Source organism: Diadema antillarum, unplaced genomic scaffold (genome assembly GCF_040938485.1).
Source record: "Diadema antillarum isolate AM-2024a unplaced genomic scaffold, OU_Dant_1.0 seq00001730_RagTag, whole genome shotgun sequence".
Taxonomy (NCBI): Eukaryota; Metazoa; Echinodermata; class Echinoidea; order Diadematoida; family Diadematidae; genus Diadema; species Diadema antillarum.
In genome coordinates, this window is record NW_027272416.1 from 355381 (window position 1) to 427469 (window position 72089).

Genomic DNA, 72089 nt, shown 5'->3' on the forward strand with positions numbered 1-72089 from the left:
ACCAAAAAGGCAAACCCGCTGTACAGGTCGAGTACATGGAAGAGAATAAAATCCTCGTGCCGGAGGAAATCAGCTCCATGGTTCTCACGAAGATGAAGGAAACAGCTGAGGCATATCTGGGCCAGGAAGTCACAGATGCTGTCATCACCGTCCCCGCCTACTTTAACGATGCTCAGCGACAGGCCACCAAAGATGCCGGTGAAATAGCAGGGCTGAAAGTCCTTCGCATTATCAACGAACCGACAGCAGCTGCCCTGGCTTATGGACTTCATAGGAAGGTACAAGATAGACAACACGTCTTGGTGTTTGACCTTGGTGGAGGCACATTTGATGTGTCCATCCTGCTTGTCGATGATGGTAACTTCAAAGTCCTGGCAACTGCTGGGGACACCCATCTTGGTGGCGAAGACTTCGACAACAGGCTGGTCAACCATCTTGTAGGGGAGTTCCAACGCAAACACAGAAAGAATCTCTGGAACAACCCTCGGGCCCTCCAACGTCTCCGCACAGCAGCTGAACGTTCAAAGAGGAGTCTGTCAGGCAGTTCCTATGCCAGTATCGAAGTAGACTCGCTCTCCGACGGGATCGATTTTCGCTTTGACATCACGAGAGCTCGGTTCGAAACCCTTTGCTCTGATCTATTTAAGAAGTGTCTTGGCCCAGTTGAAAGCGCTATCGTTGATGCAAAGATCAACAAGGAAGACATCAACACTGTCTTGATGGTTGGAGGTTCAACCCGCATTCCGAAGATCCAGAAGCTTCTACGCGAGTACCTGGATGGTAAGGTCCTTAGTAAGTCTATCAATTCCGATGAAGCTGTGGCCTATGGTGCAGCAGTCCAGGCAGCCATCTTGTCTGGTGATCAGAGTGAAGAAATCCAGAATGTCACCCTACATGATGTAACTCCACTCTCTCTCGGGGTTGAGGTCATCGGTGGAGAAATGTCTATCGTAATCAAAAGAAATACACAAATTCCAATCGAAGCAGCTGAGTACTACACCACAACTTCAAACAACCAAACGAGTGTGTTTATTCGTGTGTATCAGGGAGAGGGAGAGTTCACCCAATATAACAACTTACTTGGAGAGTTTGAGCTGAGTGGCATTCCTCCGGCTCCAAAAAGTGTGCCACGAATCAAAGAGACCTTTAAGATTGACGAAAATGGCATTTTGACTGTGACTGCATTAGATCAAAGTACAGGTTGCAACGAAAAAATTACCATCACCAACTGCATCGACTGTCTCTCTGAGGAACAAATTGAAGCCATGATCAACAATGCAGAGAAGCACAAAGCGAAAGATGATCTATTGCGGAAAAGATTTGTAAGCAAGAACCGACTGGAGAACTACGTCTACAGGGTCACATCGACTCTCAAGGAACCTGCTGCTCAGAGAAATCTAACTCCTGAAGACAAACAGACGATTATTGACGCTGTAGAAGATGTCATCGAGTGGCTAGACTTGGATTCTAAGACAACAAAGGAAGAGTACATGCACCAACTGACAAAGCTTCAGAACATCTGCTCGCCAATCCTAAGCAAGATGCATGCTGGAAATGAACAGCAAAATAATGCCCTTCCAGCAGATCCAGTCATACTGCCAGTGCGGCCTCAGTCTGAAGAAAGAGACAATACTGGAAGTGACAATACTCTGCTAATTGTAGTCTGCATTGGCTTGCTACTACTATTACTGAATGTTCTTTACATGCGGCTGTGGTAGCAGTGACAAATGTTTGCAAAGTATATGAAAAGATAGAGAGAGATAGAGAGAATGAAATCCATGTAGCATTTGTCATATCTAGTCATATCAGTGAACCCGGCCAAGGTAACCGTTATACATACTGTGATCTGTATATAATATTCACGAAAGGGAGACAAGAATCACAATCGACAGTTGACAGAGATGCCTCCGCTTCTCACGCAGTCACCTCATCTACCGTGAGAACCTGGCCCTTTAGTTACATTTTGACAATGCTCATTTATCTCGACTACAGCAATTAAAAATTGACGCCTATCCTTTTCTGCACAAAAGAAGTGTATTTCTTGATATTATACATACATTTAACGTCCGTCTTAACATTTTTGATTTATCTAGCCCAGTTAAGATGACATCTAACCGTTCACCCTGTCACTTCGACCAAGTGAAAGTGGAATAATTTTATCCTTAACTCCAAGTAATATAACCAATATGGTACTAATGGATATATTCAGCCGAATTTGTGACAAAAAGGAGAGTTCTAAGCAAAGTTCAGAAACATTTTACAGTAACTTCTCCCTGTCTCCACTATCAAATAACAAAAATCAATCCCTGGACGTTTCTAACTGGAAAAAAAAAAAAAACTTTTTACAGGTCACATCAGCCAAAGCTCAAGTGAGCCATCATCTCTCCCCTGCTAAATTCTCTGGGTCGTAGTTACAAGTAACGTTCAGACGGTGATCCTTAATTAAGCTCGTCCATAAGTGTAGGGCGCCACGTATCGCGTGGTCTCTTTCGTAACGAAATCAGTCATTTCGTCACAAAGTTACAATTTCGGGAAGAAATGTTTCATCTTTGAAAAAAAAAAGTTATTTCGTGACGATATGACTGATATCACGACGAAAGAGAAAACGCGATATTTGGAGCCCCATACAATGTACTTAACTACGATAATATCTTCGAGTTAGGTTATCACCGTCTGAATGTAACTACAGTCTGCAAGAATGCATGTTTGAAAGATGAACGTGTGATACTTAATGATACTTAATAATTCATGTATTTGTGTTTACAGGGAAGTGTCGGAGTGTGTGGCATCGAGGGATTTGCCATATCCTTGAATATGAACTATGTGAGAATGTATGGCCTATAGAGTGTGTGCATATTCATCAGTGCAAGATGATACAAATTCTGATAGTGGATCTTTGGTGTACTATTGGCAACTTTGTCGCTGATGTATGTAAAAGGGTAAATAGTTTTCCCGTTATAATCTTGTTGCAAGTAATTGCCATAAAGCTATTATGATTTAATAGTGACAACAATTTGAACAAACTCTGCATGATCTCTTTATTTGGAAATCGACAATATATAATTATATGGGTGTATGAAATGTTCACTGTTTAAGTTTATCGGATAAAACTTGCTAGAAATGTCTGCTTCAATTCAATTCAATTCAATTCAATCATAGTTTATTTCCAATCATCGAAAATCAAAAAACATAGTACAAAGTATACATGTGATGAAATAAGGTTCAAACGTTTGCAAAAGATTCATGTAATATATCTACGAGACAAATTATAGAACAACATAAACAATCACATGTACAATATTTAGGAAAAAAACACTGTATAAATTCTTCGTGGTCGAGCGGAAAATAAATTCGATTATGGAAAATAGTGATCCACTAAAAAGCAAAGCTTGTCGGACGTGGATCGCTAGATAAATAATGAGTAAATTATATACTATTCTATAATAATATACATGTAATCATTTTGAGATACACCGGTTGGGAAAAAATATAGAATACCAATGCTAGTGCCCGGACACTGCTAACTTAACCACGTGTACCTGGAAAATATGACAAGGACAACACATTCGTACAGACATTCGATTACCCACACGTATATACACTGTAAGACGCGAGACAGTACCGAGAGGAGAGAAGACGGTAACAATACAAGTCTACGAAGAACAAAAGACAGGAAAGGAAGAGGAGAGAAGAAAGAAGAGAAGTCTGCACACAGAACACACCAAGTGCTGCGGCATCAGGACAGGTGAAGGCTCAAGCATTAATCAACAAATTTAAATTATCTAAGGTTATAAGTAGAAAGTAAATATTTTCTGAGTTTGTATTTAAATGTAACAAATTTGGGGGAATCTTTTAAACTATTATATAAGTTATTCCAAAGTCTGGGTCCGGTATAAAGAAATGTATTTTGGGCATGTGCGGTTCTCATTAATGGAAGATGAAATTCGTCGGATCGTCGCGTGGGATAGTTATGAACATGACTGTTTCGATGAAATGAATCGTGGAATATTTTAGGTAAAAAGTTACTGTTGTAATTAAACATGAACTGGCCAAGTTGAAACACATACAAATCATTTACTTTTAATATTTTATGGTCAGAAAACAAAACATCTGTATGTTCTCGGGTATGTAAATTAAAAACAATTCTAAGCGCTTTCTTTTGCAATAAAAGAAGTTTATCAAGTAACATCTGATATGTATTACCCCAAGCAAGAATCCCGTAATTTAAATAAGGTAGTATCAAACTAGAATAAATAGTTAGTAATGCAGATGAAGGAAGATAATATTTTAATCTATTCATTACGCCAATATTACGTGATATAATTTTACATATGTTATCAATATGATTCCTCCATGAAAGCTTGTTATCAACGCAAACACCAAGAAATTTAAAGGAAGAAACTTCTTCTAAGGGAGTAGTATCAAATGTTATTTTGCCTGGGAGGCTATCTAAAGAATTACTAAAAAGCATAACTTTTGTTTTTTGAATATTTAGTTATTTGAATATTTGAATATTTAGTTATTTGAATATTTGAATATTTGCTATTTGTATTTTGTAGTACTACTGATTAATACGATTTAGAGCAGGTTTTGTAAAGGGATTTTGATGTTTTCAAATGGCGTATTTATACTATAAGTGCCATGGGGAAGTACATTCCATTCTCCGTCGGGCAGTGTTGCGTTGCTTTGTTTCATTGCTTTGTTTCATTGTACATAATGTACATCATGTACATCACACATGTTACACTCCCAATATATTTTTAGGGTCTGTGCAATTGTGTATTTATGACTTTGCATTTTTGATATATATTTGCCACAGTCAGACGTCAGAATGTTTAAAGATTCAATGCATCAACATTATATTATAATGTTCTATTTTTATAGTCTCAAACATACCTCTTTACTTCATTAGTATTTCAGTTTAATTAGTTACGATATATAGTTTGATGTATCGAATTGTTAATTATTAGTCATTCTGTTTATATATGTGATCTGTTTGTTATTCTTGTCGTGTAATGCTCTGTTATCTTGCCAGTGGAAGAAGATTTTCTGTATTTTTTAAATCAGATAATAAATGATTGAATTGAATTGAATTGAATTGAATAGTATGGCGTTAGAAATAGTAGTGTGTTCTTTTTATCGCATGACAGAAATCGTCGTGGTATTGTTCTTTAATTGCGTATAGTAGGCTATTGCGTAGTTTTGTTCAGTTATTGCGTTATTGTTGCTTAGTTGCGTTTGTATTTGCTTCAATTTACATGCCAGTTTAAGTTTCGACTTATTTTCAAGCATTTGTACTAGATTTAATGTTATAATTATGTTGAATTTTGGTCGGGGTGACGTCCTCGGGTAATGAGATAGGCCACTAAAGCAAAGAGGTCTGACAAAAGGCTTTACTTTTTGCTGCAAAAACAATTTTAATTTTTGTTGTTGTTGTTGTGATTTTCCTGAATCTGAGAGTACACATTTCACACATTCTATATTCCTTTACTTTGTCATACTTATGTAGAGTAACCCTAAAATAATCGATACATTTTAACAACTGCTGTCTTTGTTTGTGACATTATGCCATGTTGCCACAACACTCAAACTAGACCCATTGCCTTTCTATACAATAAATCCAAAGTTATGAAATAACTCCAGTAAATATATTTGAAGTGTATTGTTGCTATTTTTACAGCCAAGCTGAAGGCCCTAAATCTCATCTGCTTCTTTTATGTCAACATTGTATTTTTCGCAATAATTTTTTGTTACTCAAATGTTTGTTCAAATTTGTTTTCCATGTTCCATATTCACCTAAACCGGATTTAAAGGGGAAATGCAGTCGAGCTCAAAGGTATAATTTTGATAGAAATCAGATGAAAAATAAGGATATTATGACATTTTGAAGTTTCGCTATTCTTTAAGGAAACAGTTCTTTAACAGTCAGTATGAATATGCCCATTCCAGCATCAGTGACACCATTGGTCCACCGGTGCTATGTTATACACACAATAAAGGAAACCAAAACCCAGAGATAATGTGATTGAGAGTGATAGCAGCAACACTAGTAAACACATCAGTGACAGTTCGAAGAAAATCGGACAATCGTTGCAAAAGTTATGATTTTTTTTAAGTGTTTGTGTTGGAACCGCTGGATAAGCAGACTACTGGAGGTTATGACTTCATATGTGTACAACAATATTTTCATAAAGAAAATATAAAGGGAATTCCACACAAATCATTTTTCATGAAAATTACACATTACAGCAACTGTTTTATTTCCCCTGCTTTCTGAAAGCGGTTAGTTACAGGGAACGCAAACCCAAAGAGCAATGTGGATTGAGTGAAAGCAGCAACATTGGTAGAACACATCAGTGAAAGTTTGAGAAAAATCGGACAATCGATGCAAAAGTTATGAATTTTTAAAGTTTTGGTGTTGGAACCGCTGGACAAGGAGACTAGTAGAGGTTATGACGTATTAGTGGACAATAATACAAAGAAAATATAAAGGAAATGAAACAAAAATTCACTTTTCTGCCATCATGAAAGAGCACTTGACTAACCGCTTTCAGAAAGCAGGGGAATAATTGCTACCCTAAACATAAAATATGTCAGTATCAAGGTAATGGAAATTGTAATTTTCACGAAAAAGTAAATTTTTGTTGAATTTCCTTTATATTTTCTTTGTATTGTCGTCCACTCATACGTCATAACCTCTAGTAGTCTCCTCATCCAGCGGTTCCAACACCAAAACTTTAAAAACTCATAACTTTTGCATCGTTTGTCCGATTTTCTTCAAACTTTGACTGATGTGTTCTACTAATGTTGCAGCTTTCACTCAATCCACATTGATTTTTGGGTTTGCGTTCCCTTTAAATGCTCTTTCATTTTGTTAAAAAAGTGAAAGCATGTTGAATTTCCATCATCACGTTTATGTTCTTCATAATTGTCCACACATTATGTCATAAACGTAGTGTCCTCATCCAGCCGTTCCAACCCCAAAACTTTAAAAATGCGTAACATCTTGCATCGATTGTCCGATGTTCCTCAAACTGTCACAAATGTGTTCTGCTAATGTTGCTGCTTTCACTCAATCAACATTCTCTTCAGGTTTTGGTTTATATGTACTGATACGTTCGATGACTAAGTAGGAATAGGATGACTATATAGATCTATTATAGAACTAGAGTGGCACTTGGCCATATGAGACTCTCGTTTGAGGTTATGTTAGGAGTAGGACAGTTTATTAAGTAGGGCCATGTTTGTCCTGAAATCCATCACTCGCCTATGACGAATACTCGTTGGAATGTGGCTAAATTTCTCCCAGATTTTTTTTTTTCTCGATCTATCCTGTGTGGTACTCCCCTGTGGTACCATGGTATTGCTGTGTAGTACTGCCCTGTGGTAATGCTGTGTGGTAATGCTGTGTGGTAATGACCTGTGGTAATGACCTGTGGTACTGTCCCAAAATACCACAGGACAGTTCCTGTGGTACTAGTCCTGTCCTGTGGTACTGCCCTGTGGTACTGCCCTGTGGTACGTCCCAAAATACCACAGGACAATTCCTGTGGTACTATTCTGTGGTACTGGTCCTGTGGTACTGTCCTGTGGTACTGCCCTGTGGTACGTCCCAAAATACCACAGGACAATTCCTGTGGTACTGTCCTGTGGTACTGTCTTGTGCTATGTCCCAAAATACCACAGGAATTCCTGTGGTACTGTCCTGTGGTACGTCCCAAAATACCACAGGACTATTTCTGTGGTACTGTCATATGGTACTGTCCTGTGGTACCGTCCTGTGGTCATTACCACAGGAGTGCCACAGGACTTTTTCGTAAGGGTTCCTTTCTTCTCGCTTTTCATACAATTGCTGCAATCAAGACAGCTTTGATACAGGCTAACAAAATGATGTCCGCTACACGCCACCCTCAGAGGAGTGGTTTTATCATTATCATTATTATCTAGGTTTGCTTTTTGTTGTTCCTTTTGAACACTGCAGTTCCGTCCTTTCGCCGAACATATCGAAATACTAGTAACGGCTCCAAACTACTCGAGAGTAAGACTAATTAATGAACGTAATGAAGATCGGTTGGCACAATGTTAAAGTTCTTCCATTCCTTTCCTCTTCCTTTTCTTTCTCCATTCTTCCCTGCTCCTCTTTCCTCGTTCTTTGTTGTCCAGTAACTGCGTGTGTGCATTTTTCTGCATTTCTGTTATTTCTGAGTTTTGTTGTTGTTTTTATTGCTGTTGTTGTTGTCGTTGTTGTTTTGTGTGACCATGTGTATATCTTCTTCCTTTGGTCACAATATTCCTGGTAAACACGGCCTAATAGTGTCTGTGCCATCATATTTTTGTGAAGTGATATATTTCATATGTATGCATTCTAAGATAATAGTAAGTATCATTTATAGAATGCTTGTACAGCATTATCAATCCTTAAACGTACAATTGGTATAGAGATGAAGTTAATATGAATATATTTAATTGGTTTATTGTTGTTGTTTGCATTCCAGTGTTCCGCGTCCTAAGCGGTTGGCTTATTTTCTTCTCCGTCGTTATAATGATCATTTATTTTTTTCTTTTTACCATGACAAACTGTGCATTTTTTTAATTGTAATCATAATATTATACACGTGCGTGTTTGAATGATGAATGAAAGTCAAATTGACAATTTGTACTACTTTGAATCATGTCTTTTCATGGAAACAATAAACTACATTGAATGTTTATAAGGGGTTTGGTTTATCAGCCCGATGGGAAATTAATGGAGTTTTTGTGCCCCTGGTATGAGGTAACATTTGTATAGGCAGAGCGCAAAACTAGGGCAAAAACGACAGATTTATCTTTACTTTAGTGTATTTTTATTTTCAGCAACTTATGTAATCTAAGTGAATCTACCTCGACTCATTAATGAAATGGCTGTCGGTAAATGTGCTCACGTAAAACCGTCAAACATGAGACTCAGAAAGTACGTGTCAGGCCCCACATTTAATATTCTCTTGGCAGAATATTTTGCCAAAACAAAAAAATCTCATTAATAAGCTGATCAATCATAGAAATTAATAAGGATATCAAATTAGGTAAGTTTTAATGAAATAAGTTATTCAGGGCCTATATCTCCTATTTAACAAAACTCTAGCCACTGCAAAACAAACTACAAACCATACACCGTCCTTATGTATTAAAACCAGTCAGGTAGGCCTCCGTGTACTGAATAGAAAGATCAACACAGACTTGCAGCATCTCTTTAACTGCTTCTCTCGATCTCTCCTTCACAATCTCTCAATAGCTTCATCACCCGCCCTCATGTTCTTTGTATAAGTAGAGTCAAACCTGTCTATAGCGGCAACCCAAGGGGGATGGAAAAAATGACCGTTATAGACAGGTGGCCGGTATACATCTAGGCTATCCTACTTCGTGTGCATTGCCTACATGTACATGTTTCATGGTTGTATACATCTATAAATGCTGTACTTACATGCACATGTTGTATGTGTGTATGTACAGTGTATACTCACGTGTGTTTCATGCACTGAACAACGCCGGTGTTTATGAAATTGTTGCACAGTAGCACGTGTATTATCATACAGTCGTAGAGTGATTACTGCAGCAGTGGCAATCACTGAACGTCGCCGAGGGGTGACTGGCACGGCTATACAAAGCAGAAAAACACGCTGACGAATAATACTGGCTCGGCTACGGCTCCACGGCTTGTGCCGAAAGGGTGGGTTGGGTGGTGGCGCGTCGCGTTAATGGGAACACCACCCTTCGTCCAAAGCCCCCCCCCGGTTTTGCCGAAAGGGTGCTTTGGTACTTTTTCTCATGTAATATTAAAAGACGAGTTTTGAATTTATATTTAACCTTCCAACAACCATTTCAAAGAGGCTATCGTCCGGATCGGTTCACACTCTATTACCACTTGGTCTACAGTCAGTTGGTCCAATAGACTGTTTAATATCAGTTGGTCTAATAACCAGTTGGTCTAGTCATCAGTTCGTCCAATTACTGTTTGGTCTTAATTGTTATTTGTTGTTTAATATCAGTTGGTTAAATATAAATTCAAAACTCGTCTTTTAACCCTATAAAGCCCAAGGGGGGGGGGGGGACGTACATTGTGCCCCCTACCAGATTTTCATTCGCCACTCCTTCACCCTTAATCCAGTTTTAACCAAATTTGGTGACTTTTCCTAAATCTTATTCCGAACATTTTGATATATAATTTAGCTATATATGATATTGCTGGTTGCCATGGCAACAATAAACTGACAACCATGTCAGTCAGATTTTGCATATTTTTTCTGTTCCAATTCCAATTAACCATATTATAATGTATAAAATGGGCGTTTCTAGGCTGAAATTTGCTGAAGGAGCAAAATGTGAAGTAATTATGGCCCTAAAATGTTTTTCCTATTATTTCCTTTGTTTTTCTGTGACAATGCCATAAAACAATAGATATAATAGAGATACTTGAAAATAAGAGTATTTTCCAAAGATTGCCATTCTATTTTGTGTCATTTTGATTCCTTCACCCAAGTTATACCTCTAATATCATTTGTTTATCACATTATCAATCTGCAAACTTAAAATTCCGATGTTACGGGAATATGAAATATGATACTATGCATGTACCTATCCCAAACAATACATCACAGGTCTCATAATGTATTTCTTTATTTTGTTATGAATAGCGCCCCCATGTGGTGACCTTGAGAAATTTCAACCATAAAAAATAATGAGCTTTGACTTGCAGATCATTTGTGGCAAATATGAAAAACATTGGTCTATGATAAGACATATATACTGGGGATAAAGAAATTATACAGAAAAATCATGTTTCCTATGTATTTCTTTATATTTTGGTAAATAGCGCCCTCTATGTGTGACCTTGAAAAAAAATCAAAGTATGCGGTCATGTAGACTATGAGTTGCTCTACCCATGTGCCAAATGTGACGATGAAACATCAAACATTAACAAAGTTATATAGGGGGGCACAATGTCCCCCCCCCCCCCCCCCCCCGCCGCTTGGGCCTGGTGATGGGAAGGGTCAAAATAGCTTGGGCTTTATAGGGTTAATATTATACATGAGAAAAAGTACCGGGGGGCTGTGGACGAAGGGTGGGGTTCCAGTCAACGCGACGCGATCCAACGCTCCCAACGCACCCTTTCGGCAAAACGGGGGGGGGGGGGGGGGGGCTTTGGAGGAAGGGTGGTGTTCCCATTAACGCGACGCGCCACCATCCAACCCACCTAACCCTTTCGGCTAGTTTGCAGGCACAAACCCTTGTTGGTCGTAGAGGAGTCTGCGCCAAGACTACTATATGCACCACTTCGGCACTGTCCCATAGGCCCTGTGTTGTCAGTGCAGTTTTGCGTGTATTAGTCTTGGCACATGCAGACTCCTAATACGACCAACAAGGGTTTGTGCCTGCAAGCTACCTTTCGGCACAAGCCCGGCTCCATTGGGTCCGTGACCGCTATAGACAGGTTAGCAATTTGTAGCCGCTGGCTACGTTAGACAGGTGGCCGGTATACACAGTGTCTGTAACATGGCATTTCTTGAAGGGGGGGGGGGGGGATTTTCCAGTGGCCGCTACACTGTAAAAACATCGGTGTTAGATTTAAAACCACGGGTGTTAAATCTAACACCGATCAAACTTCAATAGACTTATAGAGGACCACACCCACAGGTGCAGAAAATGCACTGTGATGGTGTCGAAAAGTGTTCACCTGACACTTCGTGGTGTTTTGGCACTGTACCTATAGTGTTATTTTGACACTGTACTGGTGTTAATTAAAAAATGACACCACATGGTGTTGATTTGATATTTGTTGGTGTTAAAATCAATGGTTTAACACCCGTCCAGCTTCAATAAGAGACCACACCAGCTGGTGTTACTGTGGTGTAAATTTATTTTCACATTTTTTCAAAAATCTAGTATTTAAATGTAAAATTCTTGATCGTCTTGTTTAAATTAAAAATAAAAAAGAAGTGCAGTTACTAAGAAACTCTTCAAAAAAACAGTTTAAAATTTGGAAATGACACCCGGAGGTGTTGATTTAACACCATAAATAAGCACCGAAAATTTAACACCAGCTCGGTGTTCACTATTTAACACCGGACTTTTTGCAGTGTATAGACAGGTGGCCGCTATGGCAGGTTTGACTGCATAATCTGGCCCGCTCCATACTTGTTTCGCTAATTTCTCCTTGAGCAACTGTAGGTATAAGTTGTGTCAGAACTGCTCGCTCTCTGAATCTAAATCTCTGAATCTCCAAAACTCCAATTTACTATACAGAACGTGTAGCTCCATAGTAATCCAAGGGGGTGAAAGAGAGACCTTTATGGTCGGTAAAGGAGTCTGCACCAATACTATTACATGTACATGCACCATTTTGGTGAGAAGCTACAATACAGGACCTATGGAATAGTAGCTAGTTTCCAGGCACAAACCCTTGTTGGTAGTAAAGGAGTCTGGGCCAAGACTAGTACTACATGCACTATCCTCGCACTGCAGCCTCTCCCAACAACTTGTTGGGAGAATCATTGGGCGCGCAGTCTCACGATTGACGCAATCAGATAACTGGCAAAATATCACACCGAGGTAAACAGTCAGGGGCCCAGACTACTACCAGTCTTCCTGGCTGGAACTTTGATTGCATATCTCGACTCGCAGGGTAGCACGTGCACCAAGTTCCTCGCGGTCATGTAGATTTCGGTATTCTCCGTGCAGAAAGTAAACCAGCGAAATATCGCAGTGCGAGTTTTAACTACACGAGTTGCGTTTACAGTTTGGCGGCTGCACGAGGCCCAATGATAAACGAGAGGAGACATGAAGGCATGATTATCATGGAGGCCGGCCGATAAAGGAGCTGAAGTTTGCTGATCGGATGAACAACGGACATTTCATTTTGCATCTGGTGAAAGCAGGTGATGGGTCATGTGAGCAGGCAGAACAGGAGGCGGTAGATTTCAGCCGGTAGCATCAGTGTCATTATTCTTTCGGAAATCTTCGAGCTGCTAAGAAAAAACAACAACAACAACGAAATGGCACGAAGAAAATCACTAGGCCTACCAATTGGTATTGACTTAGGGACACAGTTTTCCTGTGTTGGAGTATTTCGTAATGGCAAAGTGGAAATCATAGCCAATGATCAGGGAAATCAAACCACACCGAGTTACGTCGCCTTCACTGACGCGCAGCGGCTGGTCGGGGAGGCAGCCAAGAACCAAGTTGCTATGTAAGTACATGTACACTGTACTATAATCTGAAATACTATACTTCTTTAATCATCGTTAATCAATCAGCTAACTAGCTGCGCTGCTTATTGTCTACCCAGGGAGCTCGAGGTGATTCTCTCTTCCACCTCCCTGCTCTACCTTAGTTGGTAAATATGACTGGAATCGTGTTCTTCTGGTTCGCTCGTATATTCACTGTAGAGGATTCTATATGTCCACTTTCCATTGACGAACAGCTGATGAACGGTCACCCGGTACTCTGGTTCGATTCCCGAGTGTAGTTAGCTACGTTTGTTATTGACCGAAAGATCGGTCTGTATCTGTCCGTCGGGAATGTTCCGCGGAGACTGCGTCTGGCTTCACGGATAAAAGAGTCCTCCCGACAGACGGATCTTTCTGTCCATCAAATTTCCATGTCAGGTTCTTCTGTTCAAACTCTGTCCAAGGGTCCGCAAAACCAGACTACAAGTTCTTGTCACTCAAAAAATCTCCTATTTTCTATACACGTACCCAATGAAATATAGTCCCTTCAAAGATGGGGAGCAGATGGGGGGGAGGAAGGGATCTGACACAATAGATCAACATAAACCAGCAGAGCTTGTGTTGGATGAATATTTCCCATTGACTTGTGTGCATTTGTGCATTCTCTATAGGCTCACCCATAGAGACGTGTTAAAATTCAAATTTCAAAAAATTCTGTAAAATAGCTGGAAGAAATGAGGTGTTTCATCTTCACTAACCTGAATAAGTGAACTATACCCTGTCATCCATCAAATTTCCATGGAAGGTTTGTCCAAGGGTCCGCAAAGCCAGACTACAAGTTCTTGTCACTCCAAAAATCTCCTATTTTCCGTACACGTACCCAATGAAATATAGTCCCTTCAAATTCCATGTGAAAAGCTTTCATCTTCAAACCAAATTGCAGTTTGTAGAGGAATTCATACTCAATATCTGCAGCTATTCAGTTTTATGCCAAACTGCATCACTGATTTTTAATTCATTTTTTCTTCATTTATTTTGGTATCTTTGGTACGAATTTGTGAAGGGGTCTGGGACATTCCATTTTATTTACATAGTGGAGGTCATATTTCTTATTTGACTTTTTAACATCATAAATGTGTTTTGGATGATATTTGCCTCTATATATCATATGAGAAATTGCACATCCAAGGGTTATAAAGATTCTCAAAGAGATACTTTTGAAAATAATACCCTTTGGAGTTTTTTTTTTTAATGTTGCAGTTTTGATTAGTTTTTCATAAGATGAATACATAGATGCAGGTAGTTATCCTTGATTAAGGGGGTGTCATCATCACCTTATTGCCTACAAAGTCCTGTAAAACACTTTTATTTATCAAACAGATTAACTTGATTGAGCTGTTTCAGTGGTAGCCCAAACAAAGAAAAACATTACAAGGAAAGTAGAAATTACGCAGTGCGTAATATATGTCCCCGCCGGAAGTAGCATTTTGTAGCAAAATGTACAATATAGGTCAAAAATCAAGGCCAAAGGTAAAAAAGTCAAAGGTCAAAATTCTGTGTAGAAGTTTTGAAGCCCTCATCTAGTGCCATCACATAAAGCAAATGGAATCGAAATCAGCTTAGAAATGGCGAAGGAGTAGCATTTTGTAGCCAATGTACAATATAGGTCAAAATCAAGGTCAAAGGTCAAAGAAGTCAAAGGTCAAAATTCAGTGTAGAAGTTTTGAAGCCCTCACCTATTGCTATCACATAAAGCAAACGGAATCGAAATCAGGTTAGAAATGGCGAAGGAGTAGCATTTTGTAGCAAAATGTACAATATAGGTCAAAAATCAAGGTCAAAGGTCAAAGAAGTCAAAGGTCAAAATTCTGTGCAGAAGTTTTGAACCCCTCACCTAGTGCCATCACATAAAGCTAACGGAATCGAAATCGGGTTAGAAATGGCGAAGGAGTAGCATTTTGTAGCCAGATGTACAATATAGGTCAAAAATCAAGGTCAAAGGTCAAAGAAGTCAAAGGTCAAAATTCTGTGTAAAAATTTTGAAGCCCTCACCTAGTGCCATCACATAAAGCAAACGGAATCAAAATCGGGTTAGAAATGGAGGAGTAGCATTTTGTAGCAAAATGTACAATACAGGTCAAAAATCAAGGTCAAAGGTCAAAGAAGTCAAAGGTCAAAATTCTGTGTAGAGGTTTTGAAGCCCTCACCTATGTAGAGCCATCACATAAAGCAAACGGAATCGAAATCGGGTTAGAAATGGCAAAGGAGTAGCATTTTGTAGCCAATGTACAATAAAGGACAAAAATCAAGGTCAAAGGTCAAAGAAGTCAAAGGTCAAAATTCTGTGTACAAGTTTTGAAGCCCTCATCTAGTGCCATCACATAAAGCAAACGGAATAGAAATCGGGTTAGAAATGGCGAAGGAGTAGCATTTTGTAGCAAAATTTACAATATAGGTCAAAGGTCAAGGTCAAAGGTCACAACTGAAATTCTGTGTCGAAGTTTCAAAGTTCCCATGTAGTGCCATCATATAAAGCAACCAGAATCAAAATTGGCTCATAAATGACAGAGAAGTTGCAAATGAAGATTTTGATCACACACGGACGCACGGACACACACACGTACGGAGCCCGTTTCATGGTCCCCTGCTCGAACTCGTTGGGCGGGGACAAAAATGACACAATCATTCAAAGTTGTGTGATACTGATGACTAGTTTCTACCAAGACCTAGTACCACAAGAACATAATAAGAAAACAAAGGGTAGTTAAGCAGAGTTGGGGGTAGAGGGGGAGGGTAGGGGGGTGAGGAGCAGATGGGGGGGGGGGGGGGGAGGAAGGGATCTGACACAATAGATCAACATAAATCAGCAGAGCTTGTGTTGGATGAATACTTCCCATTGACTTGTGTGCATTACGTGCATTCTCTATAGGGCTCACACGGGTGAACAATTCCCCATCCATAGAGACATGTGTTAAAATTCAAATTTCAAAAAATTCTGTAAAATAGCTTGAAGAAATGAGGTGTTTCATCTTCACTAACCTGAATAAGTGAGCTCTACCCTGTCATCCATCAAATTTCCATGTCAGGTTCTTCTGCTCAAACTCTGTCCAAGGGTCCGCAAAGCAAGACTACAAATTCTTGTCACTCAAAAAATCACCTATTTTCCGTATACGTACCCAATGAAATATAGTCCCTTCAAATTCCATGAGAGCTTTCATCTTCAAACCAAAAATCAGATTGTAGAGGAATTCATACTCAATATCTGCAGCTATTCAGTTTTATGCCAAACTGCATCACTGATTGTTAATTCATTTTTTTCTTCGTTTATTTTGGTAACTTTGGTACGAATTTGTGAAGGGGTCTGGGACATTCCATTTTATTTACAGGTGTGAGCCCTATAGTGGAGGTCATATTTGTTGACTTTTTAACATCATAAATGTGTTTTGGATGATATTTGCCCCTATAACATATGAGAAATTGCACATCCAAGGGTTATAAAGCTTCTCAAAGAGATACTTTTGAAAATGATGCCCTTTGGAGTTTTTTTTTAAATAAATCTTGCAGTTTTGATTAGTTTTTCATAAGATGAATACATAGATGCAGGTAGTTATCCTTGATTAAGGGGGTGTCATCATCACTTTATTGTCTACAAAATCCTGTAAAACACTTTTATTTATCAAACAGATTAACTTGGTGTATTTTGGGCTGTTTCAGTGGTAGGCCAAACAAAGAAAAACATTAAAATGACACAATTATTCAAAGTTGTGTGATACTGATGACTATTTTCTACCAAGATCTAGTACCACAAGAACATAATAAGAAACAAAGGGTAGTTAAGCAGAGTTGGGGAGGGGGGGGGGGGGGGTAGAGGGAGAGGGTAGGGGGTGGGGAGCAGATGGGGGGAGGAAGGGATCTGGCACAATAGATCAACATAAACCAGTATGAGCTTGTGTTGGATGAATACTTCTCATTGACTTGTGTGCATTACGTGCATTCTCTATCTAGGGCTCACACGGGTGAACAATTCCCCATAGAGACATGTGTTAAAATTCAAATTTCAAAAAATTCTGTAAAATAGCTTGAAGAAATGAGGTGTTTCATCTTCACTAACCTGAATAAGTGAGTTATACCCTGTCATCCATCAAATATCCATGGCAGGTTCTTCCACTCAAACTCTGTCCAAGGGTCTGCAAAGCCAGACTTGTACTACAAGTTCTTGTCACTCAAAAAATCACCTATTTTCCGTACAAATACCCGATGAAATAATAGTCCCTTAAAATTCCATGAGAAAAGCTTTCATCGTGTTCATCTTCAAACCAAATTGCAGTTTGTAGAGGAATTCATACTTGATATCTGCAGCTATTCAGTTTTATGCCAAACTGCATCACTGATTTTTAATTCATTTTTTCAAGCTATTTTACAGATTTTTTTTTGAAATTTGAATTTTAACACACGTCTCTATGGGGAATTATTTACCCGTGTGAGCCCTATAGAGAATGCACGTAATGCACACAAGTCAATGGGAAATATTCATCCAACACAAGCTCTGCTGGTTTATGTTGATCTATTGTGTCAGATCCCTTCCTCCCCCCCATCTGCTCCCCACCCCCTACCCTCCCCCTCTATCCCCTCCCTCCCCAACTCTGCTTAACTGCCTTTTGTGTTCTTATTATGTTCTTGTGGTGCTAGATCTTGGTAGAAACTAGTCATCAGCAGAGACTCAAACTCTCCCGTTTTCGACGGGAGATCTCCCGCCGAAAACCCATTTTTGCAAAGTCTCCCGTTCTCCCGCTTGAGATTATATTTCTCCCGCCCTGGCTCTGTGTCTCCTGTTGGAAAGGATTTCTTAAATTGCTACTGTATGTTGAAAAAATAAGCCTTAGATAACACCAGAGACCATCTAGAACCCTAGGAACTTCGCGCTTCGCACACATCAACATGGAGTCTCCCGTTTGCTAGGGGTTTCAGGCGGGAGAATCTCCAGATCAGAAGATGCTTTGGGTTGGTGTCACATTGAAAATGCATTTCCAGGTTGTTTCATGTACAACACCTATCGGTCATTCAACTAGACAAACATGTTTACGGGTAGGGATAACGAGACAAAAAGTGCGAGTGAGTGAGCGAGAGAGGAAGCGAGAGTGAGAGAGAGAAAGTGCTAGGACAGGTGTGAATGTTTTACAAGTCGCGCCATCGATGACCGAGAGGAGTTCATTTATTTTTGCATGTCAATTAATGTAGAAAGAAAAGACAGGAAATAGCTCCAGTTCCGGGAGAGTGCGGTATAGGTGTTGTCGTTCAAGTCCTTTTAGTTGTATCAAATATTCCAAATGCCTCGAAAAGGAGTGTCGTAGTCGAGTAGCAATTTAACAGTAGAGTTGGATCTTTTCGTGGCAGACACCATTTTGATTTCACCGAGAGAACATTGAATTAGCTCCGTGATGGCAGAAAACCAACCTGCCACACCCAGGCGCCAGTTGGCAAGATAATTTTGTGTCTAAGCCCAATTTCGTTTGCGGCCAGGAGCCGTCCGTCCACCTTACCGTCAGCCTGTATACTGGCTGATTTGAGTTCAGATTTTGTTTGCTGCCAGAAGGCGTATTCCAACAGCCTTTGCAGCCTCCCAGTAGACAAGAAGAAGAGGCATTTTGGTCATATTACACCGGTCATTGGTAAGTTAAATTGCGATTTTATTTCTGCTTTGTCGTGTGTAAGGATGTGAATGTGTTTCAGGGCACCACATATAGCCCCGGAGAACCCCGTGAATAAGTGATAAAGTATATTATAATGGTGTACAGTTTTTGAAAACGATGCGGTGATGTTTGATAAGCTATGCACTGTTATATTTCCAATGTTTGAAACATTTCATTATGTGAATTTTGTATGTTAATTGGATAATAATGCAGTTCTTAAATTTTCACTGTGATGTCAGGATTTTAAGCTGATAATGTTTTTGTGTGTGTGGTTAGAACACACCCCATTGGTATATGTTGCATTTAAATAATTTTGTAGATGGCGCCGAGGCCGAGGTCGAATCTACTCCCAGGCCGACGCATTCGCAGCGGAGCGACTGTGCCCGCCCCTCGCTAGGGAGAACTTTTGACGCCAATGAATACGGAACGCGGGTCCCTCGCGAGACTTTGGAGCTGGAACAGCAACCTCGCATACAAGGACGCTCCACCCACGAATCAGTTATGTTCTGGAAGCGAATAGTTTGACAATTAAGGTGACTCTGTGGACAACGCAGGTGAGCGATGAACCTGGCGGGTGCATGACACCCTGTTGATATGATTGGTTACGACGAGGAAGTGTCGCCGAAGTAGAGAGGTGAAGGTCATGTGAAATTGGTAAAAGGATGAATATGATGTGCACATAATTCGAATGTTGGTATTTATACACTCCATGATAGTTGCGGGTTAACACAGAACCCGGATGTAAACGGAAGCAGTGTAATTGAAGGCAAGTGTTATAACCGCGGTAAACCGTCGTGCGTGCAGGCTGGTCATCTCAGGATCAGCACTACGGTGGTGTGAACCAAATAGTGTTTCGCTTGATAGCAGGTAGTGTATTGTCAGGGATAACGAATTGATAGTGAAGCTGGTATAATTATTCTGAACAAGTGTCAAGCCAAAATTACAGGTGGAACCGGACCAAGACAGTGTCCCGTTCACATGGTTGTCGAATATAAGAGTATTGTAATTTAATTTATCTCACTCAGAATTTTGATTTTGCATTTTATGTTGGTCACAACTCCTTGATTTCAGTCTTGTAAATATTCTACAAATGGTTTATTAAATTGTACATTAAAGTGAATGGCACGAGTGTGACTGAGTATTATTTAAGTCCGCCCATGTGACATTTTCTGGGGGCTTGTCCGGGAGTATAACTCGTGCCATTCGAAGTCACATGGGTATATAAACGGAGAAAACAGAGTAAAGAAAAAGGTTGAGGAAAACTTGTGATTTTTTTTGTTTCCTCTACATTTGTACACCGTTGTATATGCATTGTGTACATGATCTGAACTGATTTGAATACATTCTTGTATTATAAGTGCTCAGGTAATTCAGAATGGAGCTAGCTAAGTTAACTGAAATTGGAGAAAAGTTCGGATTCAGTGGAGAGGAGCTTAGGCAGTTTGTTACAGACGAGCAAAAGAGACTCAGAGAGGAAAGAGCAGACATGTTAGAGTTAAGGCGACAGGAAAGAGAAACAGCCGAGCTACAATTGGCGATAGCGCGTGAAAAGCAAACCAAAAGCGAATCAAGTTCTAATGGGTGCAAAGCTCGATCTCCAAAATTGCCTCTATTTCAGGAAGACAAAGATAACATAGATGCCTATCTACAGCGGTTCGAACGATATGCCAAAAATCAAAACTGGCCAACTACAGACTGGGCACTCAACTTAAGCACACTGCTTACAGGTAAGGCTCTTGATGTTCACTCTAGATTGTCAAGTGCGGAATCCAATGATTATGACACTTTGAAACATGCACTCTTGAAATCCTTTCAGCTCACTGCAGAAGGATTTCGCTCCAAGTTTTTTTCAGGCAAACCGACAACAGGAGAAACGGCATCCCAGTATGCAAACCGACTAGAGAACTACTTGAACAGGTGGGTAAGCCTCTCTGGTATAGAGCACACCTTCGAGGAGCTGGCAGATCTACTCCTCCGGGAGCAGCTCATCAGTGGGTGTCATCGAGAGCTGGCCATCTTCCTGAAGGAACGGCAGCCCGAGACTTCGAAGGACGTGGTGAAACTAGCTGAGCAGTACTTAGACGCCAGAGGAGGCACCTTCAAACCACCCCCACCGGCACAAAGGAACATCCAGACACACGTGGGACAGATGCCACGGAGCAACACCAGACCTGAAGGTAAAATCCCTCCAAATAACATTTCAGGAAATAGGCCCCCATCTCAACCCAAATGTTACAACTGCCACCAACACGGTCACCTTGCCCGTGATTGTACAAAACAGGGAAACAGAGGCAGAACGTGTTTCATATGCCACAAACCAGGTCACATTGCTAACTATTGTCCTTTCTCCCCCATGAAATCGGCAGGTCTAGTCCTCGCCCAGGATCCAGAGCAAGGAAACCCCCCTATCTCGGAACACAACCTGGCTTCATTGGAACCCGATCAGGTAGAACCAAATCCACATACTCCCTGTCAATGTCCAGCTTGCACTAACACAAAGGTCAAAATTGAGGCTTCTTGTATGATGGTTCGGATGCCACTCAATGCCCCCAAGCTAGAATCCACCACAGACCATATCCAATTCAAATGTGGACACTCCTTGCCGTTGATGAGTGCAGCATGCACCAAAGAACATGTGGTCAGACAAATGCCAGTTACTAACGGACTAGTCAATAACAATCAAATTTCTGTTCTCAGAGACAGCGGCTGCTGCGGAGCTGTCATTAAACAAGATCTTGTCCAGCCAACCCAAATGACAGGTGAAGAAAGTACTTGCGTGCTGATTGACGGCACAGTGAAAACTCTCCCCGTCGCTAGAATAGATGTAGACACTCCCTTCTACGTAGGAAAAGTTAACGCATTGTGCATGAAAACTCCACTCTATGACCTGATTTTAGGTAACCTACCCGGAGTAAGAGAACCAGACAACCCAGATCCTGACTGGACGGCTACACCAATGCCTGTCGGCGCAGTACAGACGAGAGCCCAGGCTCAACGAGACGGTAAGCCATTTCGTCCTCTCAGAACCCCACACCCAATGGAAGATATCGTGACTCCAACAGCTCTCAAAGAGGCACAACAGAAGGATGAAACATTACACCGCCTGCGAGAACTCGCCGATACTCGTTCAGAGAAGGTAAGTCGCAATAACGGTCTCTCTTCCTTCTTTTACAAAGACGGAATGCTGTATCGCTCATTCCACTCTCCCCAAATGGACCCCGACACAACAATCACACAAGTGGTAGTACCAAAACAATACCGCAAACAGGTTATGCAAACAGCCCATGAAAATATACTCGGAGGGCATCAAGGTACCAAAAAGACAACAGAAAAGATACTTACCAATTTCTTTTGGCCCGGTATGAACTCTGACATTACCAGGTACTGTAGATCGTGTGACGTCTGCCAACGTACACTATCAAAAGGTCGTGTAACCAAGGTCCCACTCGGAAAAATGCCGCTCATCGAAGTCCCCTTCGAACGCATTGCTGTAGACATAGTTGGACCAATACACCCAATGACTGACCAGAAAAATAGGTACATACTTACCGTTATTGATATTGCTACTAGGTACCCCGAGGCAATCCCACTCCCAAGCATCGAGACAGAAAGAGTTGCAGAAGCCCTAGTGAGCATCTTCACCAGAGTCGGAATCCCCAAGGAAATGCTGACCGATCAAGGGACTCAGTTCACATCTGATCTCATGAAAGAGGTAAGCAAATTACTCTCCATCAAACACTTCACTACATCCCCATATCACCCTGCCGCGAATGGACTAGTTGAGCGCTTCAATGGCACTCTAAAACAAATGTTGAAACGTATGTGCGCTGAAAACCCAAAAGACTGGGACAGGTACATTACTCCCCTTCTATTTGCAGTGAGAGAAGCACCACAAGAGAGCATGGGGTTCTCCCCGTTCGAGCTTCTTTACGGCCGGAAGGTACGCGGACCCCTCGACATCCTGAGAGAACTCTGGACAGGAGAAGCCGAAACAGGTGAGACCAAGTCTACTTACCACTATGTACTTGATCTCCGAAACAGGATCGACGAGACATGCCGCAACGCCCACACTCAACTTCAGAAATCAGCAAACAGGTACGCAAAATACTACAATCAGAAGGCAAAACACAGGGAGCTACAAGTCGGAGACAAGGTACTCCTACTCCTACCAACTGACAGGAATAAGCTCCTTCTACAATGGAAGGGCCCCTTTGACGTGATCTCCAAAATCAGCTCCATGGACTACAGGATCGACCTCAACGGGAAACCAAAGGTGTTCCACATCAATCTTCTGAAAAAGTATCACGCTAGAAATGATGTTCCCTCTATTTCAGATGCCGAAGCTGCTTGTACCGCCGTGATCGAATGCGAAGAGCAAAATGATGACGAGGAAGAAACGCAGCAACCACTAACTAACACATCTCTCCTACAGCCTTTCCCATTTCAGGCGAAAGAGTCACTCGACGATGTCTCAATTAACTCAGCCCTTTCCTCCCCACAGAAAGAACAGGTCAACGAACTCCTCAACGAGTACAAAGACGTCCTGTCTGATCTTCCCGGTCGAACCACGTTAGGCGAACACCACATCAAACTCAAAGGAAATGAACACCCGAAGAGTAAACCATATCCCATTCCCCACTCTCTTAGAGACACAGTCAGAGAAGAGGTAAAAACCATGCTATCGCTCGGAGTAATTGAGCCATCAGAAAGCCCCATTGCCTCCCCCATAGTACTGGTTAAAAAGCCCGATGGCAGCAACCGGTTTTGTGTAGACTTCAGAAAACTCAATAAAGTGACTGTATTTGATGCTGAACCCATACCAGATCAAGATGAACTCTTCACAAAAGTCGCCCATGCAAAGTTCTTCACCAAAATAGATCTCAGCAAAGGATACTGGCAGGTACCCATGGCTGCCGAATCCAAACCACTAACCGCTTTTCTTACCCCCGATGGTCTCTTTCAGTTCACAATGATGCCCTTCGGCTTAGTGAACGCTCCCGCCTCCTTCAGTCGACTGATGAGGAGACTGCTAGACCGACTCGGAGGAACGGTGAACTACATCGACGACATCCTCATCTATTCGACCACGTGGGAAGAACACCTACGTACACTCACAGAACTCTTCAGACGACTACGAGCCGCAAAGCTCACTGCTAGACCAAGTAAGTGCTTCATCGGACAGACAAGCGTCGAATTCCTAGGACATGTGATCGAACACGGACAGGTAAGACCCCGCCCTGAAAAACTCAAAGCCATCCAAGAGGTAAGTCAGCCTCAGACCAAACGAGAGCTCAGATCCTTCCTAGGTATGGCGAACTACTACCGGAAGTTCATTCCGAACTACGCCGCCGTCGCCGCACCACTCACAGACAGGACCAGAAATGCTGAACCAAACAAGGTAAAATGGGAAACGAGCCAAGAGCAGGCCTTCACAACACTGAAGGAAAAACTTTCTAACCCCCCTATCCTTCATTTGCCAGATTTGTCACAGGACTTCATCCTCAGGACAGACGCCTCCAACGTTGGACTAGGAGCAGTCCTCCTCCAAACACACCAAGACGAACGATTTCCAGTCTCCTACGCGAGCCGAAAACTGCTTCGACGAGAACAAGCATACTCAACCATAGAACGTGAGTGCTTAGCTGTAGTTTGGGCAGTAAAGAAGTTCGAACCATACTTGTACGGCAGACAATTTGTGCTAGAAACCGACCACCACCCACTAGTGTACATGAACAAGGCTAGCCCTGCAAATGGGAGGCTAATGCGTTGGATTCTGGCTTTGCAACCCTACAGATTCCGGGTGGAAGCTATCCGCGGCAGCGAGAATGTTGGCGCAGACCTACTAAGCCGGCTGTAGGGAGAAAGATAGTGTTATAAGTAATTTCTTTTAATTATGAAATGCATTTTTCGAAAGGGGGAGTGAAATGTCACATTGAAAATGCATTTCCAGGTTGTTTCATGTACAACACCTATCGGTCATTCAACTAGACAAACATGTTTACGGGTAGGGATAACGAGACAAAAAGTGCGAGTGAGTGAGCGAGAGAGGAAGCGAGAGTGAGAGAGAGAAAGTGCTAGGACAGGTGTGAATGTTTTACAAGTCGCGCCATCGATGACCGAGAGGAGTTCATTTATTTTTGCATGTCAATTAATGTAGAAAGAAAAGACAGGAAATAGCTCCAGTTCCGGGAGAGTGCGGTATAGGTGTTGTCGTTCAAGTCCTTTTAGTTGTATCAAATATTCCAAATGCCTCGAAAAGGAGTGTCGTAGTCGAGTAGCAATTTAACAGTAGAGTTGGATCTTTTCGTGGCAGACACCATTTTGATTTCACCGAGAGAACATTGAGTTAGCTCCGTGATGGCAGAAAACCAACCTGCCACACCCAGGCGCCAGTTGGCAAGATAATTTTGTGTCTAAGCCCAATTTCGTTTGCGGCCAGGAGCCGTCCGTCCACCTTACCGTCAGCCTGTATACTGGCTGATTTGAGTTCAGATTTTGTTTGCTGCCAGAAGGCGTATTCCAACAGCCTTTGCAGCCTCCCAGTAGACAAGAAGAAGAGGCATTTTGGTCATATTACACCGGTCATTGGTAAGTTAAATTGCGATTTTATTTCTGCTTTGTCGTGTGTAAGGATGTGAATGTGTTTCAGGGCACCACATATAGCCCCGGAGAACCCCGTGAATAAGTGATAAAGTATATTATAATGGTGTACAGTTTTTGAAAACGATGCGGTGATGTTTGATAAGCTATGCACTGTTATATTTCCAATGTTTGAAACATTTCATTATGTGAATTTTGTATGTTAATTGGATAATAATGCAGTTCTTAAATTTTCACTGTGATGTCAGGATTTTAAGCTGATAATGTTTTTGTGTGTGTGGTTAGAACACACCCCATTGGTATATGTTGCATTTAAATAATTTTGTAGATGGCGCCGAGGCCGAGGTCGAATCTACTCCCAGGCCGACGCATTCGCAGCGGAGCGACTGTGCCCGCCCCTCGCTAGGGAGAACTTTTGACGCCAATGAATACGGAACGCGGGTCCCTCGCGAGACTTTGGAGCTGGAACAGCAACCTCGCATACAAGGACGCTCCACCCACGAATCAGTTATGTTCTGGAAGCGAATAGTTTGACAATTAAGGTGACTCTGTGGACAACGCAGGTGAGCGATGAACCTGGCGGGTGCATGACACCCTGTTGATATGATTGGTTACGACGAGGAAGTGTCGCCGAAGTAGAGAGGTGAAGGTCATGTGAAATTGGTAAAAGGATGAATATGATGTGCACATAATTCGAATGTTGGTATTTATACACTCCATGATAGTTGCGGGTTAACACAGAACCCGGATGTAAACGGAAGCAGTGTAATTGAAGGCAAGTGTTATAACCGCGGTAAACCGTCGTGCGTGCAGGCTGGTCATCTCAGGATCAGCACTACGGTGGTGTGAACCAAATAGTGTTTCGCTTGATAGCAGGTAGTGTATTGTCAGGGATAACGAATTGATAGTGAAGCTGGTATAATTATTCTGAACAAGTGTCAAGCCAAAATTACAGGTGGAACCGGACCAAGACAGTGTCCCGTTCACATGGTTGTCGAATATAAGAGTATTGTAATTTAATTTATCTCACTCAGAATTTTGATTTTGCATTTTATGTTGGTCACAACTCCTTGATTTCAGTCTTGTAAATATTCTACAAATGGTTTATTAAATTGTACATTAAAGTGAATGGCACGAGTGTGATTGAGTATTATTTAAGTCCGCCCATGTGACAGTTGGAGTCTCTGCATCAGTATCACACAACTTTGAATGATTGTGTCATTTTAATGTTTTCTTTGTGTGGGCTACCACTGAAACAGCTCAAAATACATCAAGTTTAGGCCATGGGGTGAAGCTGAAAAAGAGGCTTAGAAAATGAGTTTCGTTCCAGCAACACTGGCACTACTTTCTGAATGCGGAAATGTGATGTTTTGTACATCCTAAATATACTGTAAAAAGTTCTCCTCGAAATATCCTGTAGTTTTTGCGAAAATCCATATTTTATAAACTGCGACCAGCAGCCCAACACACATATCGTAATGGGGCTGCGGATTGTAGCATTTAGGATCATGACAGGGTAGTATCGCGGACAAATGTCAACCTTAGATCGAACAAAAATTCTTCAATTTGAAGACTTACAAGTAAGGTTGAAGTATTGACAACAGGGTTCGTGCAAGGTTTGGTTCTACAAATAGTCATTTTCTGTTCGAATTGATGACTTAATATGACTAGGTCGAGAGGAATCTGGGAGAGCTACGCTGAATTGACGGTCAGCGCAGGCGCACACATCACTGCGCACAAATTTCGAATCCATTGACTGGATATTAGATGTCTGTGTGTGCATGCGCTGCAGTGTAGCTCTCCCAGTTTCCTCTCGACCGAGTCACATTTAGTCATCAATTTGAACAGAAAGGAACTATTTGCAGAAGCAAACCTTGCACGAACTCTGTTATCAATACTTCAAATTCATTAATAAGTCTTCAAATTGAAGATTTTTTTTCCGATTTTAAGTTGATATTTGTCCGCGATAAAACATCCGTCATGATCCTGTATGCTACAGTTCACAGCCCCATGACGCTATGCGTATGGGGCTGCTAGCCGCAGTTATGCGTATGGGGCTGCTAGCCGCAGTATAGTTCCCATAGTGTTTCTAGCCTGAAATACTACACATTTGTAAAGCACTGCTTTTAGCCATATACCTAGAAAAAAAAAGAGTGAAGTTTTGGTTTAATAGTTGCATTATATCTCATGTTTCAGCTTTTCCTGATGCTGGCTATGCAAAGGAGGACAAGAGCAAAGTGGTTCGAGACCATAGAGAGAGAGAGCACTGACTGACCGTCAGAGGTCAAGGCAAATGCCTCATATTCTGTTCAAAGACATGTTATTAATCAAATGACTAATCATTCAAGGCAAAAAAAAAAATAATTGCGTTTGTTTGTGTGTGTGTCCACGTGCATGTGGGAGAATCTTATTGTACACACACACACACACACACACACACCCTCACATGCACACACACATACGCACACACATAGTTATGAAGATTCAATATACCCAAGTATATTAAAATATCATTCTACATGCCTTGGCCATTTATCACATCAGCATCATAAAAAAGATTATCATAAACATGAACACAGACAATGATATAATACATGTATTGATCAGTGCATTACACATACACAGGTGCATAAAAATGCTGACATATTATATACACTCACACGCACACATACAAACTCATTTACACACATGAGACATTACTATTAAACAGATCATATTGTTTATCAGTAAACATGTTTTTCTTTTCTTCTTCTTCTTCTTAAGAAGCTTTAATATACTTTGATCACATAGCAATCACGTTGTTCATGAAATATTATACATTACTTTAGCACTAGAAAATTTAATCTTCATAAAATTTCCTGAAGTTTTCATTGCTATCATTAGGTTACAACATGGTGGGACACTACCTCCTTTCATGTAAGATAGCTCAAAATGATAATCAGTCAAATTTTCTAGTTTTAATAAATTTCCTGGAACATTCCATGGTCCAAATATCCTTGAATGGGTGTAAAAGTTTTGAAAAATGCCAATATGTAAAATAAAGGCAAAATTATAGTTTACCCATTCATGAGTGAAAACTGTTGGATTCTGTATTGGAGGCAATGTGTACCTGAAAATCTTGGAGAGAATAAAACAGGTTTGGCATTAAAGATTATGATAACATTGCAATTAACTTCCAATATCAGAGGATCTGTGCAAACAGGACTCAACTTTATGCACAATTTTCATTTGGCTGGTGTGTATTAGTTTTAGCAAACTGATTTTGTACTCACACCTACATTGTACTGACCTTTCTACATGAACATTCTGTTTCAGTTTTAATAATAGTTACATATTTTTTTTTTCCCAGAGTGGGAGAAACAAATTTTAATCGTAGTCATTCAGTTTTATGAAAAAAAAACACTTAGGAAAACATCTTTGTTCTTAGAATAATTCAACCCTAATCAAATCATAATAGTGGGCAGAAATGTTTGCTAAAGGGCGAACAATCACATACTGAGGCAAGGAGTCAAAACATGTTGCATAAACATTGGCATTCAAAATACAGGAAGCAATCTGTATTACAAAGACATGTTATCCTGCACAACTTTGGTTAGATGTCAATTCTTGAATATCAATCACATTGACCAAAGCATTGGTGCATATACAGTACATTCTGTTGTTTCTGAACTTTGCACTGAAGTTCTTTGTGTATGTGTGTGAATGTTTCAGTGGTGTATATATATTGCTCCATTTTATCAAGGATAACTTATAGTAACATGACAATGTTTTCATGCTTCAATATCAATCATATTAACCTATTTCCCTTGGCAAGTAATGAGCAGGTTGACTCTGTTGCAAAAGATGCATTTTACAGGCAACACAGCAGAACCCGAAGAGCTTCCAGAAGAAAATCTTGATCTTGATGTGAGCGTCTTAGGGGAGGAAACAGATGCTCCTGTTGACGGACCAGGCTCCTCCAGCTTTTGTTTCCTAGCGAGATTCAGGCGTTTGCTAGATATCTATAAACCTCTTGTAGCACGTTTCATGGAATCCTATTTAATACATAACAGCAATGATTAGCCGTTGGATTTTGTTGGGGGGAAAAAGGCTAAACGCTAGAGGGAGGGGTTGAACATTACACTCAATATATCATTAAATGTACGGTAGACTATTGACTGCCAATATTTGAATCTTGTAATTACTAATGGGCCCTAGTACTATGCCAGTTAATCATTAACACCTCATGATCATTGTCATCAACTACTTCAACTTGTACTTGCAGTGCAATTACTGATTTTAAATTACATCTACAGCTTTCAGCACCTGATCACATGCAATATCAATTATCATAATCATGAATACAACTGCCTTATCATCATTAATACTAGTAATCCTTGGCCTTTCACTATCACCACCACCCACTGCTTTATAGTTTGGCACAACATAATGGTAATCATATGTTTTAGGGAGTTTAATTGTCGAAATTATGTTATTGTCATTGTTGGGTTTTTAAATCTATTTATATCAAATATTAATAAGTTAATTTAGTGAGATGCTAAATGTGTGTTTTGAGGGGGGATTCGCCAATTTCGGGGTGAGAGAAACAGGATGGATTTTTAGTATTAATACTCCATGGCCATGATTATGAAAATATAAATTTACATGCAGTTTAGACCTTTTTCAATCCTTTTTCAATACCACCGATCAGCTACATCAACCTAACCTGGGCTGTACATAGAACAACATGTAAAATTACATCTATGTTAGGCTACATTATAACGGCGCTATGCCATGCCAAGGTGAAATTCAAGATAATTTATCTAAAATGTAACAGACACGCTAACGGCTAAGCTACTGCATTAGCGCCCATTATAACATACACAAGCAACGTTCATAACATACAATAGCTAACGTTGTACTTGTAGTCATCATGGTCATTAACATTACGCATATATATGAGAGAGACTGCACTGCAGTGTCGACTGCTACTACGACTGTACGCACGTAAACTAACCTGTAAATTATCCTACTACGTTGGTTGCAGTCAGTCCCCCTGAGCAGCTGAATCACTTCGTTCTGGTCTGCGATTTCACGGTCTCCCCCACTCAATTTGATCCACTCTTTGGCACACAAAATAGGTTTCGTCTATCTTAGGTTTGTCATAGCCGTGAAATTTCAAACTTCATCGATGTTACATGCATAATAACGCATCTTAAAAGTTTCGGCTGAGCAGACGACGTAGACGCGTCGACAGGCTCACAGGGGGCGGCCATTTTGACTCGTAAACAATAATTCTCGATTCGGATTGGATAACATACATCACATGATCGTTCGCGAATGAATATCGTACACGGCAAAGTGTACATATTCAGCTCCTCAGTGACAAAAAAGTTCACTGTTTCCCCCTAAATTACCAAAATACTGCAGGAGGGTTTGTGTCGAACTTTTTCCTGTAGCCTTTTTGGTTATTTGTTTACACGTAGCTGTGGAGAAATTTTAGTGCCGCAGTTGTCGGAACGAAACAAGCGAAAAAAACCAGCTCACCCCATGGCCTAGTTAATCTGTTTGATAAATAAAAGTGTTTTACAGGACTTTGTAGGCAATAAGGTGATGATGACACCCCCTTAATCAAGGATAAGTACCTCATCTACACTGCAAAAAGACCGGTGTTAAATAGTGAACATCGAGCTGGTGTTAAATTTTCGGTGCTCATTTATGGTGTTAATTAAACACCTCCGGGTGTCATTTCCAAATTTTAAACTGTTTTTTGAAGAGTTTCTTAGTAACTGCACTTCTTGTTGATTTTTAATTTAAACAAGACGATCAAGAATTTTACATTAAAATACTAGATCTTTGAAAAAAATGTGAAAATAAATTTACACCAAGGTAACCCCAGCTGGTGTGGTCTCTTACTGAAGCTGGACGGGTGTTAAACCATTGATATTAACACCAACAAATATCAAATCAACACCATGTGGTGTCATTTTTGAATTATCACCAGTACAGTGTCAAAATAACACCAGGTACAGTGTCAAATTAACACCACGAAGTGTCAGGTGAACACTTTTCAACACGGGGATCACAGTGCATTGTTTACACCTGTGGGTGTGGTCCTTTATTGAAATTTGATCGGTGTTAGATTTAACACCCGTGGTGTTAGATCTAACACCGATGTTTTTACAGTGTATGTATTCATCTTATGAAAAACTAATCAAAACTGCAAGATTTATTAAAAAAAAAACTCCAAAGGGCATCATTTTCAAAAGTATCTCTTTGAGAAGCTTTATGACCCATGGATGTGCAATTTCTCATATGATATAGGGGCAACTATCATCCAAAACACATTTATGATGTTAAAAAGTCAAATAAGAAATATGACCTCCACTATATAGGGCTCACACCTGTAAATAAAATGGAATGTCCCAGACCCCTTCACAAATTCGTACCAAAGAAACCAAAATAAATGAAGAAAAAAAAAATCAAAAATCAGTGATGCAGTTAGGCATAAAACTAAATAGCTGCAAATATTGAGCATGAATTCCTCTACAAACTGCAATTTGGTTTGAAGATGAAAGCTTTTCTCATGGAATTTGAAGGGACAATATTTCATTGGGTACGTGTATAGAAAATAGGAGATTTTTTGAGTGACAAGAACTTGTAGTCTGGTTTTGCGGACCCTTGGACAGAGTTTGAGCAGAAGAACCTGACTTGGAAATTTGATGGATGACAGGGTATAGCTCACTTATTCAGGTTAGTGAAGTTGAAACACCTCGTTTCTTCAAGCTATTTTAAAGATTTTTTTTTGAAATTTTAACACACGTCTCTATGGGGAATTATTTACCCGTGTGAGCCCTATAGAGAATGCACGTAATGCACACAAGTCAATGGGAAATATTCATCCAACACAAGCTCTGCTGGTTTATGTTGATCTATTGTGTCAGATCCCTTCCTCCCCCCATCTGCTCCCCACCCCCTACCCTCCCCCTCTACCCCCTCCCTCCCCAACTCTGCTTAACTGCCTTTTGTGTTCTTATTATGTTCTTGTGGTGCTAGATCTTGGTAGAAACTAGTCATCAGCAGAGACTCAAACTCTCCCGTTTTCGACGGGAGATCTCCCGCCGAAAACCCATTTTTGCAAAATCTCCCGTTCTCCCGCTTGAGATTATATTTCTCCCGCCCTGGCTCTGTGTCTCCTGTTGGAAAGGATTTCTTAAATTGCTATTGTATGTTGAAAAAATAAGCCTTAGATAACACCAGAGACCATCTAGAACCCTAGGAACTTCGCGCTTCGCACACATCAACATGGAGTCTCCCGTTTGCTAGGGGTTTCAGGCGGGAGAATCTCCTGATCAGAAGATGCTTTGGGTTGGAGTCTCTGCATCAGTATCACACAACTTTGAATGATTGTGTCATTTTAATGTTTTCTTTGTTTGGGCTACCACTGAAACAGCTCAAAATACATCAAGTTAATCTGTTTGATAAATAAAAGTGTTTTACAGGACTTTGTAGGCAATAAGGTGATGATGACACCCCCTTTATCAAGGATAACTACCTGCATCTATATGAAAAACTTATCAAAACTGCAAGATTTATTTAAAAAAAAAACTCCAAAGGGCATCATTTTCAAAGTATCTCTTTGAGAATCTTTATAACCCTTGGATGTGCAATTTCTCATATGATATAGGGGCAAATATCATCCAAAACACATTTATTATGTTAAAAAGTCAAATAAGAAATATGACCTCCACTATAGAGAATGCACGTAATGCACACAAGTCAATGGGAAATATTCATCCAACACAAGCTCTGCTGGTTTATGTTGATCTATTGTGTCAGATCCCTACCTCCCCCCATCTGCTCCCCAGCCCACCCCTACCCTCTCCCTCTATCCCCTCTCCCCAACTCTGCTTGTATACCTTTTGTTTTCTTATGTTCTTGTGATACCAGACCTTGGTAGAAAGTAGTCATCAGTATCACACAACTTTGAATGATGGTGTCATTTTAATGTTTTTCTTTGTATGGGCTACCACTGAAACAGCTCAAAATACATCAAGTTAATCTGTTTGATAAATAAAAGTGTTATACAAATATGTTATATCAAAACTGCAAGATTTATTTTTTACAGAATTTTGTGCAATTTGAATTTTAACACACGTCTCTATGGGGAATTGTTTACCCGTGTGAGCCCTATAGAGAATGCACGTAATGCACACAAGTCAATGTGGGAAATTGAGTATATGAATATAAGAACGACCCAAGTCCAATTTTTGGCCAAATTTAGTTTGACATGGGAAATTGTAGCTTATGCATGGACTCATCTTGTGTGTAAATGATAAATCCTAATTACCCCCGGAAGTGCCTGAAATGAATGAGTTAAATCTTATATTAATGTAAGAATGAAGGACTTGGGTCATTCTTACATTCATATAATAGCGCCCTCTCTCATCCTTCTCCCATCTCTATAGCAGAATATCATGTATATGAATCAAAGAACACCCAAGTCCACCACACAAAATGGCCTCGCCACAATTAATGTAAATTATGTTAATTGTCATAATAATATATGTTCTAGTTTGTATATACAATGTTGCCTTCCCATCACAGTTAAATAGAATATTATTTGACAAATAAAAAAGATATGAAGTTTTTTTTAGTTTACTCGAAATGATCTTCCATGGACTTGGGTCGTTCTTATATTCATATACTCAATTGTGTACCCGTGTGAGCCCTGCAGTCTCACGGTTATTGCAATTGCGCCCTCTCTTGGTTTGTCGCAATGGGCAGAATATCGCATCACGGAAAAGGACGGAGCCCAAACAATTGGCATTCAAGCACTGTTGGACGAAACAACTCACATTCAAGCATCAAAGCGAAACGAGAGCCAGGTCTGTAGCGCATAAAGACAGATGAGTGCCTACATCAAGAAAAAAAAAAAAAAGAAGAAAAAAAAAAGGACGCTCACTTTGGTTGGTTGTCATAATACTCTCTAGAAGAAGAAGAAAGCTCGATGATCGGCTCGGCGCGTGGACCCCTGCAGTAACACTCTAGCTTTGGCCCCCGGGTGCGCATTTCCGTTTTGCACCTTGGTCTAGGCAATTTCGCCAATAATAGTAACAAACCAACTGGTGAACGTAGTCTATACATATCCCTTGTCAGCTGTCACGCATGCGCATTGAGCACCTGAAAAAATGCGTCATTCTGCATGGAATTGCAGTCAGTCAATACTCATTCTTTATACGCGTTTATCACCTCTCTCTCTTTCATCCAAAGAGATTTTCCCAGCGGTGGGGAGGAGAAAAATCTCTTTGCTTTCAACTCAGGATCCGTTATCAGCCTACTAAGATAAACGTAACATTATGAATCAATCTGGGCAAACCGCATGCACTTATGAAAAATTCATGCTACAACAAAACCAAAATGAAAAGAATATATAAATACGTTAATAAAAAGTAATACATAATAAAGAAATACAGAGGTTAATGAGAATTATAAAGGCCTAATAATTACTATAATTTTTATGAGAAGGAAAATGAGGAAAATACATGTAGTATTGAATTTTTATTTTATCATCGACAAAATTGTCAAAAATATCTTTTCAAAGTTCAGATTCCCTTGGAAGGAATTTGTTTCAAAATTTGAAAATGATGGTTACAATGGCAATATCACAATAACATCAATGGTTATAAAACAATGATAGTAATTATAATAAGAGTAATCATAATAATGAAAAAAAAATAATGAAAATAATGATAACAATCATCATCATCATAAAGTAATACAATTATTACAATAACATCAATCATGTCTGATAACTATAGTAGGTTATTGATTGTTATTATTATTTTCAGGCCTATTAATAATAGTAATGATAAAACTAACAATAAAAATATCATCATTACTATTATTATTATTATACTGTGGCGTAAGGCATGCGTAAATTGTAACACTATTAAGTTATAAATTAGAATAGATCGTCGACTACTTCTAGTAGATCTACTATTACTCTTTATATTTATTTTACTAATGTACTACTTAGTTACTATAAATCATGCAGTTACTGAAGTCTTGACTGGAATCTTGAGACCTAAAGCACTTTTAAAACTAAACATCTAAGTTAAGCTATTTAGAATCTTGCCCTTGGGCTTAAACATGATCTGGACCCTTGAAACAGCCTAACTTTTAAGGCTAAGGCCAAGAGTCTAACAAGTTAGACTAACTTCGAGAGAGTCTACATCTCGTTAAGAAAATAGACTCTAAAGTTAGACATTCACAACTCAAAATCGCCTACCAACAAAGGTGAAGGAATGGCATCTTCCTTTTACTCTGGAGTCTCTGAGACTGAGTCTGAGTCTTGGCTCTGCCTCTGAGGCTGAGACCTCGATCTGGTGTTCCCTAAATCTGAATGATCTAGTTCTTCTTCCATTGCAATTGTGAACTGATTGAAGTGAAGTTAGCAAAATAACAGCAATTAATTAATCTACTATAGTATAAATCAAGCTCCTTGCTCAGCTCACCGCTGCTCACCACATGCACATGCATACAAAAAATAGTCTATGCATAAATGCACATGCATAAGGTAACTTATCCCACTCACGAGCCGGTTCACTCGTACAAAATAGCGGGATGACGATCGCGCTCCATATCTCGAGATTTTTTGCATCCGTTCACACGCTCCAAATTAGCGGGATAGCGATCGCGCTCGGAATCTCGAGTTTTTTGCAACCGTTCACACGTACAGAATTATCCCGGTAATTGCCGATCGAAATAACAGTCAAACCTGCAAACTGGGTAACACAGCGCGCTTCACTGCCTGCGCTTCTCTTTGCCATTGTTTTTGCGCGTCAGTGGTGTGGTTCGCGCGCTGTTGTTGTGGTGCACCCAAAGAGATCTCTTTGGGTGCACCAAAGAAGTGAAGGACCTCTTCGCTGAGGTCTCGCTGTTGTGTTGTGCGCATTGCATGATGGGATATAAAAACTCGAGATTCTAAACCCGACCGTTCACACGTACCGGCGCGGGGCAACTTATCCCGCTAATTGAGGAATTAGCGCAAGATTTCTTGGGATTAGCATCGCGATGCTTATCGCGCTAATTTTCGGGTTTTTTCTGTCCACACGTGCAAAAACTCGAGATACCGATCGCGATGCAAATCTCGAGATTTGTATCCCGCTAATTGGTGTACGTGTGAACCCCCCTACGGTAGATACTATCAGTAGGTGGGTACGACACGGATTTCAAGTGGCAGCGCGATTTCATAAGTCGCGGCTCTAGCTCCTAGACTTTGAATCCAGCAGGTTCACTGCAATATATCGAAGCCTAGGCAAAGGTGTAAAACGGAATTGCGCCCCCGTGGTAGCAGTTCTCAGGATCGCGCTATCATTCGACGAAAAAGAGGATCGATGAAAAGGGTTCAGAACTAGACTACAGCAGTAATAACTTTCGTACTTTCACCTATCCTGATGGAGTGGCTTGTTCACAGACATCTCTTCCTTTCTCACTTGTTCCTTCTCCTTTCTCTCTGTTCTTCATTATTTTGCACTGCAATTGTGTTCCATGTTCTTGCTTCGATATTGCATCTGTTATGAGTAATTGTGTGATCTGTCTATCATGTAGGCCTACCATATTTTCGTTGATGGAAAGAATGCGTGCTAACACTGAATTGATATCACACTGTAAAATAGTACATTTTTTTTCATATGTCAGATGAAACAAAACATTACACATCAGCATTCATGAAATGCGTTAACGATTATAGATACGCATAGATTATGCGGTTTAAATTTCAAGGATAACGTGCAAAATTGGGCAGTTTTAGAGTCGAGTGAAACGTGGTCATCCCATGTATTTCACAAAACTCAGCGATGAAATCAGAGAATGGAACGTCCCGATACGAGAGAGCGAAAGTGATAGAGTGAGGCAATTCTAAAAACAGATAGGCCTATTGGGATAATTTTGCTATTGAATGCATAACAATTTCAAGACTAAAACAGAGGAGAATGATAAAGGCAGTCAAATTTTGATTTATTTTCATATGTCTGCAGAGTGCTTCATTTTAATTATGAAAAAAAAAAGTTATTGGTATAAACGTCCTGTTCCTTATATACGTCACTGCTGGAAACCGAACTAAAGTTTAAATCGAAAAAGCATCGTGTATGATTATTTGTAAATAGGAAAAAAAATGGGACAGGGACTGGCAGGAAAAACAATTATCACTTTGTTTATTCACTCGTTGTATGATGTTTAATAGCGTAGTGACCAGAACATTTTGCTAAATCATCGACCAAAACCATTGTACTTGAAAAGAAGGTTCTGTATCACTTCTATATTTTGTGAAGTCAAACTACTACAAGATGATGCTACAGTTGTATTTGCTATTGAGATCAATGATGCAGTAATCTTTTAAACAGGAGCGCTTGTTTTGGTTGTGTTTTGGTTTTCTTGCAAAATTAAAAAAAATATTTTCACTTTCTCCTGCAATACAGGAACCCCCAAAACACAATCTTTGACGTCAAGCGGCTGATTGGTCGGCGATTCACAGACGAGAGTGTGCAAGCCGACATGAAGCACTGGCCTTTCAAGGTGATCAACCGAGGAGGCAAACCGGTAATACAAGTTGATTACAAGGAAGAGAATAAGATCCTCGCCCCAGAGGAGGTCAGTTCTATGATTCTCTCCAAGATGAAGGAGACGGCCGAGGCATATCTGGGTCAGAAAGTCACAGATGCCGTCATCACCGTTCCCGCCTACTTCAACAATGCTCAGCGACGGGCCACTGAAGATGCAGGTGTAATTGCAGGCCTGAATGTTTTGCGCATCATCAATGAGCCCACAGCAGCTGCCTTGGCATACGGACTGGATAAGAAGTTGGAAGAAGAGCAACGTGTCCTGATCTTTGACCTCGGTGGAGGAACATTCGATGTGTCCGTCTTGTCGATCGATGACGGCATCTTCGAAGTCATCTCAACTGCTGGAAACACCCATCTTGGTGGTGAGGACTTTGACAACAGGCTTGTCCAGTATCTTACAGAGGAATTCAGTCGAAAGTACAAGAGGGATCTGACAAACAACTCGCGAGCCCTCCAACGTCTCCGCACCGCAGCTGAGTATGCTAAGAGGACACTCTCCAGTAGTTCCATTGCCTGTATTGAAATAGAATCACTGTTTGAAGGAGTTGATTTCCGCACGACCGTCACACGAGCTCGCTTTGAAAACCTCTGCTTTGATCTCTTCCACGAAAGCCTTGGCCCAGTTGAGAGGGCTATCATCGATGCAAAGATCAACAAGAAAGACATCGACACCGTTGTGCTGGTCGGGGGTTCATCGCGTATTCCCAAGATCCAGAAGCTTCTGCAGGAGTTCCTGGATGGCAAGGACCTCAACAAGTCCATCAATCCAGATGAAGCTGTGGCTTCCGGTGCAGCAATCCAAGCAGCCATCTTGTCTAGAGATCAGAGTGAAGAAATTCAGGATGTGATCCTTGTTGATGTAACTTCACTCTCTCTTGGAGTCGAGACCACTGGTGGTGAAATGTCAACCGTGATCAAGAGAAATACGTCAATTCCTGTCAAGGTATCTAAACCCTTCAAAACACATTCCAACAACGTGACAAGCGTGAGGATTATGGTGTACGAAGGAGAGAGGGCGCTCACCAAATACAACAACCTGCTTGGAAAGTTCGTGCTGAGTGGCATTCCTCCAGCTCCCAGAGGTGTGCAAAAGATCGAAGTGACCTTTGACATCGACGCCAACGGCATCATGAATGTGACTGCCAAGAACCAGAGCACAGGCAAAAGCAATAATATCACGATTATCAACCGCAGTGGTCGTCTATCCAAGAAAGAAATTGAACTCATGATCAAAGAGGCTGAGAGGTTCAAGGTTGAGGATGATCTCCAGCGAAAAAGACTCAAAACCAGAGACCAACTGGAGGACTATGCCTACAGGGTCAAGTTTGCTGTCAACGAACCGTCAGCTCGAAGGAAGGTAACTGCTCATGACAAAAAGATGGTCATCAAGTCTGCAGATGACGTCATTCAGTGGCTTGGTTTGAACTCCAAGGCAACCATAGAAGAGTTCACACACCAACTAGATGAGCTTCAGAAGACATGCTCCCCAATCATGTCTAAGATTTCGAGTGGACAGTAAAGCATGGTTACCATCCAGTATAGCCCTCAGTTCTCGTACCAGTGGCAGGGTTCGATTTACCAAGTACCTCCTATGACCTACCATGGAAGGACTGGAGTTGATTGGTGATATTCCTTAACAAGGATTGATCGTTTTTAACGTGTACCCGTGATATCTGTAAGTGCACTTTAATGAGAGAGAATAATCTCATATGTTTATCAAAGTAGTGACATAAGCGAGAAAATCGAGATAAGAGCTGCGATGACGGTAAAGAACACTAGATGTTTGTTAGGAATTATTGCAATAGTGTTTGCAACAATATTGCTAACTTGTAAAGAGCTTCGATTTAGTTTACATGTTATACATGTATTATAACTGTTTTGTGAAATCATCTGAGGTGCACGCATACAACGACACAATAATAACATTGTGAGACCTAAAGAAAAATGTTTAATGGTTCTATTACACGGTGTTCTGTTAAATGTTGTTAACTGAAGGACATTATGGTAAACAAAATCGATGGATGGCACATATAAATGCAATAGGACTGTCCACCCTGTAATTTAAGTAAACTTAGACTTCTGAATTCTGATGTCCGGAGGAATTTGAATCAGATGTACTGGTTATTACCCTTTTTTGTATGAATTCTGTCAACGTTTACAATTCACGGCACTGTGTCCTTGATCCTTAACCAAAGTGCGTGACATTTATGCGGGGTTTGCTGCGAAAAGAAAGTACATGTCCTACATGTAGTTTCATACGCTGATTATTGTTTGGAAATTGTGGTTCGTTATCTTTTTGAATGAAATTGACTTCATAAAATTGTAATGTTTTTAACGATCAAATGACTGTGTGTGTTTGGTCTTTTTTTTAAAGATTTCTAGTAATGCATTGTTTTGTCATAAATCATTTTATCATAAAATAAATAATGGGCTACTTGTATAAGCACAATTTTCAAAACATTTGCATTAAAAAAAATTAGCAAAAAAGTCCTTTCAGTCTATTATTTTCCAATTTCTCAACCATTCTTTGACAATGTTTCGTCATATCCCATGTACCAACATTAAAAGAACACACACAAAGATACACATACAATGTATCAACAATGACGTCTCTACCTCAACTGTGTTCCTTCAATGAAAACCTAGCTCTCCTGCTCAATTTCTGTAACGTATTCAAATTTTATGCATACATTTTGTTCAAGCAGTATTCCTTCAAGAGTTTGCCAGAAGCTTTCCGGCCTATAGTGACAACTTATGAATGATAAGTGACATCTTACCTAAGAAACTTAACTGGAGAGAAGTGAATAAGAAAAAAAAAATGAAACATATACGAGTATGAATTTTCTGTTCAGCACGAGTATGTTGTGCGTGTCTTGTTTCAAGCTTCCGAATGCTTACCCTACACGAGTTTAGTTATGTTGTTCCTCATTTTATGGAAGTTCTGTTTTCCGAGCTTGAACTCTTCAGAGATACATTCATCTTTCTTTTCTTGTTCTTTTACTTCTTTCTTTTTTTTTTTGATCAACCGTAATTAGTCAACATTGCCTTTCTGCAGTGAATGCACTACATGTATATTGATAAGAGCTATCAACAGCACGCACACACAAGCACACTCGCTTATAGGCAGGCATACACAAGGTACAGTATACCCACACATTCACACGCGCGCGCGCGAGCACACACACACACATACATACATACACACACACAAACAAAATTATTACAATAGCCATGTAGCGCATTACATCGACACATACTACGCTGCATACACGTTCACATTCTAGAGACTCTTACTATCCAGGCCTCCACCCGGTGACTAGCCTTTTGTCAAGCGAAACGAGCCCAGCCGAGCACGACTCTATCTCTCCACCATACAGCAAGAGGGCCTAGACAAAAGGGTACTTAGTACTCGGTGACACGACATTGCAATACGACCTGCAATAAATGCTGTCTTATTTTCTCCAAGGACTTAGGGTTAGGGTTAAGGTTGTCATAGGTTGTCATAGAGTTAGTTTAGTTTGATGTGAGGACTAGGATAAGGGTTAGGGTTGTGTCTGTGAGTATAAAAGAACTTATTTAATTATGTACAATGTATTTGGCTTTGGTGTGCAGGTTTCTTTGTTGATACAGTATTCAGACACTTCTACGTTATATCATTTGAGTATAAATGAGGCTTCCACTTAAATCAAGCATTCGCTTTAATAGTCGTAGGTTTGCTCCTTCGTACAGTCTATATCAGTATTCCATTACGTGTTTTCCTATCTCTATAAGTCTTTTATATGTGACATAGATGTAGATGTACAGTTTATATTATTATATCCTTTTACGGTTTCAATAAATCATGCACATACACTGTAGTTGTTTTTATTCAAAACATTTTGTGTTTCAAGCATTTTATATATTTTTTGTGAATATCATGCGTACATGTATTCATAATTGACTCCAATTCATTTTTGTTTATGATTTGTAACAACAGCATCTAAATGCTTATTAGACTTCAATGTTCAAAAAGTTAATACGTACCGTTATACACTGATAACGTCCCAAAGATGGATGAAGTTGTTAGTCTAGATGCTGATGTCGGAAACACACTAGCCATGACTGTGAATGTATATACAGTATATATATATATATATATATATATATATATATATATATATATGTGTGTGTGTGTGTGTGTGTGTGTGTGTGTGTGTGGCCGTCCTCAGTTGGGGTTGAGAAGGGGACAGTTACCCCATCACACATTTTAAAAACTCTGTTTTTATCAGGTAGGATATTGGACTTTGCAATAATTTTGATATAGAGAAAATCACATAAAGAATATAGCTTTATACAGCAGTTGTTGATGTGTTTGTTTGTTTGTTTGTGTGGTTTTTTTTTTGGGGGGGGGGTAGGAGTTCTTGTGCCAGCTACTTGCATTTTTATCATTCTAATGTGAAAGTACAAGTGTATGACCCTGCATCACAAAACCAACCAAAATTCGCCAGATATGGATATTGAGGGCAGATTCTTAAAGAGCAGACTCTAAGCTTTAAAATGATGTATAACTCATTTAAAAATGGACTCCCCTAACCTATCTAAATACCTGTAGTAGAAAGAAAGCACACACTCTGGAAAAGTGTGAATTGAGGAAAGAGGCTCTGAAGTACATGGTCTATTCGAGTCCTTAATCTTATACCAAGCCGTGCTACCAGTGTGATAAGAGGGACAAAACACAGGATATAAACAACCGGAGCAACAACAATGTAGAGATTATCAGATTAAGCTGAAATTGATCATGTTCTATTAACACATTCTGTCAATGATTTATACCAACTTTCATAGCAGTAGAATTATCCTGTCAAAAGTCATTAGACTTGAAAGTGAAGAGTGTGTAAAGGATTTCAACAAATGAAAGGGGGACTCTCAGACATACCCGATCATTCTATTCTCCCCAAAAAATGTGTTGTAGAAAAACGGCAGAAAACACACTTTTCCATGCATGTTATGATCCCAACCTTAAGAATAATGTAGAAGAAGGATAACTCTTTCAGAAAATAAGAAAATCTCAAGATCTACTTGGTTGACCCATTTCACCTTTTTGAGTCCTTACGTGAAACCAACGAGTGCGACTTTTTGTTCGTTTTGTGTCGCACGGTCACATATAACATTGACCACTTGGTTCAGTGCCGTTTATTTTGTCATTGCCGATGAGCACTAAATTCACCTCCACAGTATTGGTACACACAAAGGACGCACGCCTAAAACAAAAGGTGACACAGTCATTCACTTTTCCTTGGATTTGTATTCTTCATACACTCTAAGAGAATAACAATATCCGGAAGGTCCACCCCTAGGTCCACCTCCTATAGGCTAACATTTCTTTTTTTATATGAAAATATTGAAACCTTTGTGCGAAAAGTGTGTACCACATCGCTATACAATGTATTTAATAATAAAAAAAAACACCTTCAATACTAAATTCTAAAATCACCGTAAACTTAATGCATGTACCACGAGATCCCAGTACATCATCAATATCAATTGTCATCATCAATATCAATTGTTTTCCTTAACAGGATATCATTCATGGGCTTTTGAAATTCAAAGCCGATATCAATTAAACGACAGATATAGCCTTTGATACATAGGAGGGTGTGATACGACCATGGATATATAAAAGTTCAATTGTGTGCACATGGATGTCAGTTTAAATTATGCATATTTAAATTCATCAATTTGACAGTGCATCAAAAAAAAAAATGACAGATGCAAACTAGAATCGTTCCCGCAGATGTCATAACTGAGCTGTTCAATAAAGTATTCGCAAGGAATACAAGATATGTTTTGTTTTCATAGCTTTAATGCCAATAAGTGTGGCACAAACGCGTCACATTTTTTTTTTTTTTTGCATAGGTATCAATGCAATATACATGTACTAATTACACTTTACATCAAAGAGTAATGTTAGATGTGGTGTGAATATTATGGCTATGAACAGTTCACGAGCCAGCCATTCGAAGTCAACAACACAACACTGCTTTAAAATTTGTAGCACAGACGTTTTCAAGGGTAATATGCGCAGACTCCGGAGGGTGAAACTTTGGTATTTCGTATAAGAGGCCATCAGTGTCACAAATCGGCTCGATATGGCAGTCAAATTATTCCGATCATTTTCCGGCTCCCTGGCTTTTCATTTACAGCGACGGAGACGCTATTGTTTTGCTTTGTTTCGTGTCCATAACGGGCAATAGCCATGTGAAATACCACGTGTCCCACCAGGCTGTAGCAAGGAAGAGAAATAAGAAACCACCAAAAGGAAAAGACGAGGAAAAACCACGATATATTATCCATTTAAGGGTATTTACTTATACATATTCCAACGCGTATCTGCACAAGGTCGATACTCTTATACGTATGTAGATGGTGTATATGTACCAGTATTATGTATGCATGTACATACAGTACCTTTATTTAGACCGGATACGCCTCTTTGTCTACATAATTTATGTTATATATATATATGTATATATATATATATATATATATATATATATATATATATATATATATATTAATTACAATATATATGTATATATATAATATATATACATATATTTATATATATATATATATATCTTAAGTGAAATTATAGTTGAGACAATGTAGATAACAGAAGATGTCGCATGAAACCGGCAGAGTTGTGAAGCTTTCGACCGTGGTCTTCCTCAGCTTTAATATGTGTTTGTGAAACGAAATATATGTCTTTGAGCATAACAAATCTGGAGTCATAAACAAAATATATTAAATACAAGTTGAGCGTGAGTTAATAGTTACATGGCATACTTGGCAATATTTTTTGCCACTTTGCAACACATTCAACAATGTATAACTGTAATTGAGTATATAATGAGTATATGTAGCATACAAACATATCATACAATAAAAATTATCAAACATATATCATAAATAAACTAAATAATATAATTACCTGCTAAGCAGACGTTTGAGTTGCCTGGATGTCTTGTGGCTGATAGAGGTGTACACAGAAAAAATAAACTGTGCGACACAATTTTGTTATAATGTGGTAAGAGTATGAAGATTGTTTCAGTAATAATTTTGGTATATAAAATAATGTGTATATTGTATATCTTTGTGGTATGTACCTAGGGACAAGTGGCAACACACTATCCACTCTCTATCCACTCTCTATCTGTACCCGGGTTCCATGCCTGCTATTTTGATTGTTGGTAAATCAACTATAGGGGTTAATGACCACGAGAATGTTCATTGTATCGTAATTGTTAACGATCCTTTATCTGCACTGACACGACTGACACACTTGTAACACTGAACCAAATTTTTTATACTACCCCACTCCTGCCTGATATGCACCACCGCACACAAACCTTCCCCCAATATCACATGATCACTCACATCCCGCCACAAGACAGCCACAAGACATCCAGGCAACTCAAACGTCTGCTTAGCAGGTAATTATATTATTTAGTTTATTTATGATATATGTTTGATAATTTTTTTTTTTTTGGTATGATATGTTTGTATGCTACATATACTCATTATATACTCATTTACAGTTATACATTGTTGAATGTGTTGCAAAGTGCCAAAAAATATTGCCAAGTATGCCATGTAACTATTAACTCATGCTCAACTTATATTTCACATATTTTGTTTATGACTCCAGATTTGTTATGCTCAAAAACATATATTTCGTTTCACAAACAGATATCAAAGCAGAGGAAGACCACGGTCGAAAGCTTCACAACTCTGCCGGTTTCATGCGACGTCTTCTGTTATCTACATTGTCTCAACTGTATATATATATATATATATATATATATATATATATATATCTATATATATATATATAATAATAATAATAATAATAATAATAATAATAATATATACACACAATACACACACACACAGATATATGTATAATGTCATGATGCTTACGCACCGCAGGCTTTCGTCATCTTGCAAGACAGTCATTATGCTGAAATCACACTCAATTCATTGCGTTTATTTCTCCATATGGTTGCTTATTCTCAAGACTTTTTATGTCATTCGTATATTTTGTATTAACAGACATCAAAGCAATAAAAGAAGACATTCATAGGGCTGAGATTTTCCATGCACACACTGTCATGTTATATTGTATGCTTGCTATCGCATGTTAATCCCACTTCGGAATGGTAACAATCTCAATACATGTACATTCAAATCTGAACTGAAGACCCCCCCCCCCCCCTTTCTTTCAGCAACTTCGTGAATGATTTGCGACAGATTGTAGGACCCGAACGGCTTTAAGTGTGTGTGTGTGTGTGTGTGTGTGTGTGTGTGTTTGATATTAAATAGATAAATGGCGTTATAATTAAAAGTGGTGTCTCATCATCTATTGTATGTAAACTCACCATGCGGTAGTCACTACAACCAGATTTCCAGCGACTGCAATCACCAAACTGATGCCATAGTAGACGTGCAACCACATTATATCACCTCCTGGAAACCAGGGTAAAAGGACCGTACAACAAGAAAATTTTTGATATCAATTTCATTCTGATATTATACTTGCGTATTTCTAAGTCTGTTTTAAGGGAGCTCTAAACCGTCTTGCTCTTGATTAGCTTGGCATAGCGATTACTAAAGAGTTTGTCCATGAACTTGTCACAGTTACAGAATGACAAGTGCATACGTTTCCTTCATGTCGCTGTTTGACCATTTTCAATAGATTACTGAAGTAATTTCCTTAATTAATAAGCTAACAGTCGAACTACGAGTCCCCTCCCCCACCCTCTCCATCCACAGCTCCACTGTTTCCTCCGTCGAGTATTAGGTCCTACATACCAGGCATGAATTCAATTCAATTCAATTCAATTCAATTCAATTCAATTCAGTTCAATTCAATTCAATTCAATTCATTTTTATTCGTCCAATAAAAAGCATTACAGGAAACTCATCGTGGGATTTTCACATATAAATTTCAAAGCATAAGAAATACAATAATATATACATAAAAAAAGAACAACACGGAATAGCACTTGACAAATAAAAAATAACCGGACATGTATGCAAAATTAAACTTAAAAAACAATCGTATAAAAACGTTGCATAAAAACGGACAACATTGGCATGATGTTAAAAACTTCAAAAACCTTACCTGTTGTTACTTCCCAATATCAGCCCCCCGTCAGCCCGTAATAAACTGAAACCCAAACCAACTCGCACTGAAATACAACACAGAAAAAAAAAATTAAAGGCACTGTGCTTGGTTGAAGCTGCTTTGGGAACACTGTATGTCATACCCCTTTCATATTGGCATCCTCGGATGTCATACCAGACTCGAGTTTGGGATGAACTGGGAATGAATATGCTCCCAAATCCTTGGAAACAGGAGATACAACCTGTGGTACCCATTCATTCTGATTTAGAACACATTACGAACTCAACACACGTTCCCATATATAGCAACAGTGCATACATATACAGTGTATGCATGTGGGGCTGCAGCGATCAAACTTAGACATAGTACAGAATTGCAGAAATACGTGTAACTGTAATTATCTCACCTAAATGCAAAGTATGGAGAATGAAGAAGAAGATCTTGAAATACATGTTATTAATCTGCACGATTATATCATGTAGAATCGAAGTATTCAAGCGATCTTCGTCATGATCTTCGCGTGATAAACCTGCAATCTAAGACTAAAAAAAAGGTAAAAAGGGGAGTTTCAATGTTATTGTATATGACAATAATTACATGAGAATGAGAATCTAAACTAATAATTCTTTACAGCAATTAAAAATTTGATTCAGCAATTTATTCTTTTCTGTAAAAATATTGTGCATTCATGTCACGCACTGACATATTGAAAATACCAAAACCGAGTTTCCTCTCTTCTTCTGTAACCCACTGACACGATGCCATGAATAAAAACCCGTACCCGCAGCAGCTACATGTTGGGCATGTTCAAGTTATCCAAATCACACTGAACATGCTGAACATCTGAGTTGAGCTTGAAACACCTCTGCCTCACTGCGATCGGCTATCCTATCAGTTTGTCAGTCATAATCTGAAAACTACTCTTACTAACCACTGCCAGTATACTGGCACTACAAGTACTATGGGAAATCGAACTTAGTATCTGAGCTAATAAATCATCAATATATTTTAGGCGTCATTATGACGAAGGAAAATTAACAGTACTTCCCTATATAGGAAAATGTAGGCATAATCCTGACTGGAGATGGAATCCCAAATTAATTAAGTAATTGATCATTTGATAAGCTTTTATATTCTATACACTTTTAAAAACTGCTATTGTACTATTAGTAAAGTTAAGATCTCTGTGATATCAAACGCATCAAGCACAGGGAAAGACGTCACCACAGAAGCATGAGATATCGGTGGCACATGTATGCTTATTTTGCTAAGGGCATGGATTAGAATAAACTACAATAAAAGGCGATTAAGCCCTTCATCATTATTCATTCGCCTCATCAAGAACAGCATTCTACATTCAGAGAAGTGAACAGTGGCGGCATTTTGTTTACACAATGTTCTCGAAAAGTTCGAGTTATAATTATTCTTTACCTGAAAAGGAGCGAAGTGTTTTCCAGTCGCATACTACAGGTCTCTAATGGCAGCTGAGAGATAGTTTAGAACTTGTGCACCAAATTGGCAACAGAAGGAGGTGGTAATATCATTACCACCCAGTGGCGTATCTAAGGGGGGGGCAAGGGGGGCACGTGCCCCGGGCGCCACTCCTTGGGGGCGCAAAAAAAAAAACGAAGAAGAAGAAAAAAAAAACGAAGAAGAAGAAAAAAAAAACGAAGAAAAAAAGAAAAAAAAGAAAAAAGAAAAGAAGAAGAAGAAGAAGAAGAAACTCACCGGAAGGGGGGGGGGCAGAAAACCAAATCAAAAAAAGATAAAAACAAAACAACGATGACTCGGACAAAATGACAATGTTTATTGTGTTCACACAAGAATTCCATGTTATGTAAGCTGAAATACAATTTTCGGCTCGCTCACTGCGCTCGCTCTCTAAATTTTATATAGAAGAAGAAGGTAAGAACAAAATGTGATGATGAAGCGGACAAAATGACAATTTCTATTGTGTTCACACATGTAATTTTATATTTAGCAGGCAAAATGTTTCACTGAGCAGCGGCTGCAATTTCTTTCGTTCTGAAGCGATCGCCAATTGGATCAAAAGAAGGCGCCAACGGTTTCGAACATACGGGGGGGGGGGGGGCGCCAAAAAAATCAAACAAGATAAGAACAAAACGTAATGATGACGTGGAAATATACAAATTTCGGCTCACTCGCTCGTACTAATTCAGAGTATTTCTTCAAGCCCTCAGTTTGTTGGTAAAAATCGTTATCTATAAGGCCGTCACTATATCTTGATTAGAATTGTAAGATTTGATAAGCAAAAAATGACAAGAGTTCCATGTTTTGTAAGCTGAAATACAAAAATTTTCGGCTCGCTCGCTCCGCTCGCTCGCCAAAATTTATCAAAACAAAAAGGAGATAAGAACAAAACGTGATGATGACGCGGAAATATACAAATTTCGGCTCACTCGCTCGTACTAATTCAGAGTATTTTTTCAAGTCTTTAGTTTGTTGGTAAAAATTGTTATCTATAAGACCGTCACTATACATTGTATCTTGATTAGAATTGTAAGATTTGATAAGCAAAAAATGACAAGAGTTCCATGTTTTGTAAGCTGAAATACAAAAATTTTCGGCTCGCTCGCTGCGCTCGCTCGCCAAAATTTATCAAAATTAAAAAGGAGATAAGAACAAAACGTGATGATGACGCAGAAATATACAAATTTCGGCTCACTCGCGCGTACATGGGGGGGGGGGGGGGGGGGGCATTTCATGAAGCAATTCGTCAGATATTTCGTCTGACAAACTGTTAAAAGCTACTGAAATCCTTGCTTCTGATTGGCTGAAAGCAAATTTTGTCCGACAAGTTGTCGGACAAAATGCTTCATGAAATGCCCCTCTGATTTAGAATATTTTTAAAAGTACTCAGTTTGTTGGTATAGATAAATCGTTATCTATAAGGCCGTCACTATCTTGATTAGAATTGTAAGATTTGGTAACAAAAAATGACAAGAATTCCATGTTTTGTCAGCTGAAATACACAAATTTTCGGCTCGCTCGCTGCGCTCGCTCGCCAAAATTTATCAAAATTCATTACATTTAAATCACCCTCAAAAGACCCCTTTTAAGGGCTTGAAAAGCATATCATGTGGACTTTGCTTAAAGTCCCTACCGGGATGGGGTTGGGGTTGAACAATAGTCTTTTTCTGAAATTACGGGCGCAATTTTCGCGCTTGCCCCGGGCGCCGTTTTCCCTAGATACGCCACTGTTACCACCTCCTTGTGTTGCATATGACAGTGACATTTTCACTGACAGATATTATAGAGATAACAATGGGGATGAATGCGAAAGCTGAACTAGCCAAGTACTGTAGAAAATAGGACGACAAATTGTTTTGAATGAGAGTTTCCACTTTTCTTTTGCAATGTTTAGAATAGAAAGTCCCTGAATGCTATGATCTAGGCATGCTAGTCAGGCTGTGTTCTTATCGAAGTGTCATTGAATTTCCATCCTAACACTTTTGAAATTGCAAAACTATTTGATCAGCATCGTTGACTACCACTTGAAGTGACAAGAGCTCTTTCCATTGAGCTTGTACAGAATAGGGATAAAGGGTATCAAGTTAAGAAGCGCACAAACAGCACAATCTATTTTTCTTTTGCATACACCGAAACACACAGATAAATAAACATCCCATGTATGTCACCCAGATGAACTTTAAAAGAAAAAAATCCATGGAATAGGCATACGGTCTAATACGGAATCAAAGCAGTTTATGCGTTAAAAATGTTGTTGCAATCACATCCATGTAATGTGTACATTTATTTTTTTGCGTCAAATTAAACAGAATGTACGCTTCGCTTATGAATTAAGATACGTAACCCTGAAGCATTTTCTCGAGCATTAAACAAAGCAATAAGCGAAATTTCTCAACAGTTCATGATCCGCAAAAATATGTTGCTAGTGAATTGCGAATGTGCACATGATCAGATCATTACGTTCCTACGGTATTTCTGTGCAGAAATATTAATACGTAATAGAACAAATCACTTTGTGCCAGTGCATGTTTGCTTAGAAATGGGCGTTGTCAAGCTGTATACATTGTAATAGTATAGATAATGTTGAACAGTTTGCTTTGGCAAAATTGTTATTCAAAGAACAGGCACCTATATAATTCCCAGTCACCACATAATACAGAGTAAAAGGTAAAACGCTCAGCCTCAACGGTTTCCTTGATATACGTTCATATTGTCAGTACTTCTCTGAGCAAACTACTTACAATCGATTTATGCTATTATTAGTCGTTGAATCATAAATGAGAATAATTATCAGTCCTTGATATACTCACACAATTGCAATTTCGCTCTTAATTTTTTTTTTCATTTTTATCTTCACTCCTACCTTGCTGAATGATAAACGAGAATTTCGTATAGGCCTACGTGTATTTCACAAGGTCATACTAACAAACAGTGCAGCTAACGGTACTCCCCCTTTAACATTATTCCACGGCATAAGACAGATTTGACAAAATATCCAGTCATTGTTGTTCAATAAAATGTTGATATATCTTTTAATTAATTTCCTGCAATTGATGAATAAAAATCTTTTACATGTACAAACAAATGCCTATTTCTTGAACATTGTAAGTCAGGTATGCAGTTTTAGCCAATTCAATTCCTGTCTATCACGTCTTCCTTCAGTACAGTTTTTGGAAATCATTTGCCATCAGAGCACAAAAGTAGGTGTGTGCATTGGTAGCAATTAACAGTGAGCTTGAGTAGACATCAGTCATTAATGGGATTATACAGTGTGCGGCGAGCATGCCAGCCTTTACATACGTACGTAAAGCCGTCCATTTTCTACGACATGATTTCCTTTGCCGTGGTAAGTTGTTACATGTAATAAATATGCTGAATGTCATGCTGTGTGTCATCAATGGACTCATAATGAACCGAGCCACAAACTGGGTCATAGTCGCTCTCACCAGAGTTCATCCTATTGGAATGGATGTATAGATTGTCCGATGTGTGAGTAATTGGCGTCAGGTACTCGTCTGACTGGTCTGCAGGAGATTCCTCCACACGAGCCAAAGCTTTCAGCGCGTCCTTGGTGGATATTCCAGGCAGGGCCGATGCCGTGGACATGTTACTTTCTGAATCCTGCTTGGAACTGCTAGGTTGGTGTACGGTGGCTGAAGTCGAGAAGTCCTTGAACGTGGTCTGAAAATCAAAAGTGCAGCATGTCTACGTTTGTATATGAAATTGATGCTTTTGAGTGATTTTCGTCTATTCACCGGCACGTTAAATCTAGTTCATCACTGCTTTCTGCAAGATGTATTGTGATATACTCTCATTATCATTTCCCCAGCATTATCAGATTCTCCTTTAAAGGCTTACCACGAGGTCGGGAAAAGCAGAGTAAAGCGGAACACATTTTTACAGGATTATTTGCATGAAGTAATCTACCCACCATGTGTAAAGAATACGACTAAGATTCACAATGCCACAATCCCTTCATTGCTTTTCATGAAAATGCCCGACGTAAAGTAGAAGCAAACAAAGTTTTAATCTTAAACGAGATCAAGACTGAATGAAAGCTATAATAATATAGATTTTCTTGAGACTTATATAGGGCCTACCGTTTAAACATGTGCATAGTACTCACAATCAAAGTGAAAACAGGTCAAGAGCGATCAACCGTTTACCGTTCAGTGTAATGGGAAAAAATAAAAAGGTGGCTGACGATATGAATATATTATGGTATCTTACGACTCACCCTCACAATCATCTCACAATGGACTAAACTGAGAAATGGGTCGATAAAGTGGTCAGAAATTATTGCTATATTTTATTGATGGTAGTGCATTATAACTTGTATACCTCCTCTGAGGCCAAATCAGCAAAACACGGATCTTTTCCGTGCCTATCACCCTCCGTTGAAGTCGTGGGCTTTGACAGAGATGTCATCTCAAGACGAGTAGGAGAATGGACCTGACTCGGATGAGTGTCTTGTAGTTGTCGTTCTTCAGATTGTTCATTTGACACAATGTCTTCTGTATTTGACGGATTGTGTGAAGAGGATTTCCGCTGTGGTCTCTGAGTCCTGGTGTCGTGAGTCCTCTGCTCACGGTTTTGTGTTTGATCTGCAAAATGAGAGTTATTACTCAGAAATAACCCTCTCACAATTTCCTCGTATGTTTTAAATATTATTTATGTTTATATCCAAGTGTACCTGCATAATTTTGTGTTTACCTTAATGTTTGAAAAATGCACTCATGTTTTCCTTTTACAATGAAAAATAAAAGAGTCAAATGAATAAAACGAAAATGAACTGAACTGAATTACTGATAATAAAACATTTATTAAGCAATCTCTCTCAAGTTATAAAGTTACTTCTCTTTGCAATAAAGACTGATTGCATGAAAATAGAGGAATGACTCAAATCTAATCATTTAATAATAACTCTGCTGGCTGGTAGAATCAAATCTTAAAACCTTAAACCTTGCATTTTTCATCAGATTTTAATTTCCACATAACTTATTGTTTTTTATCTCAATTTGTTGAGGCCTAAGAACGCATGATCTGATGTGTTGATAGGTGTTTTTTTTTCTTTATCCTCCTCCGAGGGAATTTATTTTATTTTCAGAAATCTAAAAAATTCACAAAAACAAACTGTTGAGGCCTAACGCATTAACTTAAGAGTTGATAGATGACTAACCTCTATAAAGCTTGAAAGAAATAACCATCACACAGCATGTGATTATCATGAAGCAGCCTGTCACAATAGGGACGACTTTGCAGAGGAAGAATGAATCCTTTTCAGCTGGAGGATCTGTGCAGATGAATATTGTAGACCAAGCTGATAATGGTTATAACTAAAATGGCAAAACACTGTGTAGAATGTATTTTTCATCAGGTAAAGAATGATGATGATACCAGAGTTATGTTGTTGATAGAGTAATGAAGAATTGGCAGGTTTTTAATGTTATGTAAAACGCGATGTGTATTTTCATAGAAAATATCCTGACACAGATGAAATATTATTATTAGAATGCATGTGAAAAAAAATCCCTACATATTTTAGTTCTTTCCGCCGATGGACAATTAAATAATGCATTCCATCAACAAAGAAGGCAAAAATCCACAAAATTGAACAATCACAGAGAAAAATATCCCTGTGATGCAGTTAACATTCTTGCGCCTCCGATCACAGTACAATGAAAATGTATCATCGCCAATGTTGTTGTCTGTGATATTGTTCCACTCATCTTCAGTAATTCTTGTGATGAGATAGAGAGTGTCGAAATAGAAAACTATGACGCTCTTGAAGAACTGATAGAATTCACAGAAGTGATCAATCACAGGGAAAAATACTCCTATGCGATTAAACTTTTGCTCGTCTGATCATATTGAAGTGACAATGCATAAGCGTATCATTGTCATTGTTGTTGTTCATGATATCATTCCGCTGATCCTCCTTCTTTGATTCTTGTGATGTGATAGAGAGTGTCAAATTAATGATGGCACTCTTGTAGGCGGACCAGACAATGTGATATGAAAAAAATATATTGCATGCCTTCCTTTCACAGGCTTAAACTAACTAGTAACAGATGATGTTCGCTTGAATATAAAAAGGCCTACAAACTTCGATGATGTTCCGCAATGCATGCACTTCGCTGTTTATTGCTTCTCAACCTTTTCTTCCTCATACTCCTTGCTTCTTTCTTGTCTACATACTGCTTTCCTCTTCATAATCCCTCTGACTATATACTTATTTTGATTTGTTGTGGGTCCTCTAAGCGATGTAATATGACGCTTTTTTTGTGAGAAAGTACAGACCTACAGTAATCGGCATGCTAATCAAAACATCAAACACAATTATGGAATCCCTAAACGTATATTTCGAGACACGTAATGGTATCAACTTGCCTTTCGTAGTCTCTAAATCATTTAAATCAAACAGGAGAATTCTCGAATCATTTCCGAGGCTATTTTTTGCGATGCATTCAGTTGTTCGACTGCTCTTTCCTCTTAATTCGAGCGTTGTGACAGCGAGAGTCGACATGACGATGACACCATCAATTCCAGTAAAAACAGTGCGAGTTGTTACCACGTCCTCTAAGTCGGACCCTTTACTGTTGCCATATCGCCAATATACAGATGGTGGTGGGTTTGACTCCATGATACAAGTGACTATGACAATTCCCTTATCTTCGGCATAGTTTTCTCTTAAGCTGAGTATAGCCGGTGCCTCTGCGAAGAGTCAGAGGAACAATGGAAATAATTTAGGACTTATGCATATTTATTAATCATTAATTAATAATAGGAAAGTATATAAACTATCATATTTCAGGTTACAGCTCGTTATTCCGAAGGTTCGTTATTCCAAAGGCTCTTCAGTCCGAAGATTCGTTATTCCGAAGGTTCGTTTTTCCGAATTTCATTTTCGGATTAACGTACCTTCGAAAAAACGAACCTTCGGAATAACGCCACAAATGTTCGGATTAACGGACCCTTTTTATTTTCGGATTAACGAACCTCTAGGTATAGGAAATTTGTGTGTTTCGGAATATCAAACCTTCGAAATAACGAACAGCACCCATATTTCATTAGGATGGTTGGGTCTTCATCCTCGCACAGCTTGCTTTTTTGCCGCAAGAATTAAGGGATGTATAGCCCATTATGTTTCCCAAAATGATAACAAAAAAATCCAGAAATGCTTATTTTACTCTTGGTTAAAGGTACTTAAAGTATTTTTCATATATCAGCTTTCAACTCGTTCCTGCCTCTCAATCTAAAGTCATAGTCTGAGAGCTGGCTGCTGGTCAATTTACCCCATCAAGCCCAAAAGGTTTGACCCCTCATAGTTGCTGGGGCCACCCTCCTCATTGAAAAAATGCGCGTCAGCCTGGTCCCTGAGGGCGGGTTCGGCCCCCAGGGACCCCCCGAAAAGGCCCTCCGGCGGGTGTAATTTACCCCATGGAGCCCATGGACCAAACTTGGCCTAAATGAATGTCCTATGGGTGTACAAAATTAAAAAATAAAAACTGACAAAATATCTGGTCGGGAAAGGGGTTGCCAGACCACTTGTTTGGATGCATAAAACCTTGTTTTCGGTCAAGGAGTCTGCGCCAAGACTACACTGTCCCATAGGTCCTGTACTGTAGCGTCTCCCACCAGTCTCCAGTTAGTGCATGTAGTAGTCTTGGCGCAGACTCCTTTACGCCCAACAAGGGTTTGTGCCTGCAAACTACCCGCTGTACCCTGGGAACCAGGGGAGTTTGCATGCACAATTTGACCACACACACACACACACACACACACACGCACACACGCACACACGCACACACGCACGCACACACGCACACACACACACACACACACACACACAGTGTTCACACATTACTCTATTGTATATACCATAACACTAAACATGTTATAAGTGTAGGTTTCTCGGTAATACAGCCATAATACCTGGCACACAATTAATGTCAGACCTATAAGATGTTCACACCTTTTGAAGTTTTACATTGATACTATCAGTGAACCTTCAAGCAGGTACACTGAGGAAATTTTGAAATTTGTGTGAAATTGTATTGTGTTTTACTGGCCACACAACCTGCTTATTCTTTGTTATGTATCCACCTTATAAGAAAACAATATATATATATATATATATATATATATATATATATATATATATATATACCGGGTGTCCCAAAAAAAGCGGAACGGTGGATTTTCAGTACCTTGCGTTTTAAAAGTGATATATTTTTTGACATCATTAGAAAGAGCATCTTCCGCAGAAGACTATGATACCAAAATCATTAAATTTGGTTCAGTATTTTTTATTCTACGCCAATTTCTGTAAATGCAGTCATTTTCAATTTTTTGCGACTTATGAGATAATAATTTGGGTGCGACACGCGTTCCATACGGTGAATTGTGTAAGCTCGTTGATCCATGTCAACAAAAGATAACTCTTTCATATTTGGAGCGCACACACACACAGACACACACACTGTTTTTTCCTGGCCCGTGCCCAATGTGAAAGCTGTATCTTTTGTTGACATGGATCACCGAGCTTACACAATATTCACCGTATGGATCGCGTGTCGCACTCAAATTATTATCTCATAAGTCGCAAAAATCCGGCGAAATTTGACAATGATTGCATTTTCAGAAATTGGCGTAGAATAAAAAGTACTAAACCAAATTTAATGATTTGGGTATCATAGTCTTTTGCGGAAGATGCTCTTTCTAATGATGCCAAAAGATATATAACTTTCAGACCGCAAGGTACTGAAAATCCACCGTTCCGCTTTTTTTGGGACACCCGGTATATACATATATATATATATATATTATATATACACGCATGTATGAGTAGACTTCAGTTATATATGCCTCAAATCATGCGTCATACTGTATGATAGACTAAAATATGAAATTATGTTTGTTTGTATGAACAAACATGCCAAATACTGTGCAGTTCAGGAATCATAGCCTGCGACTGTAACAGGCATGTGCAATGCTTATCAGGCCTATGTAAATTATGTAAGCTTTAGTCTTCCATAGAGAGCAATGGATGGCTTGATGTGTAATTGCCAGTTTTGAATGGCAATTAAATCATAAACATGAACTACATTGTAACTGTGCATGGTATATTACACCCTGAAAGTATTACCTTTTTTTTGGGGGGGGGGGGGAAGGAAGGGGAGGTAGACAAAGTATCTCATAAATGAGGAGTTGACAAAAATTCTGATATAAAAGAGAACACAAGAACACAACATGTAAATGCTCTCAACGTGCATAATATTGTTAAAGAAAAGAGATTAAGTGAACATTTCATTTAGCTGTTAATTTTGTGTTTCAACATTGTATGTGTATGTCCAGGGTTAGTGGCAATCCCATCATACTATATATATGGTGCGCTGTTTGCAGTATGTGACACCATAGGTTGAGTTTTGTTTGTGTGGGGCTGGGGAACTAAAGATGAAGTATCTCCAGAAATAAGGAGTTGACAAACATGCTGATATAAAGAGACCACAAGACCAAGTTGATACTCTCAGCCTATATGCTATATAAAAAGAGAGCTATTTAGCTGATGATTTGATGTTTCAGCTTAGTCACGGTGTACTGGTCACGGTCAATTGCAGTGTTTGCAGTATGTGACACCATTTGTGTGGGGCTTAGAACTACTATGAATAAAAAGTATCTCCAGAAATTAGAATTTGACCCCCCAAAAAAAGTGCTGAAGATATAAAGAGAACACAAGATCAAAGTAAATGCTCCCAGCCTTTTATTTTCATTACAGAAAATTAGCATTCTATTGTGAAGCTTGTTATTTGATGTTTCAAGGAAGTTCAGCAATACATGTATACAATTTATATAGAACACCATAATTGTGTTCATAACTCTTATGCAGATATTTGTCCCAAACTATGAGGTGACATGCAATACTGAGTATGAAAATGGATCGATATCATTTCCAAAACCATTAATCTCCTTCCTGAACATGCTGAATGTTATGTTATGCAGTTTATTCTGATTTGGAATCTATTAGAGTCAAATAAAGGAATGTTTTAATGGATGCTGTAACCCTTGCCTATTTTATACATCAAAGGGTGGTTTTATTAGCCAAAAACACAAAAAAGTTATTAGTTTGAGGTTTTCAAACGAATCTTATATGAGGATATGAGGATTGAGACTTGTTATTTGTACATGTATTTAAAAGAGGATATCAAGCAGGAGAAAGAGAAGTAATCCAAGCTAAATCCGACTTTTTGACATAAACTTTATTAAAGGTATGTTTAATGCACTGCAGTGATGATGAAAATGCTTACTTAAATGTGTTATACAACTGGCCTTTAGTGCTGTTGTGGTTGGTCTGAAACTGAAGTCTATTCATAACAAAAGTTTTATTTCAGCATTTTCTGAAAAGCTCTATTTGTGTCTCATAAGGTGAATACATCATACAGAAAAAGTAGGCTGTGTGACCAGTAAAACAAAATACAACTTCACACAAATTTCAAATTTCTTCAGTGTTCCTTAAAGGGAAGATAAACCCCAAGAGCAATGTGGATTGAGTGAAAGCAGCAACATAAGTAGAACACATCAGTGAAAGTTTGAAGAAAATCGGACAATCGATGCAAAAGTTATGAATTTTTAAAGTTTTGATGTTGGAACCGCTGGGTGAGGAGACTACTAGAGGTTATGACGTATGAGTGGACAACAATACCAAGAGAATATAAAGAAAATTCTGCAAAAATCCATTTTTCATGAAAATTATAAATTCCATCAACTTGATATTGACATATATTAAGGGTAGCAATTATTCCCCCTGCTTTCTGAAAACGGTTGGTCCATTGCTCTTTCATGATTCTAGAAAAGTGAATTTTTGTTGAATTTCCTTTATATTTTCTTTGTATTGTTGTCCACTCACACGTCATATCCCCTAGTAGTCTCCTCACCCAGCGGTTCCAACTCCAAAACTTTAAAAATTCATAACTTTTGCATCGATTGCCCGATTTTCCTCAAACTTTCACTGATGTGTTCTACTAATGTTGCTGCTTTCACTCAATCCACATTGTTCTTTGGGTTTACCTTCCCTTTAAAGGTGTATTGATAGTATCAATGTAAAACATTCAAAAGGTATGAACATCTTATATGTCTGACATTAATTATGTGCAAGGTATTATGGCTGTATTATTAAGAAACCTAAATAACATGTTTAGTGTTATGGTATATACTACATAGAGGCATGTGTGAGCATGTGTGTGTGTGTGTGTGGTCAAATTGTGCATGCAAACTACCCTGGTTCCCAGGGTATAAACGGGTAATTTGAAGGCACAACCCTTGTTGGGTGTAAAGGAGTCTGCGCCAAGACTACTACATGCACTAACTGGAGACTGGTGGGAGATGCTACAGTACAGGACCTATGGGACAGTGTAGTCTTGGCGCAGACTCCTTGACCGAAAACAAGGTTTTGTGCGTCCAAACAAGTGGTCTGGCAACCCCTTTCCCGACCAGATATTTTGTCAGTTTTTATTTTTTGATTATGTACACCCATAGGACATTCATTTAGGCCAAGTTTGGTCCATGGGCTCCATGGGGTAAATTACACCAGCCGGAGGGCCTTTTCGGGGGGTCCCTGGGGGCCGAACCCGCCCTCAGGGACCAGGCTGACGCGCATTTTTTCAATGAGGAGGGTGGCCCCAGCAACTCTGAGGGGTAAAACCTTTTGGGCTTGGTGGGGTAAATTGACCAGCAGCCAGCTCTCAGACTATCACTATTTGCCTTCCTTATACAGTCTCCCATGTCGCTTCCTCATCATCTCTCTTCTTTCTAGGCTCTTCTACCAAGAAACGGTCCCCGCAGGGGCTACACATAATGAAATCGAAACCCTCTCTCCCTCAAGGTATTATGGGTTGATGTTTCGTCAGAAGAGACCAAATTGACTAGTTTCACTGAATTATCAAAAAAAAGTACATTCTCCTTTACCGTTTATATCAGCACTCTTGGTGGTAAGGTGTTCGCCATAAATCGGAAATTACATTTTATTTTTCAAATTTAGATTCTGAGTTACCTTGAGCTGTTGTCACAAGCTAGTATGAGTATTATCATTATCACATTACTGTTTCTATAGGACTATATCATAACTGTAGAATTTGCACGCAATGGTATCGTAACTTTTAGCTACTCACCGAACAGGTAGAAAAAAATATTACCAAGTCATCATTGCAGTGAAATACTTTTTTGTTCATGCACATAACAGGTAGCAATTAGAGGGGAACAGTATTGCCCGAGATCATGTATCAAGTTGATTGTCAACACGATCAAGGTTTTGATACCAACGCTGGTATACAGCATAACAATGCGGTAAAATATCGGTAGTCACTTGCAATAAGCCAGTTCGGAGATACAAATGACCTTTCACCTTTCTCAGTTGGTTAGGCACTTCACTCAATTCAAAGTGACATAATGCAGCAGCTTGCCCAACATAGCATTTTATGGAATTTGTATTCTAACAAAGAATGAACCCGTGTAGATGAAGTGACCAGAATGGTTGTCAATCAACACTTTGGGAATTATCCATTTCATTGTGCTGTTTTGAATACATTGACAAACTTTTTTCTGTTAACATTGCCAAATACCAGGCTTGCTGTCAGGTGGATGTACTGGCAGGCACCATTTATATGGATTACATGAATAATCATAACATGACAAATGCTCATCTCAGTGAAAGTAAAAACCAACCTGTCTCTGGGTACAAATGACCTTTTTCTGCTCATGCTCACACTGGAACCCCGAACTGGCTTATAGTACGAGGTGTATCACTACTACCACCACAGCTGGTTTTCTTTGGGTTTGCACTGCAGTGACAATGGTGCCTTGCTTAAAATTTCCAGCAAGATGTATGGCATATTAGAGCTATCATAACTGAGCGAAAAGCCGTGATAAGATGTCGCAATCTGCCTGAACCACATGTATGCATTAATATTTAGGCCTATTTATTCATTCTTTCAGAACAGAGAAAGGTATGAGAAATGAAAGCTTACCTCCTCTTACAATATTGACTGTAAATTCGGTCACCTTGTAATATCTCCTTTTCTTAAGCAGACATTGCATTGACTCGTTGTTATCAAGTTTGGTGACGTTGAAAGTAATTCTCACAGAATTGACGGAAATGTTGTGGCTGTTGTGGTAGGGTCTGTTTTCGGTTTGTAAGTCAACGCTAAAGTCGGCCAGAGTTGTCTGAAACTCCAACTTCATATCCGGTTTCAAGAGGGTTTCCGTGAAGCAAACTATCGATTTGTGGGTTCCAGTGGGCAGAATAATCGTTTCCATGTCCTTCAAGATGTGGTTATTCTGTTCGTCATGGAGGACGAGAGTAACTGACGATACTGCGTAGTGTGAAAAATGAAAACCAAGTTGCTGTGATCGACTCGTGGAACAAAACATAATACTTTGCAATAGTTATTCAGCAAAAAAAAAAAAAAAAACTGAGAAAAAGCAAACATTTTGTGATTATTTAGAGATTATTTGGGATGCTTAACGCAAAAATCGTAATTATTATTGTGTCAAATATACAAATGCAGTTCTAATGACGAGTCAGAGGGAAGAATGTCAAGATGTAAGATGGAGGCATTCCGCATTAAAGACACAAATCAGAAGATAAAGAATTCTAATCAATAATTTGTGCTTTGTGTTGTTTTTTCTTCATAGGAATTAATTAGAAAATATGTCTTTAATCGACGTAAATTGACATCAGTCATTACTTTGAATACGTATGCAGTACCTGCTGATAAAAAGGGGTCGGACCCCATCACTTGCTATCGTCGAAAGCTTGGTAAATACCAGGGCCACCGGAACCGCTGCGTTAAAGCGTTAAAGTGCTTAGTATTCCTTCTGTATTCTCCTGTCTCGTATCATATTTATTTAAAAAAAATGAGGTCAAGACACTTCATTTGATTTGAAAAACTTCACTTCATGAACTTTATTAAAGTGTCCAGGTACTGGAATTTTGTTTTTGCTTTTTTTTTTTGTTATGGGAACATTATGAAGGAATGAAATTATTCAAAAAAAAATTTCTAACTTAAAACCATTTGTGACTCAAATAAGCTAAAGTCAATATGAGAGTCCGATCATCTTTTCCCCACTTAATATACTTCCCTAAGCGCATAAAATGTGTATATTTCTTGCTTTTTGACAGCAGCTCCTCATGGTCCCTAGTAGCTCATTTCACATTCTTAGAGATATTTTTTTATAATAAGCTTTTCAGACAGTTGATGGGTGGCATTAAATATAATGATTTCTTCGGCAGAGTCCGAAGGCTTGTATACTCTAAAACTATACTTGGGCAGCGCTACCGGCAGGCGACGATTTACAAAGACGTATAAAATCTTATATCACAGGTGAAGTAATAGGTCCAGCGTTCATAATTCAAGTGTTGCTTTCCGATCAATTTTGTAGGAGTTCTAAAGAACACTCACCTACCTCCTCTAAAAGCAGAGAAAATATTGCTTGAGTAACACATCTTACAAAACAACGTAAGTAAATGTGTACTATACAACATAAGTTAAAGAGTGTAAAAACACTTTGTATATTTTGCTTCATATTGTTCTACTGTTGTGATAACAAGAGAAATTGTGGAATTTATCTCTGGAGAGGGCGGAGGGAGGGGGACGGGGAAAGAGTCATAGAATTACCCCCCTCCCCCCCTCCCCCCCCCCAAAAAAAAAATATATATATATATAGATATATATTATATAAATGCTGAAAACTTCTGGATTTCCGATTCCCTGAGATTTAAACTTGGTATTTCAAATTAATAAATTTCTGCACTAACAGAATTCCAATATATACATATTTGCATATATATGTGTATATATGTGTATATATATATGTGTATATATATATATATATATATATATGTGTGTATATGTTTATAAGGTAACTTGCCATTTAGGTTGTTTACGTGACAAGGTATCGCAATTTCTGACTGATAACCAAATTCAAAAGAGCTTGCTTGAGGTTGTTGTCAAGCAATTATTACTAACTACTGCATGGGACAATGCGCTCCTGCCAACTTTAAACTCACCTGTAACAGTTAAATTTACTATACATGTTATGGGCCAAGCTGATGACTTGGCAGCGGTATACTTGTATATTCCTCCGTCATGGAAAGAAACATTTGTGATGATCAGGTTACACGACACCACTTCATCGCCTGATCGCACCAAGTCGAAACGCGGCAGGTTGAACAGACCCTCCTCTCCTGGTCTATATCTAATCAATTCGGAGTTATCGATTCCAAACTTCCAGGTGACCTGGTGAAATGATAAGTTGGAGCAGCAGGGTAATTCGACATTGTCTCCTGTAGTAGAGATGACGTGTGTCAGGTTTCCTCTGCCTGCAACGGAAGACAAGAAGTGATGAAAGATATAGCAAGAAAGATAGTGATACTGATATCGTTTTTAAAGACATCACATACATTTCACAAGAAGCTTATGTGTATAAAACATGATTTATAATTTTCAGCCGAGAGTCAGTCTCTCTATATACCACAAATTTTGCTTTAAAGTGCTTAGCATTCCTTTTGTACTCTTCGGTCTTGTATTATATGAACAAAAAAAAAAAACATGAGGTCAACACACATCATTTGATTTGAAAAAAGTTCACCTCACAAACTTCACAAGAGTGTTTAGGTACTGAAATTATTTTTTTTTCTCTATGGGAACAGGTAAAGGGATGAAATCATTCAAAAAAAGTGTATAAATTAAAGACAGTTTGTGACTCAAATAAGCTAAAGCCAATATAGGAGTCTGATAATCGTTTTTCCTCTTATAATACTTCCCTTGGACAGGAAATATATATCTTTCTTTTGTTTTTTAACAGCTCCTCATCGTCAGTAGCTCATTTCACATTCTTAGAGACATTCTTGATTATACATAATGACATAATGACATATTTGCAACAATATTGGTGAAATTAAAGATCTTAGGTGTTCCGTTCTTTCTGGGCCACCCTGTATAGGGCCTAAGCTCTAAGAAGATTGATGGACGGTATTGAATATCATGCTTGCTTTGGAAGACAAGGCATGTGTACTCTACAACTATGAGGAAAAGGGCTGCGCTATACCGATCAGATGACGATTTACAAACGCGTATAAAATCTTATTTTGATATACCACAGCTGGAGTATTGAGTCCATTGTTCATAATTGAATTATACAACTACAGAATGATGTCGAATTGTGATTGGCCAAGAACATGTCACATGACATTCAATAGAAAATACCTATAAAACTCATTGAGAGTGACAGCCATGCAATAGGCCCCTGGCATGGGCCTATTGCACGGCTCGAAGGTACTATAGCAAGGCTTCGCCGGGGGCTACTATTGCACGGCCGCTCACTGTAGAGTTCTGTGGCTCACACTAGTAAAGCGCCAGCAAACTACGTGCTGGCCGGCTGCGCATGCGCTCCCGGTAAGTCTCACAGACCAGGCGCGGCGGAGTAGAAAATCTACTGCAACGTTAACGTGTACGCGCAGCTACCTAGTACCTAGTACCTAGCTAGTTGCATGTATTGCGGCCTTACCTACTGCTGTGCTTTTACTTTTGACTCTGATCTGCTACGTGGACCACAGTGATCCCAAAATCAAGACTTCATTTCAAGTTGAGAAACCGTAATTTGATTATTTTTCTGTGTTTTTATATAACATCATTTTCGGAAATAGACAAAGTCTAGACCTACTACTAGATCTACCGACATCTCAGATCGGCCTATAGTAACAGTCAGGCCTAACTCGATCTAACGTTAGTGTAGAATGGGTATAGACCCTGCAGAGTTTGTGATTCCTGTGACTGTGTGGTCGAATCATGACGAGTGTTTGAAAGCAGTACACAGGGTGGTTTACAATTCTCGGCCTAATTGTTACATTTATTTTGGGGCCTTCATGAGTTGGCGGTCACTAATTTAGTACTGTGATTGTGGACAAGGTGTTGTATAAAACGAATAATTTATGATTTTGTTCGTGCATTTGGGCACGTAATATCGCACTCGGCGCGAGATTCGCCACTGGTCTATTCAACGCGGTGCTACGCGCCTTGTTGAATAGACCAGTGGCTTATCTCGCGCCTCGTGCGATATTCGTGCCCTGATGCACTCACAACTCATAAATTATTCGTATACTATTGAATTGTCCTAATAGATGCATGCTTTCATTTTCCTATCAGTTTTGTAGGAGTTCTAAAGAACACTTTTCTTATCTCCTCCAAAAGGAAAGAAAATAAACATCGCTTGGGTGACACCTTACTAAACAGCGTAAACTGTAAACTTACCCGCAACAGTTAAGTTTACTATACACGTAGTAGGCGAGGCTGATGACCTTATAGCTATGTACTGATAGCTTCCTTCGTCATGTAAAGATACATTTGTGAATTGTGATGGTCAGGTTACATGACACAACGTCATTGCCTGATCGCACCAAGTCGAAACGTGGCAAGCTAAATAGGTTCTCGTCCCATGGTCTATATACAATCAAATGGGAGTCATTGATATCACGCTTCCAGACGACCAAGGAAACCGACAGGTCGGAGCAACAGGGTAACTCGGCATCATCTCCAATGATAGCGATGATATGTGTCAGGTTTCCTGTGCCTTGAAGACAAGAAGGTACACTTGTATGGCAAATATAGCAAGATATATATGAGGGTTTTTTAGTTGTTGTTGAAACTCGTCACATCAATTTGATACTACAAACGATGTCAAGATGTGTCATGTTCCTCACGATTTTCCTAAAGTATAAGAATTACAGACATAAGTGTCTTTATGTATTTTTAAGTCTTGTAGAAAACCTGAAACATGAATCTGATATAAATGTACTTCATATATTATGTAATGTATGATAAATTCTTCGCAAGGATATTCCAGCAATGAAACAATCTTTTCTTCTTGTGCTTCGAGTGTATAAAACATGATATGACATAATTTAAAGAAGTACAAAAATAAAACTCGCTATGACCCAAACGGGCGGAAACGACCATGAAATGGGTCAACTTCAGCTATTTTTCTTTGCTCTGACAACATTACACCTCAGCAAATGGTGATCAAAATTATAATATCTCATATTGCGCTAATCAATTTGAAACAACGTCATGTTTAGAAAAGTATAACGTATGCAAATACATTTTTTATCGCATGTTCATCACTATTTGTATTTATTTTTTTTCAAATACAGAGCATTTCTTTTTTCCTCTTATACGGCAATTTCTTGATTATACAAGCTTTGCTTTCCTTTTCAAGTGTCTTTGATATTCCTTATAATTTAGTGAATTTTTTATTCGCACTGACTTCGTGAAGATCTATATTTTTGTATGTCATGTGAAAATAACGTTATGTGCATGTCTGTGTATGTGTGCTTTTTTATACTTTTTTATTTTTTATTTCTTCAAATCTATTTCATGTATATATTTGTACTATATCTAAACTCTAGTATCTGATGTCAATACGCTTTTCAACTGCTTCTACAAATCATAATTGTAAATTATTTTGTGTTATTTGGAATTGGAAAATAGAAAAGGAAATGAACTGATATCTCTGGAAACTGTCTTTGTGGCCATTCGTATTTCCTTATGAGGTATCACATTCGAAGTGTCTGCAATAAAATGAAATATTGTAGGTTCGTATGTATATCAAGAGAGAAACCAAAGTAGGTCTAGTGATAGTTAGGGGAACATTATTTTACATGTCTATACTTGGCCATGGTGCTTTTCCTTTAATTTCAAATCAGGCAAAAATTCAGAAAATGGATCTCCTTCGAACAAATGTTTTTTTTTAATTTCTTACATCGTCTTTTCAATTATTGTTGTTTTGAATTTAATGTGAAATATTTTTGGATATATTGCGTGTGTGATAGATTGACTTCACACAAAGATTGTTCCTGGCAATAACTATGCTGTACTAATTAAAAACAATAACAAATGAAGGAATACAATGGAGCTGAGGAAAACAAGCATCAGCTTGAGCATGAACAAAGTATGAATATGAAAGGAAAATTAAGGAAATGCGACGAAGTAAAAAAAAAGAGAAAAAATTCCCCAATTAAACGCGTGGACGTTCATCGTACAGAAAACATGAAGGACATAAACTACGTGCAGGAAACGTTGAGAGCAATTTGATTGTCCTAAATTGAATTAATTATTTATCAAAAGGAATTATGGTACTCGAAGCATGTTCGATAGTCCCTACTATATTGAAATTCGTGTACATCCGAAGATCAAATCAGGTTAGTTACTCCACAGATTCGTTGTTTGAATAAATAAATAAAACCCAATCTTAAAGGGGATGGCTATAAAGTAACTGATCAGTGGGATCGAATCAGTGGGAATGCTGGGGGATGATTGTTCCAATCCTTGTGGGATTCATTCAAGAGTACATTATATAATCTATCGTTGTGTGAAAATTATTTGCTTCAGACTGGTCTCATATTCAAGTAATGTGTAGTTCAGTGTTTCCAGGTTAGCATGCCTGTACAGTGACGGGGTGATCAGCAACGGCCTGTAAGACATAATTATACAGATTGCAGAAATACGTGTTTTATAGCTGAAATTATCTCACCCAAATGCAAAGTATGGAGAATGAAGAAGAAGACCTTGAAATACATGTTTTCAGTCTGCACGATATAACGTAGAACTGAAATAGTCAAGCAATCTTCCGCGTTATAGTAACCACGCAATAAACCTGCAATTTAAGATAAAACAGAAAAAAAGATAAAAAAGGGAGTCTCAGTGTTACTATATATAACAATAATTACATGAGAATGAGAATCTAAAGAAACAAATCTTTACAGAAATTATTACAAATTTGATCCAGCGAATGATTCCTTTCTGTAGAAATTGTACATACATACTCTCTAAAAACAATCGAGTAAAAATATCACTCTTGAAGGAGTAAATAAAAAAAGAGTGAATTTAGAGTGAAATTAGAGTGAATTTTGAGTGAAATTTTTAATTTTCACTCGTTTTAGAGTGACCTCAGGGATCACTCCAAAATCTGCGAGTGATCCCTGAGGTCACTCCAAAATTAGTGAAAATGAACATTTTCACTCAAAATTCACTCCAATTTCACTCTAAATTCACTCTTTTTTGTATTCACTCCTTCAAGAGTGAATGTTTTCACTCGATTTTTTTTTTTTTTTTTTGGTGAGAGAGACACGAACACGCATACACTCACATATTGAAAACACCAACATCGAGTTTCCTCTCTTCTTAACTGTAACTCACTGACACATGCATGAACCAAAACCCGCACACGCAGCTGCGCAGCAGCTGCTATATATCATGTTGGGCGGAATTTAAGTTATTCAAATTACACTGAACATGCTGAACATCATTGAGTTGAGCTTGAAACAGCTCTGCCTCACTGCGATCGGGTTTCTTATCAGTTTGTCAGCGGAATCTGAAAATTATTTTTCAATTTCAATTTTATTTTCGTTCATCTGGAAAATATGTAAAATATAACAAAATATAATAATACAGAATGTCCAGCTTACATATGCAAAAACAAAATGCACACATAGTACATGCTGTCGATGTGTCATTTTCAATCAAAGTAAAAGAATGCTATATAGAGAAATACGATGGAACCTACTAAAAGCAAAGCTTGTTGAATGTATACTCTGGAACATGAGAATAAACTTGTCTAGCTTGGTTTCAATGAGCGGAAAAGGTTGCCCAATGGAATTATCCACAGTCTTTCCCTGGTGTCTGGCCCTATATAGAAGACTTCATACAATTTTTTTTTTTTAAGAACACTTGAATATCACCGAATTTAAGGTTTGCTCCAAATCTTCTCAGATTTGTTGTACATTAAATTGTAACACATCCAGCCATAAACTACCAATACTACCATGACTATATTCCAACATATCAATATTTCGCGTAGAATTTTTTAACTTAACCTGACATGGACCAATATAATTTGCATGAGTAAGTGCAGAAAACTGCGTACCACTGCCAGTGCTAGACAAATACTATGGGAAACCGGACTGGTAGTATCTGAACCAATACACTGTAAAAACATCGGTGTTAGATTTAACACTATGGGTGTTAAATCTAACACCGATCAAACTTCAATAGAGGACCACATCCACAGGTGTAGAAAATATTGTGACGGTTTTAAAAAGTGTTCGCCTGGCACTTCGTGGTGTTAATTTGACACTGGCTGGTGATATTTTTGACACTGCGCTAGAGTTAATTCAATAATGACACCGCATGGTGTTGATTTGATATTGGTGGTGTTAATTTCAATGGTATAACACCCGTCCAGCTTCAATAGAGGACCATACCAACTGGTTTTACTGTGGTGTAAATGTATTTACAGATTTTTTCAAATAGGAAAATTCTTTATCGTCTTGTTGAAGTTCAAAATTAACAAGAAGTGCAGTAACTAAGAAGCTCTTCAAAAAAACAATTTTAAATTTTGAAATGACACCCGGAGGTGTTAATCTAACACCATGAATGAGCACCGGAAATTTAACACCAGCTCGGTGTTTCATATTTAACACCGGCCTTTTTGCAGTGTATCATCATTGTGTTTCATGCGCCATAATGACAAAGGAAAATCAACAGCACTTCCCTACAAAACCATTGATGCATAATTTATAGGGAAATGCAGACCTAATCCTGGAGATGGAATCCGAAATTAATCCAACCATTGATCATTTAACAGGTTTAAGAGGTTTTCATATCTTCTAGAAAATATTTCTACAAACTACAGGCCTATTATTATATACTATTAGTGATAAGATCACTGTGATATCAAACCCATCATAGCATAGGCGAATGGACATCGCCACAGAAGTTGTGTACAATCGCATTAGACATAGGTGGCACACGTGCGGTTATTTTGCTAAGGGCATTGACTAGAATAAACTATACAATAAAAGGCGATTAAGCCCTCAATCATTATCTTTCAGGTCATCAAGAACAACATTATTTTATTGACACAATGTCCTCGAAAAGTTCAATTTACAATCGTTCTTACCTAATAGGGGGGCGAAGTGTTTTCCAGTCGCATTCTACTTCTAGGGGTCTGTAACGACAGCTGAGTGAAATTTGAAACTTGTGCACAATATCCTTCTGTTGCCAATGACAGTGATATTTTCAGTGACATATATAAAAGAGATAGCAATGGGGATGAATGTGAAAGCTGAACTAGCCAAGTACTGTCAAATATAGGACGACAAATTGGTTTGAATGAGAGTTTTTTCTTTTCTTTAGAATAGAATAGAAAGTTCCAGGCATACCATGGCACTCAGGCTGTGTTCTTACCGAAGTGTCATTGAATTTGCATCCTCCACTTTTCACATTGTAAAACTATTTGTCCAGCAGCGTTGACTACCACTTGAAGTGACAAGCGCTCTTTCCACAGAGCTTGTACAGATGAGGGACAAAGGGTATCAAAAGAAGTGCATAAACAACAAAAATTGTTTTTCTTTGCCTACACGGAAACACACAGACAAATACGCATCCCATGCATGTCACCCAGATGAACTTAAAGGAGACCTCCGGATGACTATCAGATTTTTACATTTGAACAACAATAAATTAGTGATACTGAGTTCACAGTTTCAGAATTTATCGTGATCGGGATGAGAAATAAGAATATCTTCAAAATTTTGAGAAATTGCAATGAACAAGGATGGTGACATGGCAGTCACCACAAGAATGCATGAGTTGGGGCTCAAGGAAGCAGAACAAGAGAAGAAGGCATGCATATAGGTTATACACAGGTGAACTCGCAAGCAAGTGCTACATTTCTGAAATATGTGAACCTCCTATGTCATCTTTCGTTATGGCTGATCTCTCGAATGCACCCTTTCATTCCGTGCCAAATGACGATTTTTTTGAACTGTATAGGCTCACAACATCCGAATCTGACTCAGTTGATGAGGCACCAGTAACACAAGCAACTCCTTATGACAACTTCGTTGCCGATAATCTTAATTCAGCAGTAAATGAACTGCCTTATGATCTCAGTAATGATTTAAATCTGAACACGTCATGTAAATACATAATAGTTAATCAATTCAAAGATATGTATTTTAATTTCTCTAAAGACACGTTTTCTCTGTTGCATTTTAACATAAGAAGTCTGAATAAACATTTTGATGAGTTAAAATTTTTATTAGAATCCGATGCTAGCCAATCACTCTCTATCATTGGACTTAGCGAAACCTGGTTGACTTCCACTACGGAAGATTCCTTTGCAATCGACGGATACAATATGTATGTCAGTAATAGATCGGACAGAAGTGGAGGCGGTGTTGCATTTTATGTATCAAGTATTTACAAATGTATTGTTCACA

General features: G+C 38.9%; 3 protein-coding genes across 3 annotated transcripts in view; all 3 read left to right on the plus strand.

Annotated features, from left to right (window-relative positions):
* Positions 1 to 1718, plus strand: part of LOC139711917 (heat shock 70 kDa protein IV-like) — a 7269-nt gene extending 5551 nt beyond the window's left edge. Inside the window, exon 2 of the mRNA XM_071623763.1 lies at positions 1 to 1718. This exon is cut by the window's left edge and continues 104 nt beyond it. Within this exon, the coding sequence (XP_071479864.1) occupies positions 1 to 1718 (1718 nt within the window).
* Positions 1719 to 13028: 11310 nt separating this feature from the next.
* On the plus strand, positions 13029 to 39616 carry LOC139711918 (heat shock 70 kDa protein IV-like). Its single transcript, XM_071623764.1, has 2 exons — positions 13029 to 13222; positions 37954 to 39616. Exons 1-2 carry the CDS (start codon positions 13029 to 13031, stop codon positions 39614 to 39616), a joined length of 1857 nt encoding a protein of 618 aa, XP_071479865.1.
* On the plus strand, positions 20268 to 22708 carry LOC139711926 (uncharacterized). Its single transcript, XM_071623771.1, has 2 exons — positions 20268 to 22028; positions 22463 to 22708. Exons 1-2 carry the CDS (start codon positions 20268 to 20270, stop codon positions 22589 to 22591), a joined length of 1890 nt encoding a protein of 629 aa, XP_071479872.1. The 3' UTR covers positions 22592 to 22708.
* Positions 39617 to 72089: the final 32473 nt, after the last annotated feature.

Coding starts and splice junctions, on each gene's coding strand:
- LOC139711926 (XM_071623771.1), top strand. CDS start 20,268: ATGGAGCTAGCTAAGTTAACTGAAATTGGAGAAAAGTTCGGATTCAGT. Junction 22,029..22,462: donor CCGATACTCGTTCAGAGAAG/GTAAGTCGCAAT, acceptor TATTGCTACTAG/GTACCCCGAGGCAATCCCAC.
- LOC139711918 (XM_071623764.1), top strand. CDS start 13,029: ATGGCACGAAGAAAATCACTAGGCCTACCAATTGGTATTGACTTAGGG. Junction 13,223..37,953: donor GCCAAGAACCAAGTTGCTAT/GTAAGTACATGT, acceptor CCTGCAATACAG/GAACCCCCAAAACACAATCT.